The 66834-nt window shown below is 40.3% G+C and overlaps 1 protein-coding gene and 1 long non-coding RNA gene across 3 annotated transcripts in view; both read right to left on the minus strand.

Annotated features, from left to right (window-relative positions):
* Positions 1 to 461, minus strand: part of LOC133391425 (uncharacterized) — a 2569-nt gene extending 2108 nt beyond the window's left edge. Inside the window, exon 1 of the mRNA XM_061645821.1 lies at positions 155 to 461. Within this exon, the coding sequence (XP_061501805.1) occupies positions 155 to 281 (127 nt within the window). The 5' untranslated portion in view covers positions 282 to 461. The remainder of the gene's footprint in view (positions 1 to 154) is intronic.
* Positions 462 to 28246: 27785 nt separating this feature from the next.
* LOC133391420 (uncharacterized) lies at positions 28247 to 40535 on the minus strand. Of its 2 annotated transcripts, none has more exons than XR_009764912.1 (2): positions 40206 to 40535; positions 28247 to 28751 (listed from the first exon to the last, which is right to left on the minus strand). It is a non-coding gene; the product is annotated as an uncharacterized LOC133391420 (long non-coding RNA). The 2 variants fall into 2 exon arrangements; XR_009764913.1 differs by lacking the exon at positions 28247 to 28751 and adding an exon at positions 38114 to 40060.
* Between the last annotated feature and the right edge of the window lie 26299 nt (positions 40536 to 66834).

A 66834-nucleotide genomic window follows, 5' to 3' on the forward strand; every position in this document is an offset into this window, starting at 1 on the left:
TTAGTCACTGAAAGCCAAGCCCACAAGTGGGTTCAGGCAGGCCTTGACCGACATCGGTTGTTGAGCCAAATAAGAAGAAGAAGACAAGTAGCACATTTTACAACACTGCTCGTTACATTCACCGCACACTCATAACCGTTCACCAAGTACTCACCCACAGTCGGCAGCTCCGGTTGCCGGGCACGACGGAATTCCCTCTCCACCTCCTCAAAACGCCGCTTACACGCCCGTTCAGCTGCATGGTACACCAAGCCACTCTTTTTGTCTGGATTACGTTCCATTTTCACGCTTTTACTACAAACACTTTGCGACTGGTGCACTGGTTAAAGTTCTGTTGGCGTTTGTTTTCATTTCTCAACGGTTCCTTTCTCCACGCTTTGCATTGACAACACGCGAGAATGAGATAGCGCTAGGGAGGGAAAAAGCACGGACGATGGCTGACAGCGATTGGCCGTCTGACACACCAACACATCGATAGCTGTCACAGCGCGCTCAGGCGAGAGGAATGAGGCGGAGCCAGGGACGGGCAGCTCGACGAGCTGCTCGACAAATTTGCCGTTGGAGAGAAAAGGAAGGCATGATAAAATTCTCAGAACGCCATAACGCCTTCCGTCGCTTTGCACAGCGGGATCCGTTCCAACAGGAGGCATTCGAGCAATTTTATAAAAAAGTATATAGGGTAGTGTCGTGTTTATCTTATTCACGTCACTCAGGAGTAGTGTTGGGATAGTCAGGATTCTGATGATTCGAAGATTCAATCCCTAGAAAGATTCGATCGGATCGGATCCCCTTTGTAGGATTTGAATCCCTAAAAGATTCCTTTGAGAATGGGATTTGATTGCGATTCGATTAGGATTGGGATTCGTATGCGATTTGATTGAGATTGGGATTCCTTTGCGATTCGATTGGGATTCGTTTGGTATTCGTTTGGGACTCGGGATCTATTTAGGGAAATTAACAGTTTGCACACGATCTGGGAGGTCACAACAGGATTCTCTCATTGATGATTGTAAATGGCCAATTACAGATACGTTAGGTTCACCTGCTTCAGAAGGTAGTGCCCTAGGGCCAACCATTGGCACTAGTGGAACTGGCCATATGCATGTCGCAGTTTTGTCCTGATAAGTGGTGCGCCAGATCCATTTATTGGTTCTTGGTGGGCTACGTAAAGGATGCTAGGAAATACCATTGTATTCGATGGAGTATGACCCGTTTTTTACTTGATGAAACTATGTTGGTGATCTTGGGTTCCTATGGGAGTTTTCCGATGCCACCACTTGCTCGTACAAAACATTTCAAGATACCTATCAGAGTAATATTATCGTAAAGATAGTTCCGTCCTTCTCAAACCTATTTTGGGGAAAGAGATGGGACTTATAATCATCATCAGCGATACACTAGTGTGTAAATAAAAAACAGCTTCGAACGGCTTCTGTTACATTTGTTATTGTTTGTACTTAAGTTATTCATATACATAAAATGGAACCTCGAATGGTTCACGAACATAATCAACAAATAAATAATATTAATTATAATAATTTTTGAAACGGACATCCCGATACCGACGATCATACGCAATGCCCCCGGACTACTCTGAAAATGGGCTCATGGAACGTACGTACTCTAAGCGAAGCCGGAGCCTTGAAAAAACTTGATGATGCCCTAGCCACACTGAGCATGGACCTCGTAGCTTTACAAGAGATTCGGTGGCTAGGGAACGGTGTGCACAACAGGCGTGGTAAGCATTGCTACGACATATACTACAGCTGCCACGACCGCCACCTCGTGCTCGGAACGGGTTTCGCCGTAGGTCCCCGGTTGAAACCCGCAATCATGGATTTCAAGGCTATAAACGATAGGCTATGCACCCTGCGCATGCGAGGCAAATTCTTTAATATAAGCCTCATAAACGTTCACGCCCCTACCGAAGAGAAAGAGGAAGAGGAGAAGGACCTTTTTTACGGCCGCCTCGCTAGAATCGTAGATGCGTGCCCCAGACATGACCTCATAATCATCCTGGGGGACTTCAACGCAAAAGTCGGTAGGGAGCCAATGTACCGCCAATACACTGGCTGTCACAGTCTGCATGAGCACAGTAATGATAATGGTAGTAGATTGGTCCAGTTCGCCGCAGCAAATAATCTGGTTGTAGGAAGTACCAAATTTGCGCGCAAAAAAAATCCACAAGTAAGTAGTAATTATAATAATTATAAAAACAAAACCGAACAACATAAAAAGATAACCTTGAGCAGTTCAAATGAATTTTACATAATTCAAAAAAAGAAGAGAGAGAAAGCCTCGAGCGGATCAGATTAAATTGTCGAGTACAAACTCAAAACTGCTAATTGTAATTAACGTTATAAAAAAGAGGAATTAAGAGGAATTAAGAGGAAATAAAAAAAGAGAAAAAAGCGAGCTTGAAGATTTTGAAATTTATTTGTGATGAGATGTGTTGCTATACAAAAAAAAAAGAGAATTTAGAGTGGGTTCAAGTGGGGGGCGAAGCAAACCGTACCGAACGCTTGCGATCGTGTTTCGCACACCCCGCTGCGCAAACGATCGAAAACTTCTCAAACTCAAACTGCAAACATATTTCACAGCCCATAGCTGTGAAATATTTCGCTATCAAAATTCCCGTCCACCAGTCCAATAAACAACTGTGCACTTGTTTATAACAATAGTCGTTTTGAATAGACACCGCTGTCTACCACTTGCTCACACGTCAGATGGTGTAAGCTACTCTGTCCAATTCAATAAAACAATTTTCGCCTTCGATAAGCAACTGTCAGATTCGGCACAGTTTGTTTTGTTTTGACAAATTTTGCAAAAACAAAACATTTTCAAACACGTTTCTTTTATTCAAGAAATATGCAGTATAAACCATACATACATACATAGGTTTTAGTAAGGTAAAGAAGAAGCCGTTACAACCCGGTCCACAGTATTGGTCGTTACGTCAAAGAAGAAGAAAATTTGTACGGGAGGATGTGGCTTGAATTGCTGCGCTCAGCCTCGGCTCGTAAAGGAGGCAAGATCACCTGTACAACAAAGAGATTAGGAAGATGGCAGGGAGCTGTGGGGTCTTATTGGCCACGGACTGCAATCGATCACGTGGCTCCACGGAGCGCTGGTATGTGGTCGGCGAGTGCAGTATGTAGTTCGCCAGCCACCATTTGCGGATGGTTCCCACCCGGTAGGTCGACCCACCCAGTGGCGGATTAACAGGTGTAGAGGCCCTAAGCGGTCACACGAATGTGTCGAGCGAGAAGATATATGAGGAATGCTAAACCAGAGAAGGTTTGCGAAGTAATTTTACTTTTGAGCGGGGGCTCCACACGGCCGCTTTATTTGCGTACTGTCAGTGGCGGATCTAACGGTAGGCGGACTAGGCGGTCGCCTGGGGCCCCGCCGATTTAGGGGCCCCGTAGATCGCTAGTCTACGATAGTATGCCTATGGACAGAGTACTAGCGACAAGGGCCCCCGGAAGGATGGACGTTGGGGCCCCGAGGCTGGCGAATCAATGGCGAGTTCAGCGACGGGCTAGAACACAACTCTCTATGCCACCCGCCAGGCAGCGACATGGCCGCGCCGCACCATTCGCAACGATGATGCGTCTCCAAAAAAGGCGAGAGAAGGAGCAAGCCAGGCAACGCGAGCGAGCGATGCGTGCGCCAGCTATGTCGAGGATATTTCGTTTATAAATTTGCAACAAATTTGAATGCGAAATATTTCACAGCCATGAGCTGTGAAATATGTTTGCAGTTTGAGTTTGAGAAGTTTTCGATCGCTTTGCGCAGCGGGTAGTGTCAGAAAATTCTGAACTTACATTACAAAAATTACAAAAAGAACTAGACGCTTTGAAAAAACATTGCATCCAACCTAACGAACTAATCCCTAGAAAAAAGAACAAGTTCAAAGGCATGCTTGCTTCAAATTAATCAAATTGATTTCATATTGAAATAAAAGCAACGGGTCAAGTGGATAAATGAAGAAGTAAACCGTGCTCTTACCCTTCGATATTTTGGGAAAAGAGGATATGAGTACATGCGGAATGATATGAATCTTCTGGTAACATGTCCAATGACGATACAAAATTTTGCAAGGACAATCAATTTCAAGGATCATTTTGGAAGATATTATTAGTATTATATTATTCATGGGAAATTTTGTAAAAGGATTGCAGAGCAGAGACACTGAATGCATTTTAAGCTTTGATTAAATGAAAATTCAATATACCATGGAATACGACCCAGATTCGGATGAAGTAATTGGTCTAATTAAATTCAAGGAGTGATGGCCAGTGGCTTGTTTAAAAATTGGAAGCACCCAATTTATATTGATTTTGACAAGAAGATGTGCGAAGCAACAATAATCAGTTAAATTCATAAATTAAATGTAATAGATATACATGTAGCTGCCATTATCAGTGATAATGGGTCCAGCAATATAGGATGTTGGAACAAATTAGGTACCCACAACTTTACTAAGCACCCATGAACAAAAAAGTATACATAATCCCAGATACTCCTCACTTAATAAAACTGTTGCAAAACTGGCTTGTGGACTGTGACCATTCCATTATAAAGACACGATACTCTCCGTCGGAGCTTTGAAAGCCATAGTACAGGAAAGATTAAAAGTGGAAATGACACCACTTTTCAAATTGACTCAGGGACGACTTAATTTTGTCCAGACACGAAAGGAAAATTGTACGTCGAGCTGCTGAACTTATTTCGAGAACGACTGGTACTTGTTGCCGAAGAAAAAATATTAGCTGAATTTATGAAAGTGGTAGACTTGTGGTTTAGCATTTCTTTTTCTTATTCAACTGATGCTAAGTTACATATAATAGGTCTTACACGGGTAGTGATGACCAAATGTAAGCTCTCGATATGTTCGAATATGTATCAAATATGAGACCATTAGGAAAGAATAACATGCAAATATTCCACAAGAGCATTTTGATGCAGATTACATCATTGAAATCACTGTTCGTCGATATGTAGGAGACGCATAACATCAGCTATTTATCTACATAACAGGTAAAACAAGGTTTCTAGTTTATTTTTTATTATCTTCTTCTTCTTCTTCTTTGGCTCAACAACCGATGTCGGTGAAGGCCTGCCTGTACCCACTTGTGGGCTTGGGCTGTCAGTGACTAATTGATTCACCCCCCATAGCAGGATAGTCAGTCCTACGTATGGCGGCGCGGTCTATTTGGGGATTGAACCCATGACGGGCATGTTGTTAAGTCGTACGAGTTCACGACTGTACTACGAGACCGGCTAATTTTTTAATATATTTGTTTTAATTATATGATTTTTTTGTTTCAGCTAAATCAGGACTCGCTAGAAAAAAATCGCCACTACCATTAAAAGGTGGAGCAGCGAATGTGCTTCCTCCACCTTTGAATGGTATACATAGAAATTCACTGATGATTCTCGTTAAATCACCAACATTGTTGCGGAATGTTACTTTTATGCCAGAAAATGTAGAAAGTGCTACTAATGTCACGTCGACTAGTACCGTTGAAAACGAAAAAACTGGGATACTAATGATAATTTCGTTTTTGCAACGATGTTTGAGGAATCCGAAACCGTTTCTTTGCTTCCTGATGTGGATGAAATGTTACCAAACAATAAATTTCAAACACGAGAATCCAGTGCAATAACAAGTCTATCAGAACAAGAACAGGATGGACTAGAATATTTTTTGGGATACATTGCAAGAAAGTAGAAAAATAGACATTCAAATTTAAAGCTAGGGACATATACTTGTAGGATATATACATATACTCAGAAGGATACTTGGCTCCGTATGTGTGGAAGGACAATGTAGGAGCCGCTATAATGACGAGCTATACGAGATGTACGGCGACCTCACTGTCGTGCAGCGTATCAAGCTCACCAGGCTCCGGTGGGCTGGCCATGTTGTACGCATGGAAACGGACGACCCAGCCCGTAAAGTCTTTTTAGGCCGTCCACAAGGACAGAGGAGGCGTGGTAGGCCCAAATTGAGGTGGCAAGATGGCATGGAGGCATCCGCCATTAAGGCCGGGATAACGGACTGGCAGACGAAGGCGCGAGACCGCGAGCGGTTTCGGACACTCCTGAGGCAGGCCAAGACCGCAAAGCGGTTGTAGCGCCGGATAAGTAAGTAAGTCATATACTTGTAACCCCACAGAAGATGTGGGCATTTCGGTTCTTTTAACTTTACGTGAATGAACTGAGTCGTTCATAACAATGAACGCGATCGTGATCTCGGTTCTTTCGTTCATTTACAAAAAGCAATACCTGTAAATCAACACACTATTCGAAAATTGGTAGAACTACCGATTATTTGGTAGCTCTCGTCACCAGAACAGCAAGTCTGAATAGGTATTCCTCAATATAGGCCATACTCGATATACGCTATTTCGCTATACGCAATGTTTTTGTAACATAAATTCTAATTTGGCCGAATTTTAAAACCCGTTTTAAAAGGTACAAAATGAAATCTTCAGATAAAATCAGTTTAAATTCCAGCGCTTCAGTTCCAGCGCTTGTCGGTCTGACCCTATGTTCCGCATGTCGGCTCTCTTCAATACTGTCTCGGATTGCTTCGACTTCGATATCTCGACTCAGTGCTTCAAGGAACGTCTCCGGCTTTTGCCGTGGCCGCAGTGAATTGCGATGCAAATCTTGTTTTTGTTATGTATTTTTTTTTAATGAACTGTTACATCTTAATTAGGCCATACGGCCCGTTGAAGATTAAATAAATAATAACAATAATAAATAACTAATTCAGTGGATAAAACCTATTATTTCAAGCAAAATTATATGAAAATTTGCTATAATTTGACTGAAAACCTCATAATTTGACTTACGCTAATATTCGAGGTACGCTATTGCATAACATTGCCTCCGTTGTCCGGAAAACTACGGCGGTTATGAAGGTCGTGGTGAACCGACTGCAACAGACAATATGTGGGGATGAGGATGGAAGTTCGCCTCCCGTCCCGTAAGACTTTACACTGCAGCCTGTACGGTTGGAGGACGAGCTGAACAACATGGAACGCAAGTTGAGCGACAAACAATACATGAGGAATTGCGTGGTTTCACTGCACAGCAATTTTTTTTTTTTGTATATGAGGAACGAAAAAATATCGTTTTCCCATTTCCCGAACGTGCTGTTCCGGAGCGTGGCATCATGGGCGAATTCGTCGATTACATCAAAATATGTTAGCGATTTTTTCAAACGCGTATTGCGATACGTAAAATAAGCCGGTTAGTTTAATTAAATTTAAGTTTAAGTTTAAGATTGTTTAGTACCAAAACTATTTCTCATTATTTACCCCATTTATATAAAGAACAAAACACGAAGCTGGGTAAAGGCATATTTTTTTTTTATTCTTCATCAACATAAGCGTATGTCAACGGTACATATGTATACCCCGTCCTGCGCTGTCTGCACTGCAGCTAACTTGCACATCAAGGTACTGCTGGGGTAGTGTTTAAGGGTAACGGTGTTTAAGTCAGCCTTGCTGACCGAATAAATATTCGCCTCCGTCGAGAGGCACGGTTCTATGAATGCAGGCACCTGCTTAAAGAAACCATACCCCTGTTCTGTAATTTCACAATGGTGTCGGCACCAACCGTCCGCACCTATTGCTCACCGTTTCCAGAGTTGGACGTATCGCAGGTCGCGCAGCTTGCGTTGATAATCTGATGGGAGCTTTAACAGGCGCAAGTGCGCCGACACTTCACGATGTTGCCGGCGTGGCTAGTAACACGGAACGCCAGGGAAGCCTTTTATCCACAAATCGATCAACTTGACCTCCACAGCCTTGTATAGTAGGTGCATATCTTCGGCCGACACAAAATCGGTCACGATATCACAACCTAATAGACTGGTAAGGGGGGTACGTTTGTTACAGTGTGTTTGATATTTGTCATCGTAAAAATCGTTGTTCATGCACTTCTGGCACGCGCTGCACACAATTTGCGATTTAACACTTGCAAGAAAATGAAACGAAAAATAATTAGAAATAATGCATAGTACCGTATTTCACTGTGCATGTAAAGCGGACACACATTCCACCGTATGTGTAGAAGGAACTTTATCAACAACCTACCATTAATGATTGCACGTGCTGGAGCATCTTCTATGATATAATGCGGGGCTACCCATTAAAAGCAGGATGAATTTTTCCGTCGCTTTGCACAGCGGGAATATTCAGCGGAAATGATACTACTCGCAATGCAATGTTTAACGGGACTCGTGCGAGCTGGCCAGTTTCGTGGAAAAGTCGTCACCTCGTAAAACTTAACAACATGCTCAACATGGATTCAAGACACAAATGGACCGTGCCGCGATACGGTAGGACAGACCCCGTATGTGTGCTATGGGAGGAAATCCAAAAGTAACTGAAAGCCAACCCCACAAGTGGTACATGAAGCCTTGACCGACAATGGTTGTTAAGCCTAAAAAGAATAATGTATTGGTGGATTGTTGATGTTTCAATAGCTTTAAACGCAAAAGCATCATTTTTGGCGGTTAAATTCCAAATTTACCAATTCACTGTTTATGCTCAGCATAAACAACTCCCAATCCGCACTATCATCACAGATTTAGATTTTTATTTTTGAGAGAAAACTCTATTTTCTGATTATTTATTTCACGTCAGACCCACCGCGTGTTTAGTAATTTCATATAGGAACAGCCGTTGCAAAGTTAAACTGCAGGGGTTGGATATATTTTTCCATTAATTTCCGAAAGATACTGTGTTACGCAGTCTCTGGAAGAAGCATTGTAATCGTGGCGAAGGCTGAAAACCAACTAATTTTTCCATTACTTGTTCTTCTCACTTTTCTGCTTCAGGACTATCAGCTGAACAACGCTCCTTTGATGAATACTATAGCATTGCGGAAATTATAATGTGAGGGTAAGTACTTTTCCAATTTTCATTTAGGATAACTGTACCTGTTTTCGACAGTGTAGCTGTTTTCGGCAGTGTAACTAAAAACGTGCAATTACGCAAAACGGGTTGAAAATAGTCTACACACATTTTTAAAGAGAGATATATTCATTTGTTATTCATATTCAAAGTATCACACCATTTCCTTGCATATTTTTCTTTTGTGTTTCGGAGTGGTGCACAATTGACGATATTAAAGGACATACGCGGCTCTTTTGTATCAATCACTATATTCTAATATAAATAATATATATGCTACAAGATATATGTCGGGTCGCAACCTATGATCGAGTGCCAACCCTCGGTAGCCCGATCGCTCCCGAAGCCCTTAACGGCCATTCGGTCGTCGGATGCTGTCAGTTTCACGACAGCATCGAGTCGTGGTTACACTGCACTGTTTCTGTACACAACATTTTCAAAATATCAAACAAAATGTGCAGAGTTCACAATTTTTCGGCAGATTTGCTGTCAGCCAATAGTTTGGAAGGTTTTGTTATGAAGAAAACCAGAGCAGTAAACCAATGAAAGTGTGGTTTTAATGAAAGATGCTATGGTTGCAGAATTGATTCTAGCCCGTTTAAAATTTTAAAGTCACGAAAAAAAGCAGTTATTCCATTTAAATGCTGCCGAAAACAGGTACAGGTTGATTTTTGACAGATCAATGCTGTAGACTCCCGCCGAAACTTTAAACAATAACACACTTTTGAATAAATAATCCAATAACTTGAGAGAAAATTAATAATTTGTGAGCTAGTCAGAGCCGTACTCTATAGCCGTCAGGCAGTCTCATTTATCCAATGTCTACTTTGTTTGTAACTCAAATCAAAATGACTGTAAAAATTGCCAGCAAAATGCCCAAACATAAAATTAATAAATTATAGCACTAATCAACACCAATCATAGGAAAGTGAGAATTTTTACACTGTTTTTAAATATTTTTGTCCACCTATTGGCATTAATTCAAACATTAACCGCCCCGTATTCGCGTTGCCCAAAATAGGACCAAACTGGGAACAAAAAAATGGGATCGAAAACAGTGTTTTCATTTTCACGAATATCTCTAAACATACAAATCGGCAAAAACATAGCACAACATAATACGATCGTTTATCGTTCAAAATAATGTCACTTTCATGAACAATAATTAAAATTGTAGGTGTACCTGCAGTTTTAGTGCAAAGCTGCACTAAGCTGCCCATTACTGGTACGTTGACCCTAATATAATATGATAATGCTTCATGCTATATGCGGATGACGTTAACATTTTTCTTCCTGTATCTTCTACAGCTGATTGTCTAGTCCTTCAATCCTGGCTCTGTAAATTCTCTACATGGTGTGCTTCTAACGGTTTAGTCCTGTGTCCTGAAAAATGTTCCGTCTTGTCTTTCTTCCGATCTTCTACAAGTATAACTCATGCTTATAGTGTCTGTGATGCCCCTATTCCCCGTGCGTTCTTGTCTAAGGATCTTGGCGTCTTCTTTGACCCGAGTCTTTCTTTCAAGGAGCACACGGACTATGTCATCAACAAGGCCAACAAAAGTCTTGGTTATATTTGTCGCATGTCCACTGAGTCGTCGGTTAACTCGTTGGCTGGCTGGCTGATGGGCTGGCTGGCTGATTGACTGACTGGCTAGCTGGCTGACTACCGAATACGTGTGGCCACACGCTTGTTGCTGTTGCCGAGTGCGCTGCACAGTAGTGTTGCGTTGCTGTAGTACATGTAGCACATGTAGCGCTAGCTGGGCAGTTAACTAAATAGTTATGTACAAAGTACAAGTGCATATCGTGAAATGTGCATGGTGCAGAATCGGTTGTACTTTAGCAATAAATCATAGCCAAAGCATCGAGAGCACAGGTTATTGGTGTTAAACTGTGTTTTTGGTGTTTTGTGCGATATTTTTCTTTTTTAGCAAATTATAAAATCAATTATCAATTATCGGAATCATCGGAAATTTAATTTATGAAAGTGTATAGCACAGGAAAAAAAATAGATAAGAAAATGAGCGAGCTTAGCCACGTTAAGTCGATAGGGCAGATAGCGGTTTTAACGCAGCGGTTTTGTGAGGTACGCAAAGAAGGAATGCGTACAAATAACAACGTGAAGGTTCGGAATGCTCTATCCGAAAGGGTAGTGTGTTCCAAAACTCAAGATTGTCGCTTGCACAACTTCTCCGCATTACCTTCGAGTGGTCGCAAAACTCGCACGTGAAGCGTACTAGGGCCGAGTCAGGTGTTAGCCGCAAAACGGTTAACGAATGGTTTAAGCTTCTTAGGGAAAATGTAGTGCATATGTTGAGAAGAATAGGCGGCTGATAGGAGGCCCAGGACTAACGATGGAGATCGACGAGTCTCTCATCGTAAAACGTAAGTACAACCGAGGCCGATTGCCAAGGACTGGGGAGCTATGGTTGGTAGGGGGTATTTGTAGGGAAAATAAGGAAATTTTCTTAGAGATAGTCGGTAGGAGAACTAGGGAAAATTTGCACGACCTAATCCTCGAGTTTTGATTGGGGCACCACAATAATGACCGATTGTTGGAGATCATACGACACTCTCGAGGATTATGATTACGTGCATAAAAAGGTAAATCATTCAGTTAGCTTCGTAAATCCAGAAGATAGGGAAATTCATACACAGACTATAGAAAATTTATGGGGTAAAATTAAGCCATTTTTGAGAAGCAAGGGAACAAATAAGAAGACGTTGATCTCGTACATCAGAGAGTATGAGTTCAAACGGTGTAGCACGAATGTTTTTGAAAGCATTCTGCTCGCCTTAAAAGCTGAGTAGGCCCAGCTTAGGACCAGCATAGGGACCAAGATCCCTATGATCTATTTTTTTACGATTATTTCAATCACATTTTATCATTAAAGGTGACAAGGAGTTTTATCTGACGTATGCGGGGTGTGCAGTGAGTGTAACACGGTGCGTGGTTTATACTAATAATAAGAAATGCAATTGCTCTTATAGTCACAGTATATGACACATTTTCTTTCATATTGCTTACAGATGCTTCATTCAAGCAGCTCAACGTTTTCTTCCTCTACTGCGGTATCAGAATCGTAACATCGTAAATGTCGCGAGTCCTTTATAGCACATGAGTAGTAATTCTAACCATTAACATGCAATATAAAACGTTTTTCAATCCGCATAACCGACCCTCTGTGTTTAAAAGTGTTATATTGTTCGTTAGTAAGACCGATTTTGGAATACTGTGTTGTTGTTTGGTGTCCCACGTCATTAACATCGATTGACCGCATTGAAAGAGTACAGAGATCATTTACTCGGTATATTGTCAGCAAAATGCCCGGCTACACGTCAGAAGCCCTACCGGACTATGAGCAAAGCTGCCATCTGTTTTGGTCTGGACTCATTGGAGAAACGCCGTCACATTACCCAAATAATGTTGGTTGCCTCACTCATCTCTAATGCTGTGGATTCACATATCATTCTTTCATCCCTGCATTTCTATGTTCCAATTCGTTCCTTACGCCCTCGTGCTCCTTTATTTGTTCCAAATCGACGCACTTCAGTTGGTTTAAATGACCCTTTATTTATTACGTGCTGTGAGATTGTTTAATTCCTGCGCACACCTGGTTGACCATTACCTCTCCTTACCATCCTTCCGATCCATCCTCCGAGCAAATATTTAATAAGTTTAGGTAATAGGTATGTTGTTAAAAATTAAATTCAGACAGCAGTTATGCAAATTTTTAAAAAATTGTTTCTTCTACCAGCGACCTACTTCTATTGTTGTGACAAATGTCAGCACGTGTCACACGAACCATCGGTGGTATGCTGTTCGAAGACCAATGCTGTGAACCCACAGTCAATTGCACGATCAGCACGGTTACAGTATAGCGCGAGGTTCAACACCTGAGGCCCCGGATGCCCCGCACGACAAAATCGAGCAGTTTTGTAGCGCTTTTGGCGGAAAGCGATCGAAAAAGCGAGCAGAAATCCCGCTGCGCAAAGCGATCGAAAACTTCTCCAACTCAAACTACAAAAATATTTCACAGCCCATTGTTATTTCAGGCCTGATTATTAAACACAAACGGAAAGGACACAAGACAAGTGCGTCAAGACAAACGGAAAATAGATATGCATTTTGAAACCGTTCTTGTGATACACAAGTTTCGTTAAATTTGTTCTTTCGTTAAAGCTGTGTCAAAGCCTGGATTCCGATCGAAGAAATATATCAATCCAAAAATTTCAGCGCTGAAAATTTCGAAATATTTCATTTATAAATTTGCAATACAGTGGGACGTCGATTATCCGGGCAGATCGGGACCGGGCGGTTGCCGGTTAATCGATTTGCACGGATAATGGTCCAAGAAATGTCAAACGCATATTCACGCAAATTCACTAGTTTTATGATTAATTCACATGGAATCAATCGATTAATCGTTAGTAGAATATTATTTTAATCAATAACTGTAGGTTTAACAACAGTTCGTAAACAAAAAAGAATTTCGAAAATACCACTAGACACTACAGAGCTGCATAAGAAACTGGTTAGCCACTTGACTATCGCTGCAAACTTTCGCTATACGCATGAACAGCTGTCAGATTTATGCGCACGGTAAAGCCGCCCGCCGGTTAATCCGGCCTCGGATAATCAACGTTCTACTGTAATTTTGAATGCGAAATATTTCACAGCCATGCGCTGTGAAATATGTTTGCAGTTTGAGTTTGAGAAGTTTTCGATCGCTTTGCGCAGCGGGGCGTTATACAACGGAGCACTCTGGTGCGCTCTCCGCAAGAGCAATACCCATCGGCTGACGAGCATGAGTGCCCGCCGGTACCGGTAGGTAGGGAGAGGAAACCCAGCTTTAGGGGAACACAGTTAGAAGGTCATTTGAGTCCACAACACAATCGGAGATCAACAATCCGAAATCAATGTAATGTGTAACTTAATAGATTACTAAAAAATGATTAAATAAAAGAACATAAAACGTTTTACTTTTTATTGACGAACTATAGCAAGAGTGCGAGCGTGTCTCTATGACGACTCCGCTCATCTACACATCGTTCTGTTCTCTCGCTCTCAGTCAGTTCGGGTTTTGGATTGAGGTATAGATGTATTTATTTATGAATTAATTCACGTATTTATTTTTAATAACTACGTTTTAATTATCAACGTACTATACAAATTTTGTAAACAATAAAAGTTTTATCCTTATAAATACATATATGCTGCTTTGATCGTCATATGCAAATCTTGAAATGTTAAAAAAACATGAAATATAAAACATTACATTTTAAAGAAAACATCTTCTTATATTTGGCGTAACGTCTTACGCGGACATGCCGGCCTATACAGGTTTTCGAGACATTATTCATTACCCCGTAGCTGGATAGTCAATCCTTGCTACGGGGGGACGGTCCATTTTGGGCTTGAACCCATGACGGGCATGTTATTGAGTCATTCGATTTGACGATTGTACCACGGGACCGCCCCAACGCCATCACACGAATTACATTAAGACTTTACGGGCTGAGTCGTCCATTTTCTATGCATACAACAAGGTCAGCCCAATGGAGCCTGGCGAGCTTGATACGGTGCACGAATCACGCGAATTATAGTAGTTTATATCAACAGAATCTGACCGATAGAGGTCGGTAGTTCGGCAGGTTCGTGTTTAGGGAGGCTACCCTATCCGCAAAAGACGGTTTTCGCCGCGATTTACGACCTAGCAGAAATGTAAAAAATAAATAAAATGTTTTGCATGGGGCGAATAAAACAATCGACGAGAAAAGCTTTCCTGTGTGTTTTTTATCAATGCTCCAGAAAAACGATAAATTCGTCTGTCGCTTACAACTTCGTCTGTTGCTTTGTAACGTCATCAAATTGAATATTGCTGTTCTTTCTCACCAATGAGACGCTTTTCTCCTTTTTCCTTTTTGATTATGGCAACCCTTTTTCTCTTGTCGAATTTGTTTTAGACGAAACCGTTAGATATCCTGGTGTAGCAGAAAGCGTGGAAATCACGGCATGGAAAGTTTGGAGGAACTCGACATGGACAGTGAAAATTCTGAATCGAACGTTTCGGACATTTTTGATTGTTACAGCGGATCTAAGTGATGATAGACAACAGTGCAAGCAGTGCCGAAAATGAAAACATTTCTTTTCGTGAGGAGCTTCGACACTGGGCATTGTCAAGCAGTGTTTCGACATCGAATTCATTGCTTTGCTTGCTGAAAAGGAAAACCGACTTAAAAATTCTGGAACATGCTCAAACTTTAATAAAAATGCCAACAAAAACGAGCACCAGCCTTCATTTTCAATTTATTGCAGGAGGCCAATATTGGTATCAGGGAATTGCTTGCTGTTTAAAATCCTACTCTAGGTAAGAATGTCTAGCTGCATCATGATAAAAAGTGTTATAATTAACAGTGACTATTTTTTCAGCAAGCAAGTGCCCGATCACGACTTGCTCAGGTCAGACTTTGACATAGATGGTCTACCATTGCACAATAGTGAGTCTATCGAACTATGGCCGATTTTGATGCGAATCGATGACCTACCTGAAGCACCTGTTTTCGTGGTAGCCATATTCTGTGGTGCATCAAAACCAGAAAGCGTGGACATTGGGCCCTTTGTGACGGAGCTGAATCAGTTGCAGTCAGATGGTGTGTAACTGGGTGGAAAGCCGGTTGATGTTGGTGTGTACGCGCTATCATAGCGGACACGCCAGCGCGGGCTTTTATAAAAGGTAAATATTATGGCAAACTTAACACTAAACAATATAACAACAGGCTCGTCTTGGATTCAAGCCTCGTTTGGACTGTTCACAGTCCTACGTTTATTGATTTATCCTGATATTGGTAATTTAAGACACAAACAGTCAAGTCCATAAGGGCCACGGCAACGCTGGTCCGATGCGATTTATATGGGATTGAACAGAAAAAGTCGGACGTGCGATTTTTTTATAATCGTTAAACCATTCAAATCATCCAAATTATTGCAGTATGAACCGAAATAGCGTTGAACAGCAGCGTCCGATAAAATCGCATCAGGTGATAACGACAAACCAAGACGGCACAGATTGTTGTGCCAAAAAAGAAGATGACGAAATATTACAATGGACCATCGAACATATAAAAATAATATTCTTATTCCGTTTATTATTGTCTTACGTTTATTTCAGGAGTCGTAGCGCTTCCGTGGTATGATTACTGCCAAAAATGCACTGAGAGTACCAGCTACGACCATTCCAAGCATCGGTTGCATTTTGACGGGATATATGCTCCGAAAAGAACGCATAAAAAGTTCAAGGACGGAGAGTACAAGACGCATTGCATATGCTACACTCCTCTGATCGACCTCACAGATTTCGAGTAGATGTCCCTACCACTGATTGGCTTCACCTAATCCATCTAGGTGTCATCAGGCATCTGATGAGGTCCTGGAAAAAGGGCAAATTTTCAAAGGTAATGAAATGGAATCAATCGCAAATAGATTACATCTCGTTAGTAATAAATAAAGTCAATTTACCATCTGAAATTACAAGAAAGTTAAGAAGCATGCGCAACCTTAACTTTTGTAAAGGTGCAGGGCACAAAAATTTTCTTCATTATCCAAGCATAATAGCTCATTGGCATGTGCTACCAAAACAGGCATACGACCATTTCAAACTACTTTTCTGTGCAGTAACATTTTTTTCATCCCCGGCGCATGCAGAACATTTTAAATTAGCAGATGAAATGCTCAAATAATTCGTAGGCGAATATTTCATGCTATATGGTACTTCTTTAATCACCAGCAATGTGCAAAATTTGAAACACATGTTCGACGACGTTGATAACTTGGGGCCACTAGACAATTATTCAACATATCCGTTCGTAAGTGCGCTGCAGCTGATAAAAAATTTGTTACTTACAGGGAGTAATATTATGCCACAAATTGTAAACAGGCTGAAAGAGCTCTCACAAATAACCATTGTTGGTAATAACTACCAAAAAACATATCCGAAAATTGAAAAAAAGACCACTCTTCACGTCAGAAAGGATTTCTTACTCAGAAAGGGACAGCGAGAAAAGTGGTTCCTTTTGAAAAATAATGCAATCATAAAATTCCAGGATGCAGTACAATCTGGTTTTTTTTGTGCGAGGAACATACACTGGACAGCAACGTAATCATTTTACAGAATCACGAAGATCGTCCATTCTGAATATTTTTTTATGCGGACACAAAGACGCTGTCTACAAAACAGGTTCCTGTGCCTGTTGAAGATATACGATGCAAATTGGTAACAATCAGTGTTAAGGACGGTAAAGGGCTGGTAGTTATTCCACTATTGCATACATTGGTGAAATAGAGTAAATTTATAATTAGGAGATTAAGTAGGATAGATAATCATTTTCAGTTGATGAATGTATGTTGTTGAATATAACATCAGAATTATTATATTTGTCACAATTTTTCAAAGTGTAATAAATTCCTCAACAATCCGAACGATATAGAATGATTTATAGTCGGTGAGCATATGGCGGAGGGGGGTGTTTGCATCATGCTGTTGGGAAATTAAGCAGTCTTCTTTATTTGCCCGAGAAGTGCAGATGATTTTCCAGCAGCGGGCCCCTTCTGAGAGCCCATGTAGCTAGTAGTCTGTTCCATTTTATAAATTATGCACACTACAGACCTGCGATCTACGGGGCTTCATACAAAAGGTGCACATACAAAAGAGAGTCGTTCCGACTGCCTTGAAACTGTTTGTGTGTGTTTTCCTGCGTTGCTAAAGGAATTTTTTGAACCTCCAATCGTCGTATTCCCTTCCACCCATAATCGGGAACAAATTTTCGATCAAATACCAAATTCAAAATTTCATGCAATCGATTGTTAACTTCTCTTCTCTTAACTGATGCATTCAGAAAGGATAGAACATCGTTGAAGTGGTCGACATTACCTAAATTGGTTTCAAAACAAGTTAACTCTTCAGCCGATTTGATATTCTCAAACGAAACTGTATCATTTGTTTGATACATCTGATCAACAGTAAGTGGTACCGTATCTCTGATTGTCGACACCACTGTGTCTATTAGATCGATTCGCGACGAAGACCTGATCGATTCGCTCGTTAACACTGGACCATTTTCATAATTTCTTCATTTGTCACAGTCACTTCGTTGGTGGCTGTTGCTGTTAAGTTGGTGGGTGTCGTTACAATGTTCTTGGCTGTCGTTGTAATTTTGATAATTGATGTACTGACAGGCTGGTGATCTGTAAAAAAGATTAAAAAAGGGACTTCGGTTTTGCCATCGAAGTTTTTGCATGTAATTACCCATTGTTATTCGTTTCACAGAAGGCTGTGCGGTTGACATCACTTCCATTGATGAATTTAATACAGTCAGTCCAAAAAGTATTCGTCTAGCTGAATATTTTGCAGAAAAAGGCGAATTATGGCCGCAATAGGCATGGGGTGGTAAAAGTATCATGGGGTTTGATAAAGGGACCATCAATACACACGTTTTGCTAAAAAATAAGCATTTAAATAGTACTATATCAACCAAAATATATAAAAAACTATAAAAAGCCGTTTGGTGGGCGCGCAAAAAGTATTCGTCCATCAGATTTTTGACGTAATATCCGTAAGAAAACAAAGGTTATGGAGTCCTGATCTTGTTTCTTATTGCATTTATGACTATTGGTGACTACTTGCACAACACAAGAACTCATTTGAACCTTTAAAAAGGCGTAGTTTTGACCCACACATCCTCCAAGACTTGTTCCAATTAATTATTCGCTGGTAGAGAGATTGCATTTCCGGGCCACGTGGCCAAGTTCCATTGAAAAAATGGAAACGGATATCATATTGAGAGTCTATTAAATTATTTTCATCAGTTTGGTTTCAGCTGGTTTGGTATTTCGGGGAAATGACTATGCTCTGTATGTTCTCCAGCTTGACTGGTCTTGAAACATGTGGTACCTTTTTAGTACAATTTCTCAGAACTTGCACCCAAAGTACTTAAAAACTGCAAGAATATATTTCTCCATCTCGTCTCCTATCAATTTGAATCATTTTTCTAGCTCGCCTTTCCTCCATGAGCCCTGGTATAATGCCACCATGGTGCTACCGTTACCCGATATTTTGTTGCTGCATCTTAGTAGACTGTTTTCGCTACAGTCGACGTCGGCCGTATGACCTTGGCGATTTAAACATGTTTTAATATGTTAGTAGAGCCTAATTTGAAACAAATTCCTGAATTATTTGATGCACCTTAACAGATTTGGCCACTTTCTGGGTATGGTATTATTCAAACAAAACATGTTTGTAACAACTCACTCATTCAAGCTATTACATGACCAGCTACGATGAAATGCAGCATGACCCATCAACCAAATGTGACCCATCTATTCTCCTGACCTAATTGGCCATCACAAAATGCACTTGTTTGGACATTAAACCGCTTCTTTCGTTAGCTTAACCGTCAAGAATGGCTGCTTACATGGCAGTTTGTCACACAATTAGTGTCAGAAAAATGGCCAAACTCTGATCAAATGAAGGAATTATGCCTCCCACACTTTAAGTAACCTTCGAAAAAGGGTAGGATAGGTTATGCATAAGTTAAAGATACGATTTTCCCCATCATGCTCCAATCATCAACACTAGAACCGCCGATGGGACTTTTTTGTCCCATCGCACTCGAAAAAGGTGTGTTATTCCGCTTGCCGTCGTGACAATCCATTGAAATTTTCTGACTTTTATTTATTTTGAACGATCTTTCGAATGCGCTAATAAAAATAATTGTATTCCATATGGTTCTTAAAAAAAATCATTTTTATCCTAGAACCGCCATATGGCACATTTTTGTCCCATAAGCAAATTTAATTGTGATGGCTAGCATCCCTGCTGTCAACGAGTGAGGGGTGTGCTTCTGCAAGTCTGGCAGCACTGGCATGTACGCATTTTGTGACAAGGCATGTCAATACGAATAGAACAATAAAAGTGCGCGAAAGTATTTAACTACATACGTGCTTTTACTCTTGCTTACTACGTGCTTATGTTTTCGCTATATTCAGTCGGCTAGTCCATAAAAGCATTCTACCGTACACTCTAGCGCAATTTTATTAGTAGCACTGGTTCGTCGTCTTATAAAGATTTATTATACCTAATTATGGAGTTTATTAATTATTTTACCACATGAAACTCTTAGGAAATAATTAACATGTCTAAATATGTACACATAACGAATGGGACAAAATTGTCCCATATGGCGGTTTTAGTAAGGTTTAAAAGTCCGGCGGTTCTAGTGTTAACTCCCTCGCCTTTAGTGCCTCTCTGACCGCTTGAAGTGCAATTGAAACAACAGAAATGCATTACAGGGTTTACCAAGTCACTTTGCGATGTGAGCTGCACAATTCATCTTACTTGAGACGTATTTCTATTCTGACGTGCTACTTCATTTGGCCCGAAATAATTTCCTATTCCGCCGCATTCATTTTCATCCATTGTATGAAGTCTTTTCACAGGGGATAATAGCTGGAGCCGTCCGCGATGTTTACATTTTTTTCAAAAATAAATTTTTGAACTTTTAGTGCTGATTTGTGATACAACTATGTTGTTTAACAAAGAATAGAAGTTTATCTTTGCTCCGCTGTAGCATTCTAGCCGAAAAATGGATTATTCGTTGAGATATTAGCAGTTGAACCTGCTCAGTCAAATCTGAAATCTGCTCAGGCAAATGGATTTAAAGTGTGAGGAAGGATAATTTCTGAATATTTTAACACATAGCAATTGGAATATGTTTTATCTACGCAATCACAACCATTTTTATCATGAAATACATCAAATTTACGAAAAAATACATATTTTTGTGACTGCTTCGTTGTACCTATAATGGTGCTATGGTTCCTATAGTCGTCGTATTGTGTTCCTATAGTGGTGGTAAACAAGGATGCCTCAAAACAGTGTATAATATCAATACAACTTAGTTTTGAAGCTGTTTTTGTGTGAATAGCAAGGATTACTGCAATAATAATGATTTCTTTCGTAATTTGATCGTAAAAAATGTATGAATTTGGTTGATGAAAATATTGACTAAAGTACTGGAAGTATTGACTGAAGTACCTGTCGTCAACCCATACCCAGAAGAGTTTGCTTGATTTGAAGTCGATTTTTCACTCAGCCAAATAAGCGAAATATGGCCTTTGTTTGGTAAATTACTTACAGAAAACTCATTTTTGTTGCTTATTTTAATGAAAACAGTACCGCAAGTAAAAAATGTCGTTGAAAAAAATCTAAAATTACCTGTTTTTATTGATTTTAGAACTAGGACCACTATAGGAACATGCCTGTTTGGTGTACCTATAATGGCACTCGTAAAAAAAAACACTTAAAAATACGTAAATATAGTCAAATGCCAATGAATTTGAATAAAACAATATCATTTGATAACAACTTTGTTAAAAAACTAGTAATTGCGTGGTTATGTGGTCATTTAGAACGTTAACAGAAAAATGAGTTTCGTTATGAAATCCTAAGGATTTTGGAAAAATGTTGACTCATTTCACAAAATAATGGATTTTTCGGTCACTAAGTAACGGAATGGCCCCATTTAACTCTTAAACCCTTTGTAAAAGGCTAAAGAACATTTCACACTAACTTAAATAACTTAATTACTTGTAATTTGCCGTATGAACCGCATTTTAGTGCAATACCACCACTATTGGTACTACAACCACTATAGGTACATTTACCCTATATGTCTGACGTATGTGTGGTATTACAGTGGAGCGACGTTTATCCGGGTACCTTTTATCCGGCTTTCCGTTTATCCGTGCTGTTGAGAACTGACAGTTCAATACAAAAGTGACATTGCGTTATGAGGAGGATATTTGAAAAAGCGGTTATAAGACCACATTGTCATAACAAAAACCACTATAATTCATGGCAAATTTTAAATATTCTCATTGGAAAAACATGAAGTAAATAAAAACTGGGTTATTTTTATCAAAAAATAATAAAATTTAGCAAAACCTAATCAGAAATTAGTGATAAAATGTATCATTTGACTCATTATCCGTGTTATTCGCTTATCCAGGCAAGGTCAAGTCCCGAGAAGCCCGGATAAACGGCGCTCCACCGTATTTGTAATATAAACGATTAGACCAATAGATCCGTCTGTTAAATAAAAACTAGATAAAGCTCTCAAAAACGAAGTAAGAGACAGACTACAGTGCTCTACTGCTTGACAAAAAGTACCAAAAATGCTCATTTTCTATTATGATCCGTGTTAGAGAACTCGATTTGTCCCTGGTTTGATATATCGAACTGAATGAAGGTTATTTGCATTACCTTACTCAAACGGAGACCGTTTTTTGTCCAACAGCTTTCCGTTAGGTTAAAGCTACGGAAAGCGTTTTGTTTTACGGTTTAACTACTAAATACATGCATTTAAACCACACGAATTGCATGTAATTACATTCAAAAGAGATTTTTTTTTCAATTATTCACTGGAAAAAGGGAGGGAATAACAAAATACACAGAAATTAGAGAATCATACCACAAGCGCTACTTTTCATGACATTGCCAAACATATTTAAAAAACAATAAAATGCCACACGTAGAAATAACTATTAATTGGTACGATACTTCCTGCGTTACGCGTTGCAGTTTGTTTTGACAAACAAATCCATTTCAAATCAATTTGGTAGCAATGTCTCGAGTCAACGAAAGAAGTCTCTAACAAGCGTGTATAATACAGATTTCGTTTCAGTACGTGTAGCGCGGTTTTGTTTGACACTTTTCCGTTTGAATCAAATAATCGACACTTACATGTCTTTAAAATAGAAAAAATCGAGGGATAGAAACAGACAAAGCTAGAAACATCTATAGAGCTACAATTCGACGTATATTAGAAAGCACAAGAAGCGTTAAAGGTGGAACAAACAGGCTGAAATTTCAGTCTACGAACTTCAAACGGAAAGGGCCCCAATATTGATGCTCTTTCTTTACTGTCCAACATTCCGCTGTATGCTCCTTCCCGTTGTCTTCGTGACAGACCCCCCATTTTCATTCCTCGGATGCGTTAAACTTTCGCACAGAACGACCCGCGGCTTAGAGCGTCTGAGTCCTTTAATAATAAGCATAACCTTTTTACCTTACTCTTCCTTTATACCGCTTCCGTGCTCTCTTACTGGATTCGTCCTAACCTATTCCCTCCACAAATTTTTCCCATCCCTCAATCCCCCTTTCATAGTTTTAAGTAAAAATTGTATAACCCAGTGAGGCAAACAATTTAAGAAATGAATAAATAATAAATAATGATAAATTAAACATAATAAATGAATAAATAATAAATAATGATAAATTAAACATAATAAATGAACAATAATAAATAATAATAAATAATACTTATAAAATACACCTGTTTCCATCCACGTTCGAATCTCGTGCCGTTTGCATCAAATCGCAATCCGCCTGCTTCGAATCGCATGCCACTACGATCGAATCGATCGAGCGTTCCAGTACGATTGAATCGCGTTCCACTATGGTAGAAACGTGTGCCACTACCAAAGCCTATATCAAAGTCTATATAATACAGAGGTCGAGTCGTCCAGAACATTTGATCAAAAAGCGTGGGAAAGTTTTAACAGCTGGATGAAAAAGCTTCAATAGTTTCATCGTAGCATACATTGAGGTTTTAGTTGTTGTGCATGCAGTGGTCTGAAAGCATTTTCGGCCATTTTTACATCGTTTGTTTGTAATATTGTACTTTAAAAAGTTGACGAATATCAAGAAAAGATAGAATTATAGTGAAATTATCAATTATAACAAGATCAGTGCCCGAAATTACGATGAAATCTTGTGCAGCTCAAGAGAGTCAAAGCTAAGAGGCCAGATTTCTGATTGTGGTCATTTTTAAGTGATGAATTACTGAAAAAACTACTCCATGCCACGTTCATGAGAAGGAAATGTATAGTTACACTAGGTTTTGTGCAGAAAAAGCACAATTAGCCCTAAAAAGTGTCTGGTTGTTTGGAATCGTTTGTGAACGCTTTTTCATCTAACTGTCAAAAATGAGCTTTCAAAATGGTGGACCAAAATCGAGCTATGCATCGACCTCTGTATTATATGGACTTTGGTCTATATACAGAGGTCGAGTCGTCCGGAACATTTGATCAAAAAGCTTGGGAAAGTTTTGACAGCTGGATGAAAAAGCTTCAATAGTTTCATCGTAGCATACATTGAGGTGTTAGTTGTTGTGCATGCAGTGGTCTGAATGCATTTTCGGTCATTTTTACATCGTTTGTTCGTAATATTGCACTTAAAAAAGTTGACGAATATCAAGAAAAGATAGAATTATAGTACAATTATTAATTATAACAAGATCAGTGCCCAAAATTAGGACGAAATCATGTGCAGCTCAAGAGGACCAAAGCTAATAGGCTTGTTTCCTGATTTTGGTTGTGTTTAACTAATGAAACATGAATTTGTGAAAAAAAACTACTGCATGCCACGTACATGAGAAGGAAATGTATAGTTACACTAGGTTTTGTGCAGAAAAAGTACAATTGTCCCTAAACAGTGTTTGGTTGTGTGGAATCGTTTACAAACTTTTCCATATAACTGTCAAAAATAAGCTTTCAAAATGGTGGACCAAAATCGAGCTATGCATCGACCTCTGTATTATATAGACTTTGGCCACTACGATCGAATCGTGAGCCGGCTACCATTGGATTTCTGAAAGCTAGAGCATAGTAAACTGTTTGTTTACGTTTGAAAGCTCTTTCTTTTTTTGTCGGATGCTAAAATTCTAAAAAAAGGTAGTTATTCTCTGATTGAGAGTATAATCCTAGATTTCTGCTAATATTCGTACTTTTTACATGCAGCATTACGAAATGGAACGTGGGGCCATTTACACCTGTTTCCATCTACGTTCGAATCTCGTGCCATTTGCATCGAATCGCAAACCGCCTGCTTTGAATCGCATGCCACTACGATTGAATGCGTGCAACCATGGTTCAATCGCGTGCCAGTACGGTTGAATCTCGTTCCACTACGGTCGAATCATTTGCCACTACGATCGAATCGTGTGCCGCTACCATTGGATTTCTGAAAAGTAGGGCACAGCAGACTGTTTGTTTGGGTTTGAAAGCTGTTTCTTTCTTCGCTGATGGCATTTCGTTTGTAAAATTCTAATAAAAGGGAATGATTCTCTGATGATTCGACCGTAGTGGAACGCGATTCGACCGTAATGGAACGCGATTCAACCGTGGATGCACGCATTCGATCGTAGTGGCATGCAATTCGAAGCAGGCGGTTTGCGATTCGAACGTAGCTGGAAACAGGTGTATTATTTAAAATGCTTTTCACGTTGATAAGCATTACATAAAAAAAATTTAATTCGTTCAAATCTTGTTCAAACCGTTTTCCATTTCATTCAAGTGCAGCATTTCGGCAATTTCTTTCATATTCGTGCCTAGGTCATAGGCTCGAACAATGCGTTCGCGGTCTTCGTTAGATGTCTTTTAAATGGCCCCACGTTCCATTTCGTAATGCTGCATGTAAAAAGCACGAATATTAGTAGAAATCTAGGATTATACTTTCAATCAGAGAATAACTACCTTTTATTAGAATTTTAGCACCCGACAAAAAAAGAAAGAGCTTTCAAACGTAAACAAACAGTTTACTATGCTCTTGCTTTCAGAAATCCATAGTGGCACACGATTCGATCGTAGTGGCACACGATTCTACCATAGTGGAACGCAATTCAATCGTACTGGAACGCGATTCAACCATGGTTGCACGCACTCGATCTTAGTGGCATGCCATTCGAAGCAGGCGGTTTGCGATTCGATGCAAACGGCACGAGATTCGAACGTAGATGGAAACAGGTGTAAATTCCCTTTAGGTCGAATTTGAAAACCCATTTCAAAAGGTATAAAATTGTAATCTTCAGTTTTAAATTGTATAAATTGTTATAAATATATTGTTATAAATGTGTTATAAATTGTAAAATCAGATCACATAACTAATTTAGTGGCTAAAACCTACCACTTCACGTAAAATTATACGAAAATTAGCAATAATTTGCCTGAAACCCTCGAAACTCGACATACGCTAATATTCGAGATACCCCAGTGAGACAGCCTTCTGTTAATCTACCCATTCGAGCAGTTTTGTGTCTGTCATAACAGTAATTTAAGCGCAATTTAGCGGTACGAAGTTTTGTCGTTTGTTGTCAGTGATAAGATGTAGATAAGAACAAAAAAATAATTCTTTTAGTCATCTTTTAGTGGAAGAAGACGTTGGCGGTGTGTTCAAAACTGTAAAATGTAAAAGTCAACCGAGAAATAGCGTTTATTATTGCTAATTGTGCATCACCTTCTCCGGGTGAAGCGGCTGTTCGAGTCGAGTTTGCTGAACAAAATCATTATAATTGTTTGTATATTAAAAAATAAAAAAATAGATTAATGAACAGGATCGATCAAAACTGCTCAAATGGGTAATTTAACGACTGCTAATTTACCATTAAATTACTCTTAAATTACCGGTATTTAACGGTAAGATAGGTCTAAATTCAGTCCGATTTGTCTGACTGGGACGCTATTGCCTCCAGTCCGCATTAATAGCGTATATCGGGAAATACGGTCCATTTGGGGCTTGAACCCATGACGTGCATGTTGTTAAGTCGTACGAGTTGTCGAGTGTATTACGAGACCAGCCGACAATGCATCTAGCACATCATTATTTTCCGTATTTCTATTATGCTACCGTTATTGCCGCTCAGGATGCGGGGAACGTATTTTCTGCCTTACTTCGGCCTCCCTTAGAATCCTCCTCTGAGCTCTAACATTAGTTAACGGGAGGCCACGTCCGCCTCGGTCACTGCAATCACTTCTGCGCCGTTCATGTCTACTCGAGGCGCCTCGAACAAATGTGGGATTACTCGACCGTCGTCACTGCTTATGGGTGTTCGCCGACGCCTGCGGTAGCGCTCCTCACGAGATGGGACTTCCGCCCGTCTCTCCAACGCTCTGAGGGGAGGGGAGATGACGGTGTTGGTTGGATTGATACGGACTGTTCCGAACTGATCCGAACTGATCCGGACTGATCCGGACTGATCCGAAGTCAAATTCGGTTATCATCGGGAGTCGGAGTCATATTTTGCGCACCGGAGTCGGAGTTGATCCATGACTCCACTAAAGGATTACCCATCACTAGTGTGTACTATGTTTATTTTGTTATAGTGATATTCATAAGGATAAGAATACAGGGTTTTCCAGGGGTTATCATAGTTGTGGGACACTTGCTTGAATTTTTCTTAAGGGAAAAGAACTTCATTTGATGGAAATTGGACTCTACGGCACCCTTTTTGGACAGCTCCTATTGGAAATTCCTATTGCATTTGTCCAACAAGGGTGCTGTAGAGTCCCATTCCCATTAAATTAAGTTCATTTCACGGAAGAAGGAGTCAATTAAGTGTCCCACAGCTATGAGAACTCCTGGAAAACCCTGTAAGGATCATAAAGATAATAAATAATAATACATACACATTGCAAATTCCAACTGGATTCTAAATAAGTCCGTCAAAAAAAGAAAGAAAGTTCCGTTTCCATATAAGAAAATGTTTAAAAAATCCCAAAACTATCGGAACACGTAAAATTCACACTATTTAATTTCACGGAATACGATCAAAACAGATGAACAATTTTTAGCAAGCATGCTTTATAGTTGAACGCTCGATAGTTGACAGACACTTCAAACAATACAATACAATACATCAATACAACTAACATCTCATGGCTCTCATTCACTCTTGCCTAGGAAAATTACAGAAGTTTTTTGGGTGAAAAAACGTGCCAACTAAAAAACACATAGTCGATAGTATGCAGGGAATCGAAGTTTAACCAGTGAGTTCGGACTGTAAATGAACAACGAACCATACAGAAGACGAACCTAAAATTACTTAACGGTTGAATATCTGTAGAAATCGCGTTCAGAAGGTTCAGTGGCAGTCCACGTACGCAATTTGACACAACATACATATGCATAAACATGAGAAATATAGGATGCCGATCAACACAACGGATGAATAGCAGCAAAGCACAAAGTTGTAAAGCGATTAAAATATCACAAACAAATAAACAATGACATTTTGACACCCTCAGGAGTCACCTTCAAAGAATGGGTTGCACATTTTCACCACAATTGTATCCTAAAAACGGACATAAATATGATAACTTATGCTAACACCAATGGTGTGACGCGGTTAATATGTTCGGAAGGGAGCTTAAAACAAATACCATGTTTTTCGGGAAAACACCTCTAAGACTTAGATAATTTTGTTTAAGTTGATGGTTTCAATTAATAAAATTATGTATACACCGTATTGATACAGAATCTTTTTTCAATTATGTTAAAATTTATATGAAAAACTAATTAACACGTTCTGCCTGGTGGCAGGCCTCAGACCCTGCCAGTGAACTAGTTGATTTACCCGATTTCACACGGGATAACATTAATGTCTCGTTTTTATTAAAATGAGAAGAATATGCAACCTGAGGAGTACTAAAACTATTACAACGATTTTATCCCAAAGCTTCATTTTTTCTTATCTGGCATAATAACTGTTAATCTGGTGTAGGTAGTTAAGATCTGCCATAGTAGCCATCATTCATTTGGATATCAGTTAGTTGATTGGTTTACTCAAATACCAGGATAAACAGTCGTGAGCATCAGGGACTCGATCCATGCAAGAGTTGGGCACATGACAGGAATTCTTTTGAGAGTACAGTGGAGCGCCGTTTGTCCGGGTACCTTTTATCCGGCTGTCCGTTTATCCGTGCTGTTGAGAAATGACAGTTCAATACAATGATGACATTGCGTTATGAGGAGGATATTTGAAAAAGCAATTAATTGAGCACATTGTCATAACAAAAGACCCGATAATTCAAGGCAAATTTCAAATATTCTGGTGGAAAAAGCATGAAGTTAATAAGAGCTGGGTTATTTTTATCAAAAAATAAGATAATATTCCAAAAATTCTTCTTCTTAAATTTGGCGTAAACGTCATACGTGAACATACCGGCCTGTACAGGCATCGCCCGAGTTACGACGATTCGCAGATACGACGATTTTGATTTTGACAGTGAAAAGTTGTCACTGGCATGAAATTAATGTATTTTTTTGAATTTCTGTGCTGATAACCGTTACACACACATTTTCAAAGAATCTTTAACTAACCGATCTTCAATATTTACATCGTGCAATCGACTTTTGCTGTAAAATTAATACATTATCAAACATTGTTGCCCCCGGAACGCCGAACCTCTCGGCAGCAGGGCTCGTCGTCGTTGTAGGGTAGAGGAGAGGCTTGTCCTCGCGCCAGTTTTCGGTTGCAGTGCCGATGTAATGTGATCGAACGTACGCGGGGGCCGTCGAGCACTATGTTAGCGGGGAGTCAGTTTTTACTGATATGAGACGAGGTGGAGTGAACTGTTCAAAGCGGACTGATTGAACCCGGAATTTGATCGTCCAGGCGATCATGGAAACTCCGAAGGGGTTTCCCTTACTGGAAACTCGAAGATTTTTAGGAGGTGTAACGTCCTCTCTTGGCAGTCCGAACGAATCTGATCTGTCGTGATCGGTGTTGGTTTTATTTATCGATAAAATATATTGGTTCGGTGCAATTTCTTACAAATTAGGTCGCTGTGTTGTTTTGTGACAATTACTTGTTTTTGTTTTGTATGGGATGCGTCAGGGAGGGTGTGAAGTGTTTTTGTCGCTGCGTGCTTATGCTGTAGTTTCAATGTATTGCGCAAGAAGGTTTCAAATGGGTGTCTTCGTCACCGCGCTTGTACGTTGCTATGTGTTCTCGGTGACGGCGACCTACTTTTGTTGTGGTGACAATTGCTTTTGCTTATGATGCATGTTTCGGATGTTTTTGAATGGACTGTGTGGCCTGAACTCTTCGGGTTTGTTGCCCTGGTCTGATTTGCTGAATATGTTATAAATGTGTTACAATAGTGTGATTTGTTACCATGTGTCTATAGCTGATAGTGTGGTTAATAATAATGTAGTTTATACTATAGTAGATATGCTACACCGATCTCGCTATATATAAAATCGAAAATCGCCACAATGACGTGAGTGTAAACATTCAGCGAGAGAGCGAAAGCGGTGAGCGCAGCTCTCTTAGCAACGCGAGTTGCTGCGAAAGGACTTGCTCCATGCCACACTGCCAGCCCGCGTGTAATGAGGGCAATTGTTACTTAGATGTTTTGTTTACACACACCGATTTGAAAACACGTGGTATTGGATATAATGATTTTTTTTTTAATTAAAGTAGCAAATTAGCCACCTGATGATAAAGTGTCCCATCTCATACCCCTTCACATTATAAATCAAGATATTCAAGGCAATATTTAAAAAAAATGTTTGAAAACTGTGCAAAATAGCTTATTTGTGACATGGTTGATATTCCAATTCATTCAATCATTAATAAAGCCAACCATACTCATTATTGGTGCTTAAGCACCTCGCATACTACATACATTCATTAACACGTAGCCGGATAGTCAATCCTTGCTACGGGGGGACGGTCCATGGGCTTGAACCCATGACGGGCATTTTATTGAGTCGTTCGAGTTGACGACCACGTACCATGGGACCGCCCCAAATCTACTACTCCCTCAAATCTACGACTCCGCAATATTGGAGTCGGGACAAGGAAAACGCATGACAATAAGAGGCGGATGTAGCCGAGAGACCATAAGCGGCCATATGCTAAAAAGCCTTGATGAAATTCCGAGCAAGAAAGCGGCGGATGTTGATGGCTTTAAAGTTAACGATTTGCTCGAGGGCGGGAAGAACTACTTATTTCAGGATGTCCTTCGGGAACAAAGCACTAAAGGGAGAGATGGTTCATTGTGCTACATGACTGCAACATACTGCGCGTTAGTGGAGACAACCGTGCGCACTGCATTCAGCCGGATCAGCATCAACTGCAGAATGATCCACAATGAAACTATGCTTACTGTAACGTGGTCAAGAGAGCTGAAAAGATTCTGACTGTATCTATCAAGAGTGACGGCAATATCTACCATGTGATGTTATCACCGTACTATGTTGTCGATTAAGAACAACCACGTTATAATTAAGGACACGTCAAATTAGAAGCAAAATTTGACAAATGTGGGGCGGCAAGAGTAAATAAAGTAGTTTGCAAGTAAATGTGAATTTAGTTAATTGATCTGGAAAGGCTATAACAGTGCTGAATCATTCTTTTCTATAACAGTATAGATTGGAATATTAGAACTATACATTTGGAATGGTTATATGAGGGGATATGTTCACTGTCGAAATCTGATATTTGGCACAACAGTAACAATTGTCTCATACACAAATACCCTTTCCATTGAATACTTCAAAACCAGTTTCAGGATAATAAAATAAAATTTTGATGGCGTTTTTGGAAATGACCCTCATGAAATTAAAGACCAAGCAAATTTACATTGAAATTGTTCTAAGCATCTATTACTAATTACCTAACGTATGAAACATAAGTCGAAAAAAAGAGTAGAAATGGAATTCGAACCACGTGCGATATCATATTTTTGTAGTTCAATCTTAACATTTATGGGCACAAAAAACAGAAGTCACCCTAATTTTTTTTAATCCACTGCACATCAATACGTTATTCAATGAACACGTTGTAGAGGTTACTACTTAGCTATGCTTTCCAAAAAAATCACGCCAATAACCAAAAAATAATAATCAAAAAATTATACATTTGCGTCTACAGAGGCATTTAAGATTTAAGATTTACATCAGTATGGCTCAAAAGTAGCCTCATCGATATTTAACGGTTCTGCAATGTACAGTAAGAACTGTAACAACAAGGAAGCTACAAGATTAAAACAGTTGTAAGAACAAATAAGAACTCAAACACCTATGAGTTATGGTTGTTGCCACTGGACGTGTAGAGTTTGAGAATTATTCGAAATTTGAGGACATCCGGTAGATTTTACCGGGCCTTAATTAGTATTAAATATATATTCAATAAACGACATTGAAATTAATATTTTGCAAATAAAGATGTTTTAGCCGGACTGTTTTTGTGGAACAGCAATGTTTATCTTAGCATTATTTTTAGTTATCGTTTTGTTTGAGTGAGTTTTACGCTGCCCGGCCGTGTAGAAATAGTCTTTTTGTTTCTCGAAAGAATTTTTCTCTAACGGATCAGTGGTGTCTAGAATTAATACGAGTATTCTTTATTTAACGGACATATGAACGGTTTTTGTTAGTTTGGTTGGTTTCAAATTAATTTTAAACTATGTTCGTTGTATCAAGGGGGTGGTTTAAACCGCTCAATTAATTGTTTTATATGATTCTTTCGTGAATATAACACAGGGTTTAACCTTTTAGAATATTGTTTTTAAATTCAATCAAGAGGGAAGTTCGCTTTGAATTTGACAATTGATGTGTCAAATCGATTGGGCTGCAGCCTGTCCGAGCAACCTGTCAAGCGAAGGCTGCACTCTGGCACCAATCGAAAAACGTCTCGCGCGACAAAATATAGCTCATTTGGCCCAGTCAACCTACATGCTTTTTGTTTAAAAAAAAAACATAAAAAATGAGTTAAAATGTGTTCAAATTTGTGTATTTGAGTTTTGAACATAAACAATCTCAACAAATCGATTGTTTCAGCCCGCGATTGTTTTGGTACTCATTATAACTGCTGCTGCTCATTTTGGTGCTGCGTTATAACCGACTCCAGAGCCGTGAGTGACTGGAGCTTAGCGGAACTGGCTATTTATGTAGGCTTTCTTAACATGTGAAGTTCCATGAAATCACATATTCCCTTTCTATAGAATGATTGTGAATATTTTCTGTAGACTTTAAACATTTAACTGGAAATTTTAATTGGCAATGTACTTTTCTAACTCTTCCTACAGTATAGTGAACTCGCAAAACTGACAATCATGAGTGAATAACTCATGACAGCTTGTAGGGGAACTGGGGGTAGTTTCGACACCTTAAGGTTTTCCTCTGATTGCAATACTTTTGCCAATGTAAACTTACTAGTAGACATCGGAAAAGCTTTTTTGGTGTATTATGTACCATCTTACGAGAAAATACGGTTCCTGGATTGATTTTGATAACATTTTGATAAAAATAAAAAAGTGTGTTTTTTGTTGCGTCACGACTGCAGTGCGGGTAAGTTCGACACCATGATGGGGTAAAATCGACACCTTGGGGGTGATTTCGACACATTGGTTTTAGCTTTTAAAATAACAAACTCTGATGGCCTGTAGTTTTCATTGAAGTTCAACAAAGTATTTCGTACCAATTTTATGAAAAATTAACACAAAACAGTATTGAAATATACGAAAAAATGAAGATACAAGCAAGAACAAAAATTTCATTACAAATAGCATCGGACCAGACTCCATATAGTAGAAGCTGCGGCAATAGCATCTGATTTACGGAATGATTGGTTAAGATTCCTTTAAAAATTAACCTGGCAGCCATCTTCCAGTAATCTTTTTCTTTTTTTTATAAAATCGAAGGGTGTTCAATTTTATTTTTCTCTGCCAACTCGAAAGACAAAAGGTGAATATCGGTCAATGTAATTCCAAACCAGCGACTATTTTTTTCTTCCGTTAAGCCTAGCCGGCCTAAAGTCAGCCTAAAATACGGTCAAAGCCATAACAATATTAATTTTCATAAGCCTAAACCATATACAAAGTACATGTTTTGAGTCCGAGTTTGGCAAACGTTCTGTGAGAGAATAATAGCTAAATTGCATAATTATAACTTCCTAGGTTTGTTGACATCTTGAATTTTAAAACTTCTACGGAATTTTTAATTGCGTGTTTGTTCAGCTTGATGATTACGTTTGTCGTACATCGTTAAGGGACAGCTTTATAAAATACAGGCACTTTAAAATTACGATATAAACAAAGTTAACATGCTACAAATAAGCATCACACTACTACCAAGTGGGGTGTCGAATTTACCCCCATTGGCCGCACAAGTTTTAGTGACATTTTATATTATATAGTTTAATATAAAAATTACGCCCTGTGATACAGAACTAATCAATAGAATTTATAAAACAATACTATTAACACGGAAACTATAATTTTGTTGAAATAACGTCACAATTCCTTAAGTCCCAGAAGTAAAAACTTACATCGGCTGTCAATCAGAACCACCATGTGTTTATTTTGTTGTTTTTTGACAATTGACAGGTTTCTGATCAGTGAAATGTGACTCAAATATTCGAAACAGTTGACATAAATAATATGTATAAGTTTTTTGTCTTCAAAAAGTTCTATAAATACAAAAACGGCAAGGTGTCAAACTTACCCGCAGTGTCGAACCAACCCCGACTTCCCCTATAGGTCGGCATGTCCGCGTAGGACATTACGCAAAATGGCATAAAAGCGTTTAGAAAAATTATTCTTACTGTGTGTTACGGACAACAAAAGTGTTTGGGTTTGGCTTTAAGTATGCTGTTTATTAGAAAAAATTAGTATAAAAGAAAACAAAAAAAAATGTAAAACAATAAATGCAATGGTTCTTGATGAAAGGCTGGTGGTTAGCAATTGCAATTGGTTGTATTCAATGCATTTTATTGATACTTGGGATAAAAAATTTGGTAACACCAAAAATGAAAATGAAAAGGATCGAGTAAACTAAGCAACAACATAACTGTTAAGGATGTAAGTGAAAAAAAAACATACTTATTGAGGCGCATAATAATTTTTCTATAGCGACTCTTTTACTACCAGCATTAAAGCATTAATATTTGATACATAGTTTGGGAAATGTAAACAAAATCAATTGTTAAATTTTTTGCATAAAAACAATAGCTCTGATGCACAACATTTCTACTCCTCTTAATCACCACGCCTTGCCGTGGTTATTAATTCAGGAAAAAATTAAGTTCAAAATTTGTAATGAGTACACAAATTGGAGGTGGAGTTGCAGCAGGATAAGATTGAGACATTGCCACAGAAAGTGTAGATATGACATGTTCAAGGTAAAAAAACAATAAATAAAAGGATGGAGCTTTTTTAAGCAGAATTATGATTTTTAGTGATCATTCCCCATTATGAAATTTTTCTCAGTGTATTGTAGCACCCTTTGGCATCTTCTCTACAAATTTGAGCAAAATCGGTTGAATGTTTCATTTTTAACAAATTATTAACATCATTAGATCTTGATGAAACCATCAAGAATAGGAGAATGGAAGGGGATGAAGAGGAGAAAGTGGTAAAAAAATCACAACAAATCATGTCCTAAACTATAAAATACATTTATGACAACTCTAGCTAGAATTAATATGCAAGTTATTGCGAGATGCAAAACTGTATTCTGTTTGTAGTGATGGGAAAATGAAGTTTCTGTCGGAATCGATTTCAGCTAGTTCCGAAGTTTTCTGGAATCGATTCTGAATAGAAGGTCCGGAATCAGTTTTCAAAATCGATTCCGGAATCGGCAACGGAATTGGTTCCGATATAGGCTCCAGAATCGGAATTAGCTCCGGAATCGGAATTAGCTCCGGAATCGGAACCAGCTCCGGAATTGGAATTGCTCCGGAATCGGTATTGGCTCAGAAATCAGAATCGGTTTCGAAACTCCGATAGCGTAATCCAGCGGTCGGCAAAGTCCGGCCCGCGGACCGAATGCGGCCCGCCGCAACATTCAATCCGGCCCGCGAAAGGTTTTGACTGTTTTTGAAAGATGGGAAGAAACTATTGGTATACAACTTACTGAATATTTTCTAGAATTAAACTTTATAACATCGTACTCTTTCAACTTTAATTAAAGTACTATGGAATGACGGATCGTTCGGTATGTTCGAACTCGTGATCAATATCCCCGTAACGTTTACATGAAAAAATTGCCTTTTTTCGGCTGGCTGTAGAAAAAAAAACCAGGAGAGATATTTTCTTTACATGTACATCATTTAAAAGGTAATTATTTAAGCTTCCTTAGACAAATAAAACTAAGACTTTTGGAGTTGTCTTTCATCAATTATCTGGAAATTCGCCATAATGGACGAAGACATGCATATAGGCATCCTAAGTGCTCGCGACAAAATTGTTAGAGTAGAGCTTTTGCATTATGTTGGTCCAGAAAAATTCGATGGAACACATGTGACGGATGTTGTACTAGTTTGCAGACTATGGTGTCATGTTGAAATTCTACCGAAATTAACGAAATATGAACGCATTGAGTTTTGGCGGTATTGTTTGCCTTTGCGAAGTCAGTGGACGCGATTTATGCTTGCTGATATGTGTGTTTATGTTTCCCATACTATTTCACTGTTTGGTGGATTGCATCGATCTTCCGGCCCAGATAACTGAGTAATGTAGCCACTTGTACCTCTGTCTTCATTTTTAGCTTTTTTGGAACCTCAAACAAGAACCTGGGCTTTATTTCAATGCTTTGATTGTTGCCTTATAGTGCCAAGATAGTGGTGAACAAAACGCAGAAATGTTCTTATGCGACGACAGACTTCAGTACGCAGTCCATTTAAAAAGCTACGGGGTGTCATTCATTGATCGCGCACGCTTATAAGTTGGTTGGTTCACTTTTTTGGTAATCATGGTTAGAGTTCGACTGATAGAGGTGTCAAGGTAAGGTGACTGATAGAGGTTATCTGTTGCCTCATGGGATACTGCTATTTAAAGTGCAATTAACGTTTTGTTAGAGCGGGTGAAGATAATCCCATGATAAATCCATGAATTTGTCAATTTTGTTGATGCAACCGTTATGTAATTTTAACATTGATTCAACAAGATAGTAAGACTTTCGAAATGAAGGAAATCGCACACGAAATTTATTATTGCTGAGATATACTAAAGCCTGGTTACAATAAATTTATCTAAAGATTTGCATGCGACTTGCATTTGATGGGAGAGCATTAGACTATCGCCAGCGCAAAACATGCAATACAAAATTTTAAATATAGTGAAAAAGCTCCATACATTTTCACGCGATATTTTTTTTTTCTTTTTTTTTTTTTTTTCTTCATTTCACACATATCAGTTGGTTTCCCTTTGAACTATTTTAGGGATATTTTCGATCATATTTGAAAGCAAAAACAAATATTTAAAACTCCTGTTATTTTAATGAGAACGACGATTCCACACTGTTGCTGTTTACGAGTGCAACGATTGTCAAAGTGCGTTTTCGTAAGGAATCAGTTCCCGGATGACAATTTCAGCACGGAAAATCGGGTTGACATTTGATGCAAGTCGCTTTCCGTTCCGCTTTTCAGACGAAAGCGATCTCACTATGAGCAGCGTGCTGTGAGAAAAAAAAGAAGGGGAAAATCAGTGCAATCATCGTCATGGTAGTCATGGCGAAAAAAAGGTATTCCCCTCTTTTACTTTTTTCCACCGTTAACATCCCTAGTACACTCTGACTCTTCCTTTCTATTCAGTTCATCTGTTGACTTGTTGTACTGCCGTGGTTGGATTTGATCCACAGTACATCAAGTCAGAACATCTCAATTAAACATGTAAACCATTGAAGGCTTCGAAATTTGGGTCGTTGAAAAGGCACTAGTAGACGCATCGAACCTTGAAGCAGAAATAGATCCACGCACAAGTGAAAATATTGACGATGATATCGTGTTGCCTTTGATGATTGCATGGTGTTCAAGAAACAACAAGGAATGATGAAGAGCAAACGATGGAGAGTGCAAGTAATGAATTTTGTTTTCGTGAATTATGGAAACTAAATTTGATTCTTTTTGAATGGAAGCTGCTGATTTAGGATCCAAGCCAGACAAAGAAAAAGGATTTGAAGAAAAGAATTGAAAACGGAATGTATAAATCCTCCAAGTGCAAATTATGACTAAAGCAATTCCAATATGACTAGCAGTGGAAAAGCAGTGTACGCTCTCTAAGCATAGATGAATTTGAAAATAACGGAGGATGTAAGAACACTGCAAAACAGCACATGTTGTGTACATGTGGCCAGCCGGCTCTGTCAATCAATTTACACTACAAACCATTAAAAGCACGCGATTTTATTCAGCTTTTTTAGGGTTCATTGCCACGTGTAATTTTCAAGCTTATAAGGCAGGCTTTTAGGCTTTAGGCCTTTCTGTGATTCATAGGAATATTTTAGAATTGTGCATGCAGGTCAAAACTACAAAATACATCACGAATCAGTACAATTATATTATTTTTTAAAGTAATTGATTAGATGTGTATTTCCTTCAGTTTTAATGTGTATTTAGTTGTTTAAGCGTCGAACATCTGGGTCGGCCAGGGGCCCCAAAAATGGCACCTACCATCCGCTCACAAGCATAATTGCTACTCAATCCTTCTCTGGTTGGGATATTTGATACAATCCCCTGCTAGACGCTTCAACCAAGCCTCTACTTTTGTGTGACCGCTTAGGGCCTCCATTCGTCTTAATCCGCCATTGCTAACAATCATGGCAATCCAAAACATGGCCTTTCATGAAATATTGGATGGTATTGCGGCCCAGCCGCACTCGTTTCCTTTGCCATTATTTTCGCCTTTTGTGGACCATTATTTTCCGTTTTAAATTCGACTCGGTGCGTATTCTCTTTAAGTATTTTCAATCCATGTATTCCTCTTGATTTTCAACGTTAATGGTTATCGCACAACTGGGTATCTTCTTCATCGTTAAACGCTGCTTCATGTTTTGTTGATGCGTGTGACGGAGAAAGAATCACCCTCTGCAATTTAAAAACTTTTTTTACATTGACAACAGCACTCTGTTGGGTGTTTTACACTTACCTAGAGGCTGTAAATCAACTATTAGTAAGGTAAGATGTTCATCATCTTCCCATGTTTGCCCTCACGTTTTCTTCAAAGCATCGTGTGTCCGATACAACATTTCACTATATTTTAACTGATTTGGGATATTTGATATGCGCTTTCAACAAAAGAATCGAGAAATGTAGACCGCGGTCAATTATTGCTCGTTTTACAAATGTAAACAATTCGTAGATGATCCAATGTTCTCCTAAAACCACAACACAATGGCGGCTCGATGTGGGGAAGAAATTTTTACTCACTCCAAAATCCGACCTCATCATGATTTCATCATGTGAGCGGCTGTTGCTTGATCATCTCATTAGAGCAATCATCGGCGATAGATTTACTCACCATACAAACAAAATCATCTGGCCTCAGCGAGGGGAAAAAAACAAGCTTGCTCAGTACGCAGGAGGAAACGATGATAGCCTCTCAGTATGGGTTGAAGCAGCTGTCATTGAGCTCGCCATAGTGAGAGCAGGCTGGATTGTCATTTGGGTTATCAATTGATCTGACATGGTATGACATCTGACTTGTCCATAAAGCATTTTTATAATTACTGAATCTATGTTTGCTTCGATAATTTTTCAGCCGTTCAGACTTTTGTATCATACCCGGAATATATTCAATATTTTTTTGCGGCGTGTGAGGAGGGGTCTTTAAGAAGCGACATTAATCCCTTTTTGTTATTTTTTCACTGATCAAATGTTTGGTCATGTTTTGATGATTCTCAAATGACTACTATTACAATTCGTTTTTAAAGTCGGTATCATTAATTTTGAACCGCATTTTGATGATTTAATTACAGAAAAACAACAATAACACCTGAACTGTTTGTAAAAGATTAAAATGTAATCATTTAAGCGCAATAATAAAAATACCGCATTCACCTGGCCCGCGGCACTCGATCATTTACTGAAGTTGGCCCTTTGCCTCAAAAGTTTGCCGACCGCTGACGTAATCGATTCCGAAGCTGATTCCCTGGGACCTGCCAATCGTATTATGCTATGGAAACAACATACATTGAAAACTGTACTCTACTCGCTTGAACAGCAGCAGTGGGCAAATAAAATAATGTTGTGAGAATAATTTTGGTTGATAAAAACATCATCCCACACATAACAGTATTGGTGAACAGAGCACAGTTTTAAGTTTAGCTAAAAAAAAAACTCAATTTTGCACATTCGGTTTACAGTCAACTGCTAGCGTTCTAGATTCCGGCGGAACGGAAAGTTGATGAAAATCAGCGCAGGGCTGAACGTGTTAATTTCCATTCGAAATTGTGTTTAAAGCACTGCCGAATTTCATCAACCGCATATCTCGGATTTAGTGTAATATGCTGTAATACAAAACACATTTCAGAATTCCACTCTCGTCTGTTAGTTATTTTAATTGAACAAGCTATGATCCAACATCTAGTATGTTGGCATTGAATAACTGACGCGTTATTTATTATAATACCAAACAATTCGTAAAAAATTTACCTGTTATGATTGCTTAATGCATACAACTTCACGAAAACTGCGTCTCTTTATCCATCACACACAAAAATGCACCACGATTTGGAATACGGCAACTATTTTAAAAACTGCTTATGTATTTTTCTCAATCCACACAAAGGGATACTTTTGCCAGTAAAAATGCCTTTGCTATACTTCTGTACCCTGTTCATTCGTTTCGTTAAATGCAACTTAAAGTTTCAAACAAATTACAAATTGCGTATAGTAAATGTGCAAAATGTCCAACTGATGCCAATTGACCGTGCTGCCAACTGGATCCAAACATTTTCTAGACGACCCCGCTCAAGGTGTATGAGTATGACAAGGTGAAATTGTAAAAAGCAAATCCTAACCAGAGTGACCAGAAATAACGATTTTAGGCCCGATTATTAGGGGCGGAGGCAACGCTTTTTCGCATGCGATTTTATCAGACGGCCTGTCAAATTTTTATATGGGAATTGACAGATAACGTCGGACGACGAAATCGCACGTCCGACGTTATCTCTGTCAAATACCATATAAATCTCATCCGATAAAATCGCATCCGATCCAAGGTACAGGCGGTCCCCGAGATACACGGTACCTCTTATACGCGGATTCGGAGATACGCGGTTTTCTAAATTTGACAGTTCTTTGAGCAAATTGTACTGGTTTGACACATCAATTGTATATTGCCAAATAATTTCCATTTCGATCGAATGTTAAAAACTATTTCAAAAAGTTTAAAACTGTTATATACAGTCAGAATCATATCAAATAACTCATAAAGTGACTAAAACCGCCCCCTACTTGCAAAATTACACGAAAATTAGTGAAATTTTAGCTGGAAATCACGAGATTCGACTTACGCGGAAATTCGAGATACGCGGTATTTTGCGGCCGTTTTCGGTCCCCATTAACCGTGTATCTCGGGGACCGCCTGTATATGGATATTAGGAGGTAAAGTGCTTTAGAGCAAATTGACATTTCTCGACTTGACATAACAATACTGGGGGCTACGGTATTAAAATCGGGGAGGGCTGGAGGGAGGTATAGAAAATTGTATACGATTTGACATAACAATACTCAATGATGGAAATAAATAAATAAATAAATAAATAAAATGTAAAGACAAGTTGTTAAAATCGGAAGATTTGTATAATGACATCTGTTTGTGTTGTGTGTTGGAAAAATAAAATTTGACAAAACACAAACTCACAAGCCTACTGCCAATTTGACGTTAATGACAGCACCTACAAATCTGCCGCAAGCGGCGATGCGGCAAAATCAAAATCATTGGATATTGCCGCATCGCCGCATGCGCTTTTGTTTCAGATGTCAAATGTCTAAAATCATATCAAATAATGTTTATCTTTATGAAGAAACAATGAAATATCATAACAATAGCTTGAAAACCTAGAAAATCAAGATAACTCATTTCTTGCCGCATGTGGTTAAATCGCATTCGGCGAGGTTCTGACCGTTCCCTTATCTGTATTCCTACCGATTTTTTATATGCCTACCGAAAATCACAGATTTTCTCATAATACTGACCGAAAATTCCTCCATTTCCCATATGATAATATGCAGTAAACTCCATATGAAATATGGAAATCAATAGCGACCAGAACCAGAAATTCAACACTGACAACTAAGGCTCGTGTCTGTACTTCATGAGATGCGATGTAATTGGACGTGCTGCTAAAATTTTATATCGTATTTGACTGGTATTGTAAGACGTGCGATTTTGTCATACGGCAGAATAAAACAAAATATGCCGATGTAATTATACACGATGTGTAGAAACAAACTCAAACGTATATTTTTTATCATTATTGTTACGTTCAACTCACTAAGGCCCGTGGCAACGCTCATCGGATGCGATTTTATCGGACGAGATTTATATGGGATTAGACAGATAACGTCGGACGTGCGATTTCGTCGTCCGACGTTATCTGTCAATTCCCATATAAAAATTTGACAGGCCGTCCGATAAAATCGCATGCGAAAAAGCGTTGCCACCGCCCTAAGGGCTTGGTACTTGTTCCGACGCAGCGTATCGCAACGCATTGCGTGACGCACGCTGGTATTTGTTCGCTGCGTTCTGCATGGATATGTCAACACATTTAACAAAAAAAAAACATCAACAATCAGCAATAATGCCTCTTATTTATAGGTTCTGATGTGATTATAATGTTAAATTTCAACTGGAAAATCATTTACAGTTCTGCATAAAACAGTGCAAAGCATGTTTTCGTTTTTTATTGCATATTGCATACTGACCCGCACACACCTGTTTTGCAGCAATTACGAAATTACTTTCTCTACATTTATTTTGTTTTGTTAATAAAATTATTTAGTAGTCCAACGACACGCAAAACTGCGCTCGAAACAATTTAACGTGGAAAAATATCGATTTTCACCCGATATGGTTAAACCATTTTGACAGACGCGTCACGACGTGCGTCGAAATAGAAATTTTTCTACTTTGACGCTGCGTCGTGCGTCGTTAACGCATGCGTCTGTCAAACCCCATACATTTTGGCAACATCGCAACGCATTGCGTCGGAACAAGTACCGTTAGAGAGCGGTGATCAAAATAATCGCAATATTAATCTAAATAGCTGCTGACAGCACATACGATAAAATCGCACTCGAGTTAGCACTGCCACTGCGACTGGTTCTAAACGGCTGCGTGGAACCCCGAGAAAAGGGAATCGCAACCACTCAAAAGGAAATATGCATCTCAAAACTTCATTTGCGTAGAATCCCTAGTACAATTTTCCGATCAACACTTCAGAAAGGGATCATTCGTGTGACCATAATGAACCGAATCTGATGCATGTTCTATTTAAAGACAGGATACATTTTCTCGTGCAAATTAGCACCCCCCCTTTCCGCTTAACACTTCAAAAGCTACCGAAAACTACCGATACTAATTGAAACACTTACCGAACACTACAGATAAAATGTTGGTGCTCCTACCGAAAACTGCCAAAATAATCTGGACACACTGATCCTGTCAAACAATTTCGATCAATCTGTGAGCTCGCATAAGGCAGTGCTCTGGCACCAATCGAACACGACTTTCAACCAAGGATAATGTATTTAGAAGGTTGATTTTTATCGCTTTTGCTGGGCGACATTGTGGGGGACATCTGTCACTCTCTGCATACAAATTTCATTACCCCGCACCAGCCCTCCCCGATTTTTATACCGGAGCCCCCGGAAGAGAAATGTCAAGTCGAGAAATGTCATTTTGCTCTAAACAACTTAACCTTGTCATTTATAACACCTTGCTTTCAACTCGAACAAACCCAAGGTAGATTTAAAAATATCAGGTGGTGGACTCTAGTGCATTTTGACAATTCGTCACTTGACGTAAGGTCCCCAAGATTCAAACTGTTTTGCATATATTAAATTTGTTCATATAATTTATCTACCTCATTTTTTCGATTAAATATTCTTAAAAACTATATTTTGCACATTGCGAGTTCTTATATAACATTGAAACATGGATTAAAGTGTGTTATTTTATTGTTATACTATAATTAATTGTGTTTTCGACATTTTTGATGATAAAAAATAAGGACTCATTATTTTTTTAAATTTTTACATTAATTACTCATTATCTACGTGCCGCATCGTCAATTTAAGTGAGATTTGAACTCTTACTCACATGATTTTAAACTTCGTGCATAAACAAATCATCAAATCTTTAGTTAACATATCTCATTTTTTCGATAAAATCAATAGACACACAAAAATGCACATAATAACAAAGAAATCTGTTCGGTTTGCTAGGCTTTGTGTGCGGAAACCAATGGTTAACGGTTTTAAAATGACGTAAAGTCCCTCAACTATGGCGACCCCCCAAGTGCCCTTATCCACTACCTGATATTTTTAATCCACCTTGAACAACCCAAGCGCCACAGATTAAGCTTAAACGACTGGAAAATTGAATATCCATAGCAAAAAAATGAAAGCTCCACAGCTTCATTGGTTTGATCAATAGATGGCGTATTACAACTCATCATTATATTTGCTATCCTTTTCTTGCAATGTGTTTAGACAAGTTTCATCTAATCATGACCTATATAGCCTTCTCACTTTCTGAGCAAAAACCCATATGAATGGTCGTGTGGTCAGATACGTGGGTATCAACACCAACGACCATTACTCAAATCTCACTTGCTTCAGTGCTGGTGGTGTCCGTTGGAGTTTAGTATTTAAACAATCGTATCGCCGTTCTAGTTCTAGCGATGCATAACTTCAATGCGAAACCATACAACAGTACAGAGGAAATGAGAAAGCTCTCCTCCAAGCGATGAAGCTCAAGCGAATGAAGCTTCGAAGTGTCACGTCGGTTTGTCGGTGATCATATGGTGGTGCACTGTCAGTCACAAACAGACAAACAAGACATACATGTTAAATCCCATACATTTTTCATGTTCGATGTCGTGTGCGATTAAAGCTAGAGCGCTGGGTAAGGCGGCTCTGGCACCAATCGAACAGGACCCCCGCCAGGGAATTGACAGCGATTTGCGAGAGCGCGCGACGACTCGCATGCCATACAAGTTCACAGCCCCAGTGCCCTCGCATTAAAGAGCTTGCGAGCCTAGATAGTTTTCGCCCGTAGTTTTAGCAGTTATAATTATAGCAACCCGAGATCAGCTATAACAGTGCAAATTGTAGCATAAAAAACACCTGAATTTTAACATTATATTTTGAAAAATTCCACAAAAATTGAAAAAGTGATCTTTTCGGCAAATAACACCGCAACAAAAATAATTAATGAATAAATTACAAACATTATTTAAAATACCCTAAGATTTCGAGCAGATGATACCACTCGCAACCCTCGCAATGTTTGACGGGCCAGCAAACACGACTTTGTTCGAAAAGTGTTCTGTCAGGCAGCGGTCAGAACCTCGCCGCATACGATTTTGCCGCAAGCTTTTTTATTGGATTTGACGTTAATTACAGCACCTGCGAATCGGCCGCATGTGGCGATGCGGCAAAATCAAAATCATTTGATATTGCCGCATCGCCGAATGCGATTTTATTTCAGATGTCAAATGTCCAAAATCATATCAAATAATGCTTATCTTTATGAAGAAACAATGAAATATTATAACAATACCTTGAACAGTTAGTAAATTGAGAAAACTGATTGCTTGCCGCATGCGGCAAAATTGCATACGGCGAGGTTCTGACCGTTACTTCAGATAGGTATTGCTACAACACTGCCAACAGAATATTTTTGTCATCTTTATTTCCTGGCTGCTCCAGGTTACAAAATTTTGACAAAAGCTCAAAAAAGTGACAAAGGCTTACGTTTTGAAAAATTTGCCAGCATTTTGTCACTCCCTTGGCCTTTCACCTATACATGTTCACAGCCCCAGAACCAAGGACTGTATACGAACGAGGTCCCGTATTGTAGAACGATTTGACAAATAGCCAAAAGTTCGTTACAGGCAGTTTGACATCTAAAGGCCGGGCTACATTGATCGTACTCCGAAGTGTAATTTTGATTTTCACTAGCGTATCTGGCGTCGGCCAGCGCAAGCTAGATGTCGGTATTGTAGAGAATGGAAATAGCATAGGAGGAGCAAAAGAAGAGAGAACGTAAAACTTGTACTAAAAACATCAAGAAAGTAATTAATTTCAAATAGAAGAACGTAACCAGCTTTGCGACGTAACAGAGATTTCAAAAAGCCGGCGAATCAGATGGAAATGGAGAAGCAGAGTGTTGTATCTTGTAATTAAGGAACAGTTATTTATCGTAGCCCCATATAACCAAGATACCGAAAACGCCACCAATTTCTTGTACTAAAAATCCAGTTCCATCAAACAAAGCTAAAAAACTATCAGTTTGGTGGGTTAAGCCACATGGCCACAGAAGCAGCCACTTCAATGTTGTTGAAGTCAGTTTTTTATGCACGGGCAATTTATTTGCTCAACATGTTTCACTTGTGATAAAATGTGATTTAATTATGCAAAGGAAGCAATTAAACGTGTGTGTGTTTTAGTTGGTTTGTTGTAAAACATTCATGTGTATTATGTGTATATGTGTGTTTGTTTATATGCGAATGATCTCTCCATTTCGCTGGTCAGTGCATAGTTTATAGACTAATAATATTGCTGAAGTTGAAGTGCAGTGATGTAAGTGAATGATTTTAATCAATCGAGGAGTTAGAACCTGTCCAGCATATTGACCTTAGCCAACCCTTGACCAAACTTTTCCTCAAAGCATTTTTGGAAAAGGTGGGTTAAGGGTGGGCAAGATAAATACATCGGATCGGAACTGGCAGCTCCGATTGTTTTAAAATTTGGTGGGTTAACGACTGAATCGACCACCACAAACCCACGTGGGTTTGAAGTGGTTTTACAGTGGGTTAAGGACGATTTGGTTATTTGGGAGCTCACTGTATTATTTATTCTGCCTCGTAATTGCTTCCTAGCTCCTAGGCTTCCCTTTTTGTTCTCTCTCTGACAGTTCTTCTTCCGGAACCCTCCTTTCTTCCCAAGGTTTCCACACTGTAAGGTAAACATATACCTTGCCCGTGAAGTGTCACATTCCCATCCCCGTTGTACACAACACTTCTCCCCTTCGTAATTGAAAAAAAATCATTCCATTTACAAATTCAATCTTTGGGGAGGTTTTCTAGCACGAGTAGAACGGCGCAGGACCGACTCCTCTTCCAAGTTGATCGGTCGGACAGGCGCTGGTGTCAGATCCCGTTCCATGCCCGGATCGTTATTCCGTTCTACAGGTCTGTCGGCATCTCGATCAGAAGACCCTGGTGTATTTTCCACGGTTATCTCACTGTCGCTGGTAGTAACCGCCGTATTCGCATTCGAAGTGGAAGGAAGTACCTCTTCAAAGTACGTTGTATCGCCTTGTTCCCGTAAATCGCTCTCCTGGTTGACCGCCGAAGTACCTCGTAGATCAGCACCCACCTCCGCAATGTGATCGATGTGACGTTCCCAGACACGACCGTCATCTAGTTTCACTTCGTATCGCAGCTTTCCCACTCGCGCAGAAATTTTTCCAAATTTCCATTTATCGTGGGACAGGAAATCTCGTACTCGCACTCTTGCTCCGATCTGGAAACTACGTACTGGTATCTCTGCCTTCCTTGATGACTCTTGCGTAGGAATCAATAGGTCTAACCGAGATCGAATTTGCCTCCCGAAAACAAGCATGGATGGTGATTTTCCCGTCGCTGGGTGTACTGTTTTTCGGTAGGTAAGTAAAATGTTGCACAATTCCAGATTGATCTTCGATGTGGAGCATTTAAATTAATTAAATTAATATCTGAGCAGGGAACACTACATTTAGTAGACCTTGAAAATAGACGAGCCGCAGGACTTGATCCGATTTTGTTGGGGATATTCCTCCAGTTTAGTAGCGCATACCAAAAATCAGTATCTGATTCCTGAGCTTTCTTTAAGAGCCTCTTTGCAATTTTCACTGCCGCTTCCGCTTTCCCATTTGATTGTTGATGATGAGGTGCAGATGTAACATGTTCGAAGTCCCATTGTTTTGCAAACGAGAGCATTTGTTTGTTCACAAAATTTGTTCCGTTATCAGTTATTATTCTTTGTGGCCTACCATGTCGCGCGAAATTTTCTTTACATACTGAAATAACCGATTGAGGAGACATGTCTTTTAGGATGTTCACTTCAAAGAAGTCGGAATAGTGATCTACGGTGACCAAGAAATTCTTTTTTGCGCCTCGATATTCAGCAAAGAATACATCCATGGATATCATTTGAAACGGGTGTGTTGGAATGTCGTGACTCATCATTGGTGGATTTGGTTGTGAATCTGAGAATTTGTTACAAACAGTGCAATTCTTTATGACATCTTTGATTTGAGAGTTCATCCCTGGCCAAAAAATATTCGCTCTGACCAATTTCAGTGTAGCTTCTACACCATTGTGGCTTATATGACAACAGTCAATTAGTTTTCTGCGGATGATTTGTGGAATTAAAATACGATCGCCTCTGAATATTAAATCGTTCTCTACTGATAGCTCATTCCGATAGCCAAAGTATATTTTAATGCTGTCAGGCACTTTATTTGCTTCATCAGGCCACCCTCTTTGTATATATTGTATTAGTGTTTGTAATGTTTGGTCTTTTTTAGTCTCTTCTGATATTTCTTTAAGGCGATTATCCGTAATTTTTAAGTAACGCTGCTGAGGTATATTCTCAATTTCTTCAAAAATTTTATAAATATTTAGTTTCTTATACTGATCCCATGATTCATCTTTTTCATCTGGGGCTCTTGATAACGCATCAGCGACAACAATTTCTTTTTTTCACTAACGAATTTGATGGACAGATTATAACGTTGGAGATTCAATAACATGCGTTGTAAACGGCGAGGAGCTGACAAAAGAGGTTTGTTGAATATATTGATGAGTGATTTGTGATCTGTTTTTATCGTTACTTTAGGATTGCCAATTAGAAGCTGATCAATCCTGATACAACCAAATAATATCGCTAATAGCTCCTTTTCGATTTGAGCATAGTTTCGTTCTGTTGGTGTTAGTGTTCTCGATGCATATCCAACGATAGCATCTTCTTGATAGACTGCAACTCCTAAACCGAAACTACTTGCATCGCATTCAAGCACTAACGGTTTTGTAACATCATAATATTTTAGAGTGCTGATATCTCCAACCAGATTTTTTACTGTGTCAAACTCCTTTTGCTCAATTTCTGTCCATTGCCATTGTTGATTGTTTGCAATTAATTTCCTCATATGTGTTAAATTGGTACTCAAATTAGGTACAAATCTACTCAAATAATTCACCATTCCTATGAATGTATGTACAGCCTTGCTGTTTAACGGCTTGGGGTAATTTCTAATAGCAGATATTTTAGACTCATCTGGCTGCAATCCCTTGTTTGTTAAAACATGACCATAAAATTTGACAGAACTTTGACATAGATTTAATTTATCTTTGTTTAGTTTTACGTTGCGCTGCTCTAAACGGTGGAATAGCATTTTGAGACATGAATTATGGTTGGCAAGAGCTTCTTCTAATGTTTCTCCGGTTCCATATATTAATAAATCATCTGCTATGCATTCGACGTTTGGCAGACCGTCAATTACTTCCAATATTTTCATCTGAAATATTTCTGGGGCTGGTGCAATACCAAACGGAAGTCTTAGCCATCTGTATCTTCCAAACGGTGTCCAAAATGTTGTCAGTTTGCTACTGTGGTCATCTAATTCAACATGCCAAAAGCCTTTTCGAGCATCCACAGTAGAAAACACCTTGGCTTTTCCTAACTCCGGAAGTATTTCGTCAAAAGTTGTAAATTGTAGATTGGGTCTTAAAAGTGCTTTGTTTAAAGGTATAGGATCTAAACATACACGAATGTTCTTTTTTAAAGGATCGCCTCTTTGAATGATCACTATGTTACTAACCCAGTCAGTGTGTCTTGTTTCTTTAGCTATAATGCCATCCTTTTCCAGTATGCTTAATTCATTTTTTAATTTATTTCTCAAAGCTATCGGAATTCGTCGTGGCGGTTAAATGGATGGCGAAATTGAAGGATCAACTTCCAATGTTACTTTTCCTTCAAATTTCCCATAGCCCTCGAATAATTCTTTGTGATTATCTACAATTTTATAAGCTTTCATTCTATACTTTTTGATCAAACTTTCTGAGTTTGTTGTGATGGGCTCTTGAATTGAAACAATATTGCAGAAATTATCTAATCCAAGCTCTCGGGAAGCTCTAGCTGATAGTAGCGGACGATGATTTCCTTCTACGACTTGAAATATTATTTTAAAACATTTTCCGTTTCGATGGCATGACATTTTTACTTCACCTAAAACGCTAATTGGGTATCCCCCAAAAGCTTGCAAACGAGTTTTAGATGATTGTATAGCTGTGTCTGTTTTCCAAACATCTAAAAGTTGCTCTTTGCCAATTAAGCTTGTGTTAGCTCCAGTGTCTATTTCACAAATCATTTTCTTCCATTTTTTATTATATTTTAAGAATAACTCAGCAGCCACACTACCACCGTTATTGGAATTATCTATTATTTTGCTTATTGTATATTCATGGCCATCTTCTGAAGCAGATTCATCTGAGGTGGCTTCTTCTTTAACTTCTTTAACGCGGTGGAAGTTTTTTCGACATACTTTTTCGAAATGATTTTTGCCATTACACTTGCGACATTTTTTTCCAAATGCTGGACAGGCTCCTTTTACGAACTCATGTTCATTGCCACAAAATTTGCAAGATTTTAATTGTGACAAGCTTTTTTGTCTATTATTAAATTTCTTGATTTTATTTACTGAGGGTTCGACTTCATTCACTCGACGAGAGGAAATTTCTTCTACTCTGCATATGTCTAATATGTTTTGTACGGTTACGTCTGACATACAAAGCAATTTTTGACGAATGTTTGGCCATTTATTTGATGTAGCGAGCTTGTATATGATCATTTCATCTAACAATGTACCCAGTTTTGCAACTTTTGCCAGTACCTTTAATCTCGTACAGTATTCATCTATAGATTCATGGCCTGATTGTTCCGCATTAAAGAAATCCAAACGGTCCAACAAAATGTTTCTTTTTGGGACAATTTTTTTTCTTATTGCGCTAAGCGCTGCCTCTGGTGTCGCACGTTCCTCACTTGTTAGCTCAAAATTAAAGAATTTCTTTTTTGCTTCTTCCCCAATGATGGATAGCAGAAAACTCACCTTTTGTTCTGCCTGACTTTCTGGCCACTTATCGATTCCCGTTGCTTGCGAATAATCTTTCCAGCTTTTCTCAAAAAAATCTAAGTTTTCTTCTATGTCCCCCTCTAGCATCAGCGGTGACGGTGTTGGCACGGATGGAGCATGTAAAATTTCTCTACTTGTGCTCGGTGAATTTTGGCTACTCATTTGTTTCATCATATGTCCCAGCATTTTCGTCTGGTGTTCCAAAAATAGAGCGAATTGCGTCGCATCCATTTTCTATAGTTGCCAGAGTTTTTCGAAGGATAGGAAACAAAATGGCGTAGAGATGATCACAACTCAGCACTTTTTTTTTACCAATTACTCCTGATTATGACGATATTGATGACGTCCTTTAACTTTTAGCTGACCAGCACTTCTGACACCATGTTTTATTTCTTGTTCACAAATAATTCCTTTTATTTATTTAGCTCAATAAAACGACATAGTTCCTCAGTTAGCTGTCTCGAAGCGAATACCCGATGTCGTCGCAAGCTCGTTGCGTCTCCGGCGGCTTGGATGATGCTCGAGGTGTATGTACGGCTGGTGCGCCTGTACATCGGTGTATATAGTTTGGCAGGTGTGCCCATCAAACATTGTATATACCGCTGGTGTGCATACACAACACATTCAACTGTTCATGAACAAAAATGAATTTCGAAAATATCACTAGACACTTTAGAGCTGCTCAAAAATCTGGTTGCCTACTTGACTATCGCTGCAAATGTTCGCTGTACGTTTGAACAGCTGTCGCATTTATGCTCACGGTTAAGCCGCTCGCCGGTTAATCCGCCCCCGTATAATCGACGTTCTACTGTAGAACTAAACAAGAACTAACAAATTCCCGGCTTGTGTCGAATTTATTACATGCAAAGCGCTGGGCAACATTTCTCCGCATCTTCCAATATCTATCCTTCGTTGGGTAAAATTATAGCCTCCTCGACCCAAAACACTTTTTGTTGTGTACAACGGGGATAAGAATGTGACACTTCACGGGCAAGGTATATGTTTACCTTACAGTGTGGAAACCTTGGGAAAAAAGGAGGGTTCCGGAAGAAGAACTGTCAGAGAGAGAACAAAAAGGGAAGCCTACGAGCTAGGAAGCAATTACGAGGCAGAATAAATAATACAGTGAACTACGATAAATAACTGTTCCTTAATTACAAGATACAACAGTTTTGGCGACGAGGATGGTTGATCAAGCAAGTAACGCGGGCAACGTGCCATCTACGAGTTCTTCAATTATACCGAACGCAGCTGCCGCTGCTGGTACAGTTCCACCTCCGAATTTTGCTATGGAACCATTTGACAAACGCAAATCAAAATGGATGCGGTGGGTGGATCGACTGGAAACTGCCTTCGACATCTACAGAGTGACCGAAGAGCGGGATAAGAAGAACTACTTGCTACATTACATGGGAACCGAAACTTACGACGTCATTTGCGACAAGGTTGTCCCGGCTGCACCTCGTTGTACCTTCCAGCAAATTGTGGATACGCTGAAAGATTATTTCAGCCCGCAACCCTTAGAAATTGCAGAAAACTACAAGTTTAACAGTCGCCGCCAGGGTGACAAGGATGCAGTTACAGCCGATGAGTCGGTAGATGAATATTTGGTAGCGCTACGCAGGTTGGCCGCATCTTGTAACTTCGGTGATTACTTAGAGAAGGCGTTGCGTAACCAGCTGGTTTTCGGGATAAAAAGAGGAGACATTCGCGATCGACTTCTAGAAAAGCGAACGTTGACGTTGCAGGAGGCTCGCGACATTGCAGTCAGCATGGAATTGTCCCGGAAAGGTAGAACCGAGATCGAAGGTTGCTCAGCGAAACAAGAAATGCATGCGGTGTACCAGTCTATAGGTAAAGGTTGGAAGCCAAATAAGGGTGTGGACAAACCCAGCACGAGTACGGAGAAATCTAATTGCTACCGTTGCGGAGACAAATCACATTTGGCAAATGCATGTAAGAACAAAAACATAATTTGTTCGTTTTGTAAAACAACGGGACATTTAAAGTGTGTCTTAAAAAGAAGAAAAATGAAGCACATTCGACAGGCCGCGCGACGGCTCAAACAAATTACGTGGAACAGCAAGGCAATGACGCAACAATAGAAAGCACAAACATACGAGATGTGTGTACAGTTGGTTCATCTACACATTGCAAGAAACTGTGGTTAAATATGAAGGTGAACAAAAAGACAATTAAATTCGAAATAGATACAGGTTCACCAGTTACGATCATTAGTGAAGAAGATCAAAAAAGGCTTTTTCCTGACTCACAGCTACGTGCGTGCACAACCAACCTTGTAAGCTATTGTAACACTCCGATCGACGTATGTGGCATACTTGACGTAGATGTACAGTTAGCAAGACATACATTAAAGCTGCCGCTGTATGTAGCGAAAACTACGAAACATCCCTTGGTAGGCGGTGAATGGTTGTCAGAAATACCACTAGACTGGAACAAGGTTGTGGCGGATTCGAAATCGGTTAACAAGATTGAATCGGATTCTATGTGCAGTGTCGCAGATTGCAACGCATTGCTTGAGCGATATCCAAGAGTTTTTGAAGCTTCAATCGGTCGCAACTCCAATGTGCAGGCTAACTTGCGACTAAAGGAAAATGCACGACCAGTTTTCATCAAGGCACGGAAACTGCCATTTAACATGATAAAAGTGGTAGAAAATGAATTGGACAAGTTGGTTCAGGAAGGTGTACTGGTAAAGGTAGATTCAAGTGATTGGGCAACACCAATCGTACCGATAAAGAAATCACAGAATCGGGTGAGAATTTGTGGCGATTATAAACAGACCGTTAATCCGAATCTGGTTGTAGACAGACACCCCCTACCGTCAGTAGATGAACTTTTTGCATCACTTGCAGGAGGAAAGAAATTTAGTAAGATTGATCTGGTACAAGCATATTTACAGCTGGAAGTGGCACCGGCAGATCGGGAAATACTGACATTATCTACACATCGTGGTCTGTATCGACCTAATAGATTGATGTATGGCATTGCATCAGCTCCGGCAATCTGGCAAAGACAAATCGAATCAATTTTACAAGGTATTGAAGGAGTCAGTGTCTTTCTAGATGACATCAAAATCACAGGGGAAACCGATGAAATACACCTTTTTAGACTCGAAGAAGTGCTACGTCGACTCAATGAACGGGAAATACGGGTCAACAAAGAAAAGTGTGAATTCTTCGTTGATCAAATAGAGTACTGTGGCTACGTAATTGATGCGAAGGGCATACATAAAATTCAGAAAAAAGTCGACGCCATACAAGAAATGCCGAAACCACGAAACAAGGACGAGGTACGCTCGTTTGTCGGGTTAGTAAATTATTATGGTAGATTCTTGCAGAATCTGAGTACCATACTTTATCCATTGAACAATCTACTCAAAACCGACGTGCCATTTCAATGGAATAAACAATGTGAAGATTCCTTCAAGAAGGTAAAGGAACAAATGCAGTCAGATAATTGCTTAGTACACTACTCTACGGAGCTACCGTTGCTACTGGCCACTGATGCTTCTCCCTACGGGGTCGGAGCAGTACTGAGTCACATTTACCCCGATGGTTCCGAGCGTCCCATACAGTTTGCTTCACAAACATTAAATCGAGTACAGCAGAAATACATGCAAGTTGACAAGGAGGCCTATGCCATCGTCTTTGGTGTTAGGAAATTTTTCCAATACCTTTACGGGCGCACATTCACTTTACTTACGGACAACCAAGCTATATCGAAAATATTTGGAGAGCACAAAGGGTTGCCGGTGATGTCTGCATTACGGATGCAACATTACGCTACGTACTTGCAGAGTTTCGATTACAAAATCCGATTTAGGAAGTCTACCGACCATGCAAACGCCGATGCCATGTCACGCATTCCGTTACATATTACTGATCCGGATAACGAGATTGAAGAATCGGATTCGATTGAGCTAAGTCAAATTGAAACGTTACCGTTGACAGCTGTTGAATTAGAGCAAGCGGTTGCTAAAGATCAACAGGTTCAAAAACTGATTCAAGGAATCAAATATGGCCGGGTAGTAGAAGCGAAAGATCGTTTTGGAGTTGATCAGCAAGAATTTGCCATTCAAAAAGGATGTTTGCTACGGGGTATCCGAGTCTATGTGCCAGAAACCTTACGCAGAAAAGTGTTGGACGAATTACATTCAGCACATTTTGGAATTACTCGAACTAAATCGCTTGCAAGAGGTTACTGTTGGTGGCCGGGAATGGACCAGGATATAGAACGAATGGTAGCAAACTGTACTGAATGCCAATTGATTCGAGCGGAACCAGCTAAAATGAAGTTACATTGTTGGGAGACACCAAGTGCTCCATTTCAACGAGTACACGTTGATTTCGCCGGTCCATATAAGGACTTATATTTTTTCATCTTCGTCGATGCTTACAGCAAATGGCCGATGGTAAAGATTTGCAAATCAATAAAGGCAGAACAAACCGTAAACATGTGTCGCGAGTTGTTTAGCACATTCGGAATTCCTGGTAACTGGTACTGGTAAGCGACCATGGCGTACAATTTACTTCTACGCTGTTCCAACAATTTCTTAAAATGAATGGCGTGGTGCATAAGATGGGTGCACCTTATCACCCTGCTACGAATGGCCAGGCGGAGCGATATGTGCAAACAATTAAGAACAAGCTGAAAGCATTAAAATGCTCCACATCGAAGATCAATCTGGAATTGTGCAACATTTTACTTACCTACCGAAAAACAGTACACCCAGCGACGGGAAAATCACCATCCATGCTTGTTTTCGGGAGGCAAATTCGATCTCGGTTAGACCTATTGATTCCTACGCAAGAGTCATCAAGGAAGGCAGAGATACCAGTACGTAGTTTCCAGATCGGAGCAAGAGTGCGAGTACGAGATTTCCTGTCCCACGATAAATGGAAATTTGGAAAAATTTCTGCGCGAGTGGGAAAGCTGCGATACGAAGTGAAACTAGATGACGGTCGTGTCTGGGAACGTCACATCGATCACATTGCGGAGGTGGGTGCTGATCTACGAGGTACTTCGGCGGTCAACCAGGAGAGCGATTTACGGGAACAAGGCGATACAACGTACTTTGAAGAGGTACTTCCTTCCACTTCGAATGCGAATACGGCGGTTACTACCAGCGACAGTGAGATAACCGTGGAAAATACACCAGGGTCTTCTGGTCGAGATGCCGATAGACCTGTAGAACGGAATAACGATCCGGGCATGGAACGGGATCTGACACCAGCGCCTGTCCGACCGATCAACTTGGAAGAGGAGTCGGTCCTGCGCCGTTCTACTCGTGCTAGAAAACCTCCCCAAAGATTGAATTTGTAAATGGAATGATTTTTTTTCAATTACGAAGGGGAGAAGTGTTGTGTACAACGGGGATGGGAATGTGACACTTCACGGGCAAGGTATATGTTTACCTTACAGTGTGGAAACCTTGGGAAGAAAGGAGGGTTCCGGAAGAAGAACTGTCAGAGAGAGAACAAAAAGGGAAGCCTACGAGCTAGGAAGCAATTACGAGGCAGAATAAATAATACAGTGAGCTACGATAAATAACTGTTCCTTAATTACAAGATACAACACTCTGCTTCTCCATTTCCATCTGATTCGCCGGCTTTTTGAAATCTCTGTTACGTCGCAAAGCTGGTTACGTTCTTCTATTTGAAATTAATTACTTTCTTGATGTTTTTAGTACAAGTTTTACTGTTGTATATGGAACACCCTATGTATGAGCGGTGATGATTGTCATCGCTCCTGACGTGACACAACCTGGATGCCGTCCGGATGCACCCCGACCTGGCATCAACTAAAAGAGCTCTAGATCAATCAGCATCGTTGGCTCGTGAACTTCCACTCTTTTATTCTCCTCATTATTACATTTTTTATTCAATAAAGTGAATTCAATACGCAACATTTTTGGTGTCAGAAGTGGGATCCTAACAAAAGGCGATCCAGTAAAAGTGCGATTAGGAATCTGATCCACAGAATTGCAAAACTGCGTATTGCGTGAATGAGAGAGACAAAATGGCTACCATCGACAATGAAACAATGGCAACACTTTCAAGCATGATTGCGCGAGCCTTGCAATCCGCAATTGGCACTGCTGTTGGCCAGGCCAGAGAAGACGTCGCAGCTTCGTCCCAGCAAAAACTACCGCCATTTTCTCACGAGCCATACCAACGAACTGAGGGGATGTCTGTCGCTGATTATTTCGACCGGCTTGAATGGGCGCTCCAACTCAACAACATTCCCAAGGAAAAATACGCCGACTACGCACGCGTACACATGGGGTCAGAGCTTAACAACGCCTTTAAGTTCTTGATAACGCCCAAGAATCCAGAAGAAATTCCATATGAAGAACTTCGCCAAATTCTACAGCGGCACTTCGACCAAGCGAAAAACAAGTTCGTGGAAAGTATCAAGTTCCGGAACATTCGACAACAGAAAGGAGAGACAATTGCCCAGTTTGTATTGCGGCTTAAACAAGGTGCTGCCTCCTGCGAATATGGAACTTTTCTTGACCGAATGTTAATCGAACAAATGCTTCATGGTTTCGATGAACGCGCAATTTGTGATACAATTGTTGCAAAGAACCCTACGACTTTCAAAGAAGCTTTCGACATCGCCATCGCTATGGAAGCCACACAAAACACGGCTCGACAAGTAGGCACTGTTTCACCCGTATCAGAAACAACACACCGGCTTGGGTTTGAAAAACCGCGCACAAAACAACAACAACGCCGTATAGCACCTGCTAACCGTAACCGGCAGACGAGCAGTGAATCATCCGATCGACCACAGAACACATTCTACGAGAGCGGCACACAACGTACAAATTCCTGTAATGGGTGTGGAGGACAACACTTGCGAAGCCAATGCCGTTTTCGCACCGCTAAATGCAACAAATGCAATCGTAAGGGCCATATTGCAAAGGTATGTAGATCTGAACGGAAACTTTTACCAACTGCACAGGTCCAGTCGCAGCAGAACTCCGATATCGACGTGGTACAATCGCTACATTGTATCAACAATATGCCGTCCGTGAAAAAGAAAATGCTTAACGTGAAGATCAACGGGTTTCCCCTGACGATGGAATTGGACACCGGAGCACCATGCGGCATAATCAGCGAAACCACATTACGTAAAATACTGCCGAAATATTCGCTGCAACCGTCAGACCGCCAATTTTCAAGTTACACAGGACATCGTATCAACTGCATTGGTCGCCTGTTCGTCCAAGTTTCACTTGGAACCACATCTAACAATCTTTTCTTATATGTTGTAGAAGGGAAGTATGACTCGCTTTTCGGACGCGATTGGATAGCACAGTTCACAAATGAGATCAATTTTCGTGAACTGTTTACTTCAACTGTACCAGTAAACGTACTCTCAAGCATCGAACCAACTCGGGAACAAGCAGCTCAACTGTCGAAACTGCTCGAAGACTTTAACAATATCTTTAGCGACGTTCCAGGTATGCTTGTAGGGCCACCAGCGAAGATACACTTAAAACCCGATACCACTCCGGTTTTCGCTCGAGCACGAGATGTACCACTCGCTCTTCGAGAACGCTACGCATCAGAGATCGACAAGAAACTTGCTTCCGGATTCTACGAAAAAGTTGAAGTTTCAGAATGGGCTTCACCGACCCATATCGTCATTAAAAAGAACGGAGGTATTCGGATAACCGGGAACTACAAACCGACTGTAAATCCCAAAATGATTATCGACGAATACCCAATACCAAAAATCGAAGACATCTTCAACAAAATGAAAGGAGCTGCCCTGTTTTGCCACCTCGACGTAACGGATGCTTACACGCACCTTCCAATCGACGAAGACTTCCGGCATATTTTGACGCTAAACACATCGACACATGGACTGATCCGTCCAAAGAGAGCGGTGTATGGTGCTGCCAACATACCAGCTATTTGGCAGCGACGTATGGAGACGATCCTTCAAGGTTTGACCAATGTTGTCAGTTTTTTTGATGACGTCATTGTATTTGCGAAAGACTTCGAAGAGATGCTAGCAGCGCTGAACGAGACATTGGAGCAAATGCGACGAAACGGTCTTCGACTAAATCGTTCCAAATGCATCTTTGCGACATCATCCCTCGAATGCTTGGGTCATCGCATCGATCGTCACGGCCTGCACAAATCAGACAAACACATAAAAGCCATACGCGACGCTCCAACACCAACTACACCAGAGGAACTACAATTATTTCTTGGTAAGGCAACTTATTATTCCTCATTCATACCCAATCTCTCTTGTAGGGCACGTCCTCTTCGAGATGTACTGCTTACCGATCCTTTTGAGTGGACACAAGCAGCAGAGAAGGCCTACCAAGACATAAAACTTGCGCTAATTTCACCACAAGTGCTGATGCAGTACGATCCATCGTTACCACTGATTCTCGCAACAGACGCTAGCAAAACAGGTCTCGGCGCTGTTCTCTCACATCGATTGAGCAATGGATCAGAACGACCGATCGCGTATGCCAGTTGTACAATGTCGCAAACTGAACAACGATACCCTATGATTGATAAGGAGGCTCTTGCGATAGTGTGGGCAGTGAAAAAGTTTTTCCATTACCTCTATGCGCGAAAATTCATTCTAATCACTGATCATAAGCCCCTTACTCAAATACTGCACCCAGAAAAGTCTTTGCCTACTTTGTGCATTAGTCGAATGGCCAACTACGCCGACTATCTGGCACATTTCAATTTCGATATTGTCTACAGGCCCACAAACCAGAATACAAACGCCGATTACTGCTCCAGAATCCCAAATGCGCCAACAGAAAACCAGAGCAATAGACAATTTTCACACGAGGGAGGAAATATGGATGATGAATTCGATCATTTTATTCTCAAACAGATTCAGCAACTCCCAATTAGAGCAGAACACATTGCACGTGAAACGCGCAAAGACATCCAACTAGGCAAAATAATCCAAGATCTTGAACACGGTAGAGACCTCGCGAGAATGGGTTATAAAGCACCCGAGGCCAAATATACCCTAACAGCGAACTGCCTGATGTTCGAGCATCGCGTCGTAATTCCGGCTTCCCTGCGCAAAGCCATAATAAACGATTTACATGCAGCTCACATTGGAATCGTCAAAATGAAAGGGTTGGCACGATCATATGTCTATTGGCCAGGAATTGATTCCGAAATCGAGCAAACAGCTAAATCTTGCACAGAATGTGCACGACAAGCCACAAGTCCACCAAAATTCAACAAACACCATTGGGAATACCCTAACGCACCTTGGGAACGCATACATATCGACTATGCAGGTCCCGTGGCAGGCGCTATGCTATTAGTAGTTGTGGATGCATACAGCAAATGGTTCGAGATAAAGGTAACCACATCAACTACAACAAACGCAACGATCAGTTTACTGGATGAACTATTCGCAGCTAATGGAGCACCAGTAACGGTAGTTTCCGACAACGGTCCACAATTTGCTTCAGCCGATTTCACGTCTTACCTCAAAAACACAGGCGTTAAGTACCATAAGTTGACAGCTATGGGTACAACAAAAGACACTTTGCAAAAGAATCTTAACACGTTTCTGCTACAATACCGAAAGGCTCCTCACACCGAAACAGGAAGTCCGCCAGCAAAGTTGTTCTTAGGTCGAAACATTCGCACGCGCATTGATCTTGTGCGACCACAAGATATCAACACACGGATTCATCAGAAGCAACAATCCACATTCAAACCGACTTTCCGTACATTCTCAGTTGGACAGAAAGTGTACTGTCTTTCTGGAAACCCACGAACGGACAAATGGATTGTAGGAGTCATCGAAGCCTGCTTGGTTGATCTTCATTATCAAATCAGATCTAACGGAAAGATGCTTAAGCGACATGTCGACCAGATTCGAAGCTTCCAAGGCAACGTCAGCTTCGAAGAGACCGATGAAGACGTACCTCGTCGACTGGACTTCTATGCGAACACTGAGACGCAGCAACCACCAATCAATAATGAAGCCAACGAAACAGCAACGTCTTCAGATGAGTCCATTTCATCAGATATTGTGTTTGGAACACCTATGAGCAGCCCGCAACAATTAACCTCATCGTCAAGCGAAGACTCACCGCCAGTAGCCCGCAGGTCCCAAAGACAACGTCGCCCTCCTCTACGCTACTCGCCATCCTAGAGTGAACCAGGATCTTCATACAAGAGGGAGGAAATGTTGTATATGGAACACCCTATGTATGAGCGGTGATGATTGTCATCGCTCCTGACGTGACACAACCTGGATGCCGTCCGGATGCACCCCGACCTGGCATCAACTAAAAGAGCTCTAGATCAATCAGCATCGTTGGCTCGTGAACTTCCACTCTTTTATTCTCCTCATTATTACATTTTTTATTCAATAAAGTGAATTCAATACGCAACATTTACGTTCTCTCTTCTTTTGCTCCTCCTATGCTATTTCCATTCTCTACAATACCGACATCTAGCTTGCGCTGGCTGACGCCAGATACGCTAGTGAAAATCAAAATTACACTTCGGAGTACGATCAATGTAGCCCGGCCTTTAGATGTCAAACTGCCTGTAACGAACTTTTGGCTATTTGTCAAATCGTTCTACAATACGGGACCTCGTTCGTATACAGTCCTTGGTTCTGGGGCTGTGAACATGTATAGGTGAAAGGCCGAGGGAGTGACAAAATGCTGGCAAATTTTTCAAAACGTAAGCCTTTGTCACTTTTTTGAGCTTTTGTCAAAATTTTGTAACCTGGAGCAGCCAGGAAATAAAGATCACAAAAATATTCTGTTGGCAGTGTTGTAGCAATACCTATCTGAAGTAACGGTCAGAACCTCGCCGTATGCAATTTTGCCGCATGCGGCAAGCAATCAGTTTTCTCAATTTACTAACTTTTCAAGGTATTGTTATAATATTTCATTGTTTCTTCATAAAGATAAACATTAGTTGATATGATTTTGGACATTTGACATCTGAAATAAAATCGCATTCGGCGATGCGGCAATATCAAATGATTTTGATTTTGCCGCATCGCCACATGCGGGCGATTCGCAGGTGCTGTAATTAACGTCAAATCCAATAAAAAAGCTTGCGGCAAAATCGTATGCGGCGAGGTTCTGACCGCTGCCTGACAGAACACTTTTCGAACAAAGTCGTGTTTGCTGGCCCGTCAAACATTGCGAGGGTTGCGAGTGGTATCATCTGCTCGAAATCTTAGGGTATTTTAAATAATGTTTGTAATTTATTCATTAATTATTTTTGTTGCGGTGTTATTTGCCGAAAAGATCACTTTTTCAATTTTTGTGGAATTTTTCAAAATATAATGTTAAAATTCAGGTGTTTTTTATGCTACAATTTGCACTGTTATAGCTGATCTCGGGTTGCTATAATTATAACTGCTAAAACTACGGGCGAAAACTATCTAGGCTCGCAAGCTCTTTAATGCGAGGGCACTGGGGCTGTGAACTTGTATGGCATGCGAGTCGTCGCGCGCTCTCGCAAATCGCTGTCAATTCCCTGGCGGGGGTCCTGTTCGATTGGTGCCAGAGCCGCCTTACCCAGCGCTCTAGCTTTAATCGCACACGACATCGAACATGAAAAATGTATGGGATTTAACATGTATGTCTTGTTTGTCTGTTTGTGACTGACAGTGCACCACCATATGATCACCGACAAACCGACGTGACACTTCGAAGCTTCATTCGCTTGAGCTTCATCGCTTGGAGGAGAGCTTTCTCATTTCCTCTGTACTGTTGTATGGTTTCGCATTGAAGTTATGCATCGCTAGAACTAGAACGGCGATACGATTGTTTAAATACTAAACTCCAACGGACACCACCAGCACTGAAGGAAGTGAGATTTGAGTAATGGTCGTTGGTGTTGATACCCACGTATCTGACCACACGACCATTCATATGGGTTTTTGCTCAGAAAGTGAGAAGGCTATATAGGTCATGATTAGATGAAACTTGTCTAAACACATTGCAAGAAAAGGATAGCAAATATAATGATGAGTTGTAATACGCCATCTATTGATCAAACCAATGAAGCTGTGGAGCTTTCATTTTTTTTCTATGGATATTCAATTTTCCAGTCGTTTAAGCTTAATCTGTGGCGCTTGGGTTGTTCAAGGTGGATTAAAAATATCAGGTAGTGGATAAGGGCACTTGGGGGGTCGCCATAGTTGAGGGACTTTACGTCATTTTAAAACCGTTAACCATTGGTTTCCGCACACAAAGCCTAGCAAACCGAACAGATTTCTTTGTTATTATGTGCATTTTTGTGTGTCTATTGATTTTATCGAAAAAATGAGATATGTTAATGTTATGTATGTGAACGCAGGATAAGTGACAGACGTCAACAGCTGTCATCCAAGCAGACCACGCCGCTTGCGTCCGCGCTTTTTGGACTCTCTCTTTTCTCTCCGATTGCCATTGTTATCGCGTATAAAACGAATTGTGTAAACCCGAAGTATTTTTTCTAATAAACCAGTGAACTCACAACAGTAAATACAGAACATTTGGTGTCAGAAGTTCCGGATTTACGGTCCACAGTCTGTAACCTACATTACCCTTGTGAGAGATTCACTGTGAGAAGAAAAACTTACTTTAAAATGACGACACTAGATCCATCGTCTATGGCTGCGCTATCCCACATGATCGCGGAAGCCCTAAAAACAGCCATCGGATCAGCGGCAGGGGAAGCACGCCAAGATGCAACACCCTCGACGTCACGGGCACCGTCATTTTCTCATCCAGCTTATCGCACCACCGAAGGGACCGTCTGCGACTATTTCGACCGAATGGAATGGGCCCTGCAGCTGAACGGTATCCCTACCGAAAAGTACGCCGATTACGCGAGAGTCCACATGGGAGCCGAGTTAAACAACGCGCTAAAGTTCCTGATTGCACCGAAGCTACCGCAAGAGATTCTGTACAAGGATCTCCGGAAAACGCTCGAAACGCATTTTGACAAACAGCGCAATAAGTTTGTCGAAAGCATCAAGTTCCGGCAAATTACGCAGCAGCAAGGGGAAAGCATCGCACAATTCACACTACGCCTGAAGCAGGGAGCTGCTCATTGTGATTACGGAGAGTTCTTGGACCGCATGCTCATCGAACAATTGCTACACGGACTATTGGAACGTGGTATTTGCGACGAGATTATCGCAAAGAATCCAGTAACATTTAAAGATGCATGTGAGATCGCCAGCACGCTGGAAGCAACACACAACACCGCGCAGGAGGTTAACGCAGGGATGCCGTCCGTCGAATCAACGAATAAGTTGGGTTACGAGCAGCCGAAGACAAAGAAGACACCTGCATCTCGTGCTACGTCGAAGCCCAGCAAGTCAACGCGACGAGAAACGTCCCAAGGTAAACCAAAATAAGGTACAACAAATCCAGGTATGTGCAATGGTTGTGGTGGAAACCACCTTCGAAATCAATGTCGTTTTCGTGATGCCCGTTGCAACACGTGCAACAAAAAGGGACACAATTCTAAAGTGTGTAGATCTCGGAAAACTAACCACGATGAAGTTTCTATTAATCCCGTAAACACCCGCCCAGAAGCCTCCATCGATTACGTACAAACGCTAAATGCCCTACAAACAACTTCGCCATCCGGGAAGAAAATGGTAGAAGTTACGATCGATGGACATCCTTTACACATGGAGCTTGACACAGGAGCCCCATGCGGTATTATTTCGGAAGCAAAGTTAAAAACAATTAAAAAACAATTCCGCTTACTTCCATCCGAACGACAGTTTTCTAGCTATTCAGGTCACAGCATCACCTGTTTAGGACGTTTGCCAGTTAACGTAGCCATTGGGTCTGCAAATAGAAAACTAAACGTTTATGTTGTTTCGGGAACATCCGAGCCGTTATTCGGTAGAGAATGGATCGCGCAGTTTTCAGATCAGATCGATATAAATTCCATGTTTGCTCCTAATGTTTCTGTCCAATCAGTCACTGACACAGAACCATCAGCCATTCAAAAATCGAAACTCAATGATCTTTTGGAAAATTTTCGAGAAGTTTTTAGCGATACCCCTGGAAAGCTAATTGGTCCTCCGGCAAAAGTACATCTAAAGCCTGGCGCCACACCTATTTTTTCTAAGGCTAGAGAGGTAACACTTTCTCTGCGAGAGCGTTACGCAGCAGAAATCAACAAAAAGATTGCAGCAGGCTTTTACGAACGAGTTGACTACTCCGAATGGGCTTCACCCACACACATCGTTGTTAAAAAGAACGGGAACATCAGAATTACGGGTACTTACAAACCGACTGTTAATCCTCGTATGATAGTCGATGAACACCCCATCCCGAAGGTCGAGGACATTTTTAACAAACTCAAGGGAGCTGCCTTCTTTTGTCATCTCGATTTAACCGATGCATACACCCACCTTCCTATAGACGATGATTTCAAGCACGTCCTTACGCTAAACACTGTTACACATGGTCTCATCCGACCGACCAGAGCAGTTTATGGAGCCGCCAATATCCCAGCAATATGGCAAAGGCGTATGGAAAGCGTTCTGCAAGACCTAAACAATGTGGTCAATTTTTACGACGACATAATCGTAGCCGCAGCCAATTTCGACAACCTGCTCGAAACCCTCAAAGGTACACTACAGAAACTAAAAGATAACGGACTCCGGCTTAACCGAGCGAAATGTGTATTTGCTGTTCCTTCGTTAGAGTGTCTTGGTCACAAAATCGATCGCCATGGGTTGCACAAATCCGACAAACACATTGCCGCAATCCGTGATGCTCCACGTCCAAACACCCCGGAAGAGCTGCAGCTATTTTTAGGCAAAGCTACTTATTACAGTTCGTTCATTCCGAACCTTTCAACACGAGCTCGTAGCTTACGTGATTTGCTCACAGCGCAGACATTCGAATGGAATGACGACGCGGATGAAGCCTACCAAGATATTAAGGAAGCGCTAATCTCACCGCAAGTCTTGGTACAATACGATCCTACACTTCCCGTCATCTTAGCCACGGATGCCAGCAAAACCGGTTTGGGAGCCGTACTATCACACCGATTGTCTGACGGAACGGAACGTCCCATAGCTTATGCTAGCTGCACGATGTCCAAAACAGAGCAAAAGTATCCGCAGATAGACAAAGAGGCGTTAGCAATCGTGTGGGCAGTGAAAAAGTTCTTTCACTATTTGTATGCACGTAAATTTACTTTAGTGACGGACCATAAACCGCTAACACAAATTCTACACCCCGAGAAATCCCTTCCAACGTTGTGTATTAGCAGAATGGCGAATTATGCTGACTACTTGGCACACTTCAACTTCGATGTTGTATTCAAGCCTACAAATCTCAACACGAACGCTGACTACTGTTCGAGAATTCCGAACAATTCTAATGTCAACCAATTCAAAGACGAGGGAAGAAGCTCAGGCGACGATTTTGAACAATTTGCGCATGTCCAAATCGAACAACTGCCAGTAAGAGCAGAGCACATTGCTCGAGAAACACGCAAAGATCCTCACCTAGGAAAAATCCTTCAACACCTTGAGCAAGGTCAAAACCTCGGACAATATGGATACAAAGCACCCGAATCGAAGTACACAATCGCAGCCAACTGTTTACTCTTTGAGCACCGAGTAGTCATACCAAGCACACTACGTCAAGCCATTCTTAACGATTTGCATGTGGCACACTTCGGCATCGTTAGGATGAAAGCCTTAGCCCGATCATATGTCTACTGGCCCGGCATCGACGCCGATATAGAGAAAACAGCTAAGGAGTGTCACGCATGTGCTCGTTATGGACCAACACCTCCCAGGTTCGACAGCCATCACTGGGAGTATCCGAGTGCTCCCTGGGAGCGC

The sequence above is a fragment of the Anopheles gambiae genome, chromosome 2, assembly GCF_943734735.2.
Source record: "Anopheles gambiae chromosome 2, idAnoGambNW_F1_1, whole genome shotgun sequence".
Classification (NCBI taxonomy): Eukaryota; Metazoa; Arthropoda; class Insecta; order Diptera; family Culicidae; genus Anopheles; species Anopheles gambiae.